The sequence below is a fragment of the Grammomys surdaster genome, unplaced genomic scaffold, assembly GCF_004785775.1.
Source record: "Grammomys surdaster isolate TR1022 unplaced genomic scaffold, NIH_TR_1.0 126153, whole genome shotgun sequence".
Classification (NCBI taxonomy): Eukaryota; Metazoa; Chordata; class Mammalia; order Rodentia; family Muridae; genus Grammomys; species Grammomys surdaster.
This window is the reverse complement of record NW_021620961.1, coordinates 8,863,048-8,935,136: the sequence shown is the minus strand read 5'-3', so window position 1 is coordinate 8,935,136 and position 72,089 is coordinate 8,863,048. Positions and strand designations below refer to the sequence as shown.

The 72,089-nt window shown below is 37.6% G+C and overlaps 1 protein-coding gene and 2 pseudogenes across 1 annotated transcript; all 3 read right to left on the bottom strand.

The window, feature by feature from the left end:
* Positions 1-26,679: 26,679 nt before the first annotated feature.
* On the bottom strand, positions 26,680-26,953 carry LOC114612242 (annotated as a pseudogene).
* A 7,065-nt stretch (positions 26,954-34,018) lies between these two features.
* Hspa13 (heat shock protein family A (Hsp70) member 13) lies at positions 34,019-45,308 on the bottom strand. The gene is made up of 5 exons (XM_028757208.1): positions 45,233-45,308; positions 43,412-43,752; positions 39,487-39,700; positions 38,049-38,216; positions 34,019-37,308 (listed from the first exon to the last, which is right to left on the bottom strand). Exons 1-5 carry the CDS (start codon positions 45,255-45,257, stop codon positions 36,641-36,643), a joined length of 1,416 nt encoding a protein of 471 aa, XP_028613041.1. The 5' UTR covers positions 45,258-45,308; the 3' UTR covers positions 34,019-36,640.
* A 5,115-nt stretch (positions 45,309-50,423) lies between these two features.
* Positions 50,424-51,427, bottom strand: LOC114612284 (annotated as a pseudogene).
* Positions 51,428-72,089: the final 20,662 nt, after the last annotated feature.

Below are 72,089 nucleotides of genomic sequence, written 5' to 3'. Positions count from 1 at the left end.
CTGCCTATAATACCTGTTCTAGGGTCTTATTTCTTTTACTGGTTTTGGACTTCTGCATGAATGCGATGCCCGTAAACTCAGAAAGGCATGTGCACACACACACACACAAGCACATGCACACGCACACACACACACACACACACACAAGCACATGCACACGCATACACACACACACACACACACACACAAATCTTTAAAGCCCAAGTGCAACTTTCATGTATTAATAGGAGAGGTTTACTGTGCCTATCATAGAAGTCTAACATTCAACAAAATTGAACTACTGAAGCAGAAAACTTTACATTTATATTTTATAACAACAATAAAGATCTCAGCTCATTTTTGAAGAAAGAAATATCCCTGAACATTTTTTTCCACTAGGTCTCAGCTATTTGCTTTTGATTCTCAGGGACAGCCTGCACATCCTCATCTATTGAGCTTTATATCTTACCTTTAGGAGCATCCCTTTTCTCAGACATGTAAAATATGGATACTGCATTTTCCAAGCTCAATGTTTAAGGAGTGTGCTTTGCTTCCAGTTTAAAATGACTGAGTGGATCATTTACTTTACTTACCACACAAAAGTCTACTGAGATGACAGTGAATAAATATAAAAGGGGATGCTTCAGGGGATTTCAGAGTGATAAATGTCTTTGTAAACGGTTATGTGGTTAAGAGAATCAAGGTTAGGAAGATCTGTCGCCAGTAATAAATAGTGAAGACGCTGTCACAGGAAAAGGAGATGCTTAGTCAAGCAATGGAAAAGTGGGAAGCTCATGGTCAGTGAGCAGAAAGGAAGCATGTGGAAGTTATCAAAGGAATTCACTAGAGCGTTGTATTGTTCTGAGAGATATAATCCTTTCTACAATACCTACCTCTACCAGTATATCATTCCATGGTCATAGTAGGTGCCCAGTGAAAACTAGAAATAAAGATGTTTAAAGAATAAGCCTGGATTTACAAAATGTGTGACAAATGCAGAAGACCTTCTGAAAAGTGACATTCTGTATGTATGATTTAAGCAAGACTTCCAGTGTCCTATCTTCCAAGTTAAGTGGGACTTGGTACAAGATCTTCCATTACAGAAAGAGAAATGTTAAGAGAAATTAATGTTTGTAATTAAAGTGGAGGTATCTGGATATGTCAGATGATACAGACTCACGCGGTATTTTGCTAAGACAGAATCATGCGGTGTTTTGTTGAGGAAAGACCTGTGAGAGGACAAATAATATTTGGGGAGAATATAAATAAGACCCAATGGACACTGATGGTGCACTTGCATACCTAGCTTTGCAGTGCTTTGCTGGTTTCCTGTCTTTACTGATCTTTGTTTCATTGAGAGAGGTATGGCAGCAAGCTCCTCTTGGCATCTCCTGTCTGGAACCAGGTCACTGGGAGTGACCAGTACCAGCGGAGACCTGGAGGTTTCTTCTAGATCATGCCACCACTGCTGATCCGTGTTTAGTATCCTGACACCACTGAACTGGACTGTCGGTATACCGACAGAGATTAAGATTGCCCCAAAGAACTACTCCTAAACAGGTCTACATCCTCTAGTCCTATTTGCCATCTTTTCTCCCCTACTTTTGGATGGTGGGCTAGAAGGGTGTGGGTTTTAGAACCCTCATTAAAAGTAGCTTTTAAAAAAATCTAAACCTACAGTAATACCATCAGAAAGTCACATGAAATGTCCATATGAATCGACTGGCTTTCCCTGATGTACTTAAGCTGGCGATGCTGAGTGGCCATGTATTTTAATCAAACTAACTGAAAATAAGAGTTAAATAAGTGAGTATCTGAGCCTAGAAGTAAAACAATAATGTTTGGAATTAGAAGAGAAATTCAAACTTTCTAATTATTATCTCCATAGATTAAGAATATTGTGTTCATAAAACGAGTGAGTAGTATGTGGAAATAAATTCAACTAATAAAAAGATAGCTCTTCTATCTTTATTGAAAAATGGATTTGTTTCTCATACAACATATTCTTATTACAGTTTCTTTTCCTAGTTTTCCCTATCTCCCCTTTCCTCAAGATCTACTCCCTTTCTGCCTCTTATAGAAAAGAACAGACTTCTAGGAATCAGCTCTCAAATGTGACAAAATAAAATAAAAGATGAAGCACAAACTTAAGTATCAAAATTGGGTGCAGCAACCCAATAGGGGGAAAAGAGTCCCAAGAGCAAACAAAAGAGTCAGAAACCCACTTGTTCTCATAGTCAGGAGCTAGTAAAAAGTACTAAAGTAATGACTATAACATACACAGAGGACCTGGTGCAGACTCATGTAGGCCCTAGACTTCATAGCTCTGTGAGTTCATATGTGCCAGGCTTAGTTGATTCAGAAGCTGCATTCTCTTGGTGTCTCCCATTTCTTCTGATTCTTACACTCTTTCCACCTCCTCTTCCCCAGAATTCCCTGAGCCCTGAAGTGAGTAATTTGGAGGACTCTCTTCAGACTTTCTCCTTGCATAATAGTCTGGCTGTGTGTCTCTGTATCTGTTCCCATCTGATGCTTGAGAAAACCTCTCTGATAATGGCTGGATAAGGCACTACTTTATGAGTAGCTCTTGAGTGAATTTAAGAATTTAAAAAAGATTTACAGGTATAAAAAGATATAATCTAAGAAATTAAACCAAAGGCACAGTAGCAAATGTAGAAAAGAAAAATGATAGATAAGACAAAAATTAAAGAAATACCCCAGGAAATTTAAGTAGCTTACAAAAAAAATATTTCAGTAAATGGAACAGAAAATTAATAAGTACATAATATTCTAAAACATTTCCTGTAACTGAAGATTGAAAATTTATGTTCCAGCAATAATTCTAGTTTACAATAGAAAGAATTAGTGTCCCAAGAGTGCATTTTATGTTTCACATGGGAAGGAGTAAGAAGAGTGGACAAAGGATACAATATCTGATGGCTTAGGATATTCAGAAGAGATCTCCTGGCCATTGAAAGGACAAGGAATATATTATGAATCATTATATAAACAGCTAAGGACATGGAAAACAGTTGATAAGTGTCATAAATGTTGTCAACTTTAAGAATAGTGATAATGAGAACAGTCAGTATTTACTTAAAAAGAAAGTTAGCAGCATGATTTGGGTAGGTACAGGAGGAGGAATGGTAGAGGGTAGGAGGAAAAAAATGAGAAAAAAAACCCATTCAGATATTAGATGGACAAGTATGATGTTTCACATATAAAGAAACTGACTAAAATAATTTAAAATAGTGAAGATCAACTGTTTTCATCCTGCTTTATTTCAGACATGATACTTTCAAAGGAAATCAGATCACATTAGCAGCACATTTTTATGAGGAATGTTATACATTGTAATATAATACAGCACTGTGGGTCCATGGAGTCATCACCACAGTAGACTTTCCTGCCTGCACTAATCCTGTCCAGGACCAAGCCAGTCAAAATCCTAGCATGGATGGAGGAAGGGATTCTGTGGTCCCACCACTAGCTGAGAAACTATTGACTCCTTGATGGCTGTTGAAAGACACTTATCTTTTGGGTTATGGCCATTGGTAGGTTGGTCATGCTCCTGGTCAAATAGAATTTTCAAAGAATAAATTGTATTTTTAAAGATGTAAGAGAAAACTGCCTTTATGTATTGACACTCAATATTGAAAACCATAGCTCTTTAAACACATCTAATCAGAAAGTTCCGAGTACTGTAACGTTTTTCATTTATCCACCATGATTCTTTTCCTAATTGATCTCCTTCTCAGATTTTACCTGCTGAAGAAATTGTGTCGTTCAAAAAGTATCTCTTCCATAGACAACTCTCATTTGAATAATTTCATCATATATCTGTGCTTAAAACAACCATGGTAACTAACATCTCTTGATCTAGACCTTCCAGTTTCTCAATTTGGAGACATTTTTTCTTTTATTCTTCTTACTAACTGAACACTCCTCTTACAGTTTTTCATGGATGATAAATCTTTTGGATTCAACTAGCTCTTTTCTTGTCTCTTTAGATAAAGCTGAATCTCTTCTTAGTTATTTGTATGAAAAATCTCCCTGCCCAACAAGCATGTTTATTCTTCACTCAAACCATGTGTCCTCTTGGTAGTTTAGGAAAGGAAACTTTCCTATACTAGAAACCAATGTTGAAGAAATAATTCATCCATCATTTAAATATTGGCAGGCATTGTAGAAAGAAAGCAGATTCTTCTGAAACCCTTGCACCAACATTTAAATTCTTTAGCTTTGAAGTGTCCTATGTTATTTATTTCTTAAAACAATTTGACTCACCAACCACAGTGTGGGTAGGTGAAGACTGCAAACACTTCAATTGTTTAACATCCAGAGAGCTTGGAACTATTGTGCTAACAACACTAGTAATAACTGCATTTTCCTGTGGGATGTCCTGTGATATGGAAAGTCTCATACATTCTGTAAATTCTTGTGATCATGAGTGGAGCGAGCTCTGCTCTGATACTGTAGAAATGTCTACACCAAGGGCACCATAGGCGTTACTTTGGTTCATAAGCGTGCACTTTAAAGTATGATATTTGGGTTTTCATTTTTTACTTTTATTAACATAGTATTTGTATTGATTCTTTGGGGATTTAGTATCATATCCCCCTATCATATTCTCTTCCCAATCCTTTCCTGTCCACCCCACTCCTTGTGACCTCCCCTCTCCCAGCAAAACTAGAAGGGGAAAAAAAGAGTCCAATTTGTGTTATGGATCTACTCAATGGAATATTGGCAAGCTCTCAGTGGCCTACCCCCTAAATAGAGCTGAGTCCTTCATTCTTCTCACCTCTTCTGGAAGCCACCTATTGTGGAAAGCGACACATAGCATCCTATCACAGTTTTTTAGCCTTCTCTTCTATGACTTTCTGTTTCAGCTGTTACTATTTGGCAGATGGGAGTAGGGTGGAGGTAAGACTTGTCATAGAAGTCTTCCTTGTCCATCTTTCTTAGCTGTGTCTCTTCAAACATTGATATCACTGCCAAAGTAGCTTATTTGCTCTTTATGGTGAGCAAGAGCATGGATCGTGGGTTTCCACATGCTTTCTGGCATCTGCAGAGACCATTAACAGGACTACGGGTTGCAATAAGGTCACAGACCCAGAGGCTCTCCAGTGCTGCTTGGATCATGGAAATCAACATGGATTCAGGATGCAATACAGACATTGGACATCCCCTTAGCCTTTGGTGGTAGCACAGGCTTCAGAGATCAACAAAGACCAAGCAACAATAAGACCAGGAACTCACACATGGCCTTCTTTGACACCAAGGTGATAACATGGTCCTCAGATATCAACCTATCAACCAGACTCAGGCCACATGAGGGCTGCTGACCACACATAACCATCAGTGGTATCATGGAACATGATGGTGGTCCTTCAAGGAGGTTCAATCTAGGAAGTTGACCATTTCTCACCTTGGACCTCCACATTTGCCCAAACCTATGGTAATTCCACAGCTGGCAAGGTTTTGTTTTTGTTTGTTTGTTTGTTTGTTTGTTGTTTTTAGAGGGGAGGGTGGCTATTGTTTCTGCATTTGCTTAAACTCCTTGTCTGCTGCACAGCATCTGGTTGACCCCCACTGGGCAACATGATCCACTGTCCACCTTAGCCTTCTTTCATGACTGTCACTTAACCAGTTCTGTCTGTCTCTACCACATGCACACTGACTGTTCTTCTCCATCATTCTTATCTCTCTGTCACCTCCTTTTAGTGTCACTGATGAGAGTCTATCACACAGTTTGAGTTGTCAATTTTCAAATGTGCTATTTTAAGCAAAAGTGTTCTGAGAACTAAAATGAAAAATTTATTTAATTGTGAATCTGATCTGAATGATCCTCTGTGTTTAGGTTTCTTTGTCTTCCCAGGAGCCTAGGCACTCAGCCAAGAACTCCTGGCTGCACCATAGCCTTGAACTCTCAGCTGTTAGATGATGTGTTGAGCATCCAACCTCACTATTTTGAGCCCAAATCTGCAAACCAATCATCAATATGATCACCAAGATATGGAAAGACTTACATTGTTAGATAGTGTTGAGCTATATCCCACCTCACAAGTCCCTGGAGTGCTGCCTAAATGATGCCTATGGGAGGCAGAACACAGTCTATAATGATAGTCTTCAGTTCCTGCTTTCCCATAGTGGGAAATAGTGGAGACTGGGGACAATTGCTGTGTTTCTCAGTCTCCTGTGTACCCAGATGCTGCTGTCTGGCATACTGCTGTGAGACAGGAATGGGTTTTCTGGTCCACATCCCCTCAGGGCATCCATACCCACTAGGAATGAAGGGGAAGAAGAGGAAGACAGAGTCTGAGTATACGGCAGAACCCAGTTTGATCTCAAGTCAATGGCAAGAATATGGAGGTGCTAGAAGAGAGAAAGCCTTCTCTGGAAGATTTAGGCAGGGTTCTTAACTGTGGAGGCCTTCCCCAGTGACCCTTGGTGAAGAGACATCCTTGCTTATTCAAACTCCTTTTTTTGATGACGTATGTGTATGCATACACCTTACTCAGGGTGAACCAGGGATTAAATACCTTGCAAGAAGGAATGCCCAGGAAGAGAAGCTCATTGGCTGAATGTTTAGGGTCTATGTAGATATCTCATTAGTATAGAGAACTTCAGGTTTTTATGCTATGGGACTGATTGCCAAGGTCCTCCTAGTAGGGTGTTGTGGTTATATGTTCCAGAGCTTGTAGAGTTAGGCAAGGAGTAGCCCCACTCCTACTGTTTTCAGTTCTGAGATTCACTGGGTTTGGGCTTATTCAACATTCTCAGTTCTTTGGTCTAGTGGCGTGGTCCACTTACCCCACAAAATAGCATATCTAAAGATGACGATATTTGTAGTTCTGCTAATATAGTCTGTAGAAATATAGGGGAGTATAGATATTAATATACTGGTCTAGAAAATATTTGCAAAGTTATTAATAATTCTCAGGTAAACTATAATTAATGTATAAGAATGTCACATCCCCAAAGATATAATTAAGAAGATGTTGAAATGGTTAATGAAGTCAAGAAATTAAAAATATTTAATTTCTGAATTTTTAATTTCCACATTCATTGAGTTTGACAATCACTGGTTTAGAATAATAAGAAAGAACATAAAATAGAATGACTTGTGGAACTCTCTGGACTATCAGGAACAAACCCTGTCTGTAATGAATCTTCAGAAGTCATATATATGGTGAATGAAGAAAAGGTAAAGTATTTCCCCATGCATCTGTTTGCCTGTAGAGATTTCCTCATTGTGTTCATTATGAAGAACTTACAATTATACTGCCCAACAGACAGAATGCAAACAGCAATGTAATTAAAATAGTAGCCACAAAAACTCAAAAGTCAGAATAATTAAGACATTTTATGAAACACATATTACATATGGCAACATTTTATGAAACCTTTTACCATCACAAACTGTGACAGTAAATAGGTAAACCACTCCGAGCTCCCTGCAGGTGATCCTGCTTCTCGCCACCTGCAAGAGCTCTCTGGATTATGAATGAAACATAAATACATACATAGATACATAGATACATACATACATACATACATACATACATACACACACACACACACACACACACACACGCACATGCACAAGGCACATTAATTTTTATTATGCCTTAAGCACAACAGTTGGGCTTCTCCCTAACTCCACGTGGCTAACCCACTTTCCCCTTCTATATTCCTCAGTTATCAAATTTTAAAATCTGTATTTCATCTCTGCTACCTCAGACTCAATCGAGAGAGTGGCCCCTGGGGCCACTTCCCTGACTCTTACATGGTAGATGATTTATCTTCTGTAGCTCTTAAGTCTGATCTCCCTGCTTCTCCATCATGATGATTCTCCTCTTTCTCCTGTCATGCATTTCCCCTCCAGAATCCTCAAAGTCTCACCTCTATCCCCCCGGCCCAGCCATTGATTGTTGGCTCCTTATTGATCAGTCAAACAACAACAACAACAACAAAAAAAAAACCTAACAACTGTTGACAGGAACCTGCATTGGACTTGGGAATTCCGTTGTAAGCACAAATCAAAACCCCAACAACAAAATTAATCATTATAAAAGGTAACTAGTTAAAGTGAATTTATAAAATGTTAAAATATTGGCTTATGTTATATACTTACAGCAAGTTTAAATTGTTAGTAGCACATTTTAAATGTTCAAGACATTATATTACTAATGGTTTCTACATTAAACAGTATAGGCTTTAATCTTAAAATATACTAATATACTTATGTGTATGTGCAAAAATAACCACACGTATAAGATGGAAATAAAATAATATGAAAATAGAATTAAAAGTATATTTCAATTGAATGTTGAATTTTGCTAAATTACACTAAAAAACACATGCCTTTTCTCACCAAATTGCAGAATATTCTAGCAATCCATCATTCTCAGTGGCTATGTCCTACTGTGACCTTACTGAATAACTGTCATTTTTCTAAAGTAAAACTTAAAGTGATTATGTCATGTATCAAGGAAGTTTTGCAGGATAAATTCTGAGACAAATCAAAAGGCTGGATCTGAGGAATGAAGACACAGCTCAGTGACTAAGAGCACTTGCTGTTCTTACAAGGAACCTGAAGTTGGATCATAACATCCATATAAGACAGCCTGAAACCACTTGTAACTACAGCTCAAGTATGCAATGCCTCTGTTCTCTGAGGGCATCTACACTCATCTTCACACAGTCCCCTAAATACACACCACAACCACGACCATTACCACCACCATCACAACTATCACCACCACAACCACTATCACCATCCAGGCTGAAGTCCTGACTGGAGCAGTCTGTGATGCAGAATGAACTAGATAGCCATTTAGAAATTTTCCTGGACGCAGATCTTTGAGGAAACAGCATTAAAGTAGTTCAAGGAAGGACCAAATAGTGTGTTAAAATAAACATGTCTAGGTGTTTATTATTCACCCTAGATGGTGAATCCTGTCGGTGTTGCATTTATTTCATTGGTGTCTGTAAACATATAACTCTCACAGGTAACATATATTTCTGCAATAACATCTGTATGGAATATACAGTGTGTACAATTCAGTTAAAGATGATTTTCCATTCTCTATTCAAGCAACTGTCCTTTTTAAAAGTTATATTGAATTATATAACCAAACTGTAATATAAATTTCTACCTATGGCATTTGAAAGTCTTGAAGATTCTGTAGCCAGCCAGATTTATTGGACTTCAGCTAAGCCTGCACTTTCTTAGCATGCAGAGACTAGACATCAAGTGCTAGAGCTAGCTCACTTAAGACTGACCGATATACTAATATGTTAGGGGGCCAAAACCCGAAAATAATGCCCCAAATCAGCTGGAAGCAATTTTAAGAGACTGATGCCCCCATTTCCAAGAGGCAGGATGGAGAGGTTTTCGTCACTCAATGGATGATGGACACTTATCATCATTTAAGTGGGATGGTTACAACTTGCCATGGTCTTGGACAGAGAGGAAACAAAATGAGAGAAGCTATATTCAGGGATTTCTTTTTCTCTTTCATTTTCTTTCCTCTATCCTTCTTTCTCTCCTATCTAGTGTTGGGAGGAGGGGAAATGGGGGAAGGATGAAAAGAAAAAAGGGAGTATAAAGAGGGTATAGGTATAATATAGGAATAATAGCATAAAGAATAGATTTTTAAATCTAATCTTAAACTACAGAGGAGCTACTAGCCAAAAATCTTCCATTGGAATATATCTTTTTATATATATACAAAATTAAAATACTATTTGCTTACATTGCTATATTGTATATCTTTGTATATTGATATAGAGTAGGGTTATATTTTGCTACAAGATGTTATACATATATGTTTCCACTTTTATTTAAGGTATTATACTTATGCAGTGTTAAGTTCTAGACCTTTGGAAAGCTGTTCTTATAAAGTGTTTAAGATAATTAAGAAATTCAAGTTCATAGTTACTCAACCAAATTTATGGTCATGTTAGATGCTATTTTTGTTTATTACAGTAATATGTTTCCAAGGTTGAACAGATAGTAAATATTTAGGAACAAGCAATGTTTCTAACTATTCAGATATACTTAAATAGATTGATGATCTGCAAAAACCTCAGAGAGCCACAGAATAGGGCATTTAATGATTTATCATTATATCATTAAAAGACTTTTATGACAATGATATAGGTCTGCTCTTGGAAGCATCCCACCTTCATCTTCAAGGAAGATGATAATCAAAGAACCTTGTTATAGAGTTTGCTTCACATGTGGCAAGCTAGCCAGTGGGCTTCTACTGCTGACAGGAAATATCCAAAATGGACAAGTGGGACTTGTAGGTGACTGCCAATCTTTGACAAGACAAGGTAAGCCATCCAGAATTCCTACTTCACAGAAAAGTCTGTCAGATATTCTGGACCAGAAGACTGTCAGATGATGCTCCTACAACACAGAGAAATCTTGGGTGACTCTCCAGGCAGTCAGATCCTCTGCCGTTTGTATAGTTTTGGAAGCTAACTGCCTGTATTTCCTGCATACTGAGGTAATTTTTATTTCTTCTCAGGTCTCTGATTGGGACAAAGACTAGATAATTATAGTCTCACAACTAAGCTTAAGTTGTTTAGGATTTAAGGAAATTTTCTTAACTCTAAGATGTTTTAGGTGGGTAATGTAAATTATCCTAGAAACTGATTTAGGTACAGAACTCTGAACTCACCAAGATATGACAGATAGTAGAATTCTTTGTACAAGTTTGCCAAATACATATGGACCAGACATTCTAAATGTAAATCTTACCTGGTAATTTTCATAATTGTTATTTTGTATATAGTTTGTCTTGTAAGAGAGAGAGTCTTTTATTGAAATAAAAGGGGGAAATATAGAGATAATCTCTTATGCATTGTGTAAAAATGTTCACCAATCAATAAAATGCTAATTGGCCAATGGGCTAAGGCAGGTTTAGAAGGTGGAATATCTGACAGAATGAGAAGGATTCTGGAACTGAGTCAGGTATGGAGAGCTTTGCCCAGACACAGAGGAAGACAGTCACATGAAAATGGGAGTCAGGTAACTAGTCACATTGTTCGTAGCATATAAGGAAAGAAAACTAGTAAATCTCTGTACTCTCTAGCATATATATTAACAGCAGAATGAAGAAACTAATTAGTGGCTTTAAAACCCTGAAAGGAAGTTCAGATAGCACAGATTCCACAGAGAGGAAATGGCTTGGAAGAAAGAATAAGCTCAAAAGGAACGCTGGATTTAAGGAAGTGAAGACTGAGGTGCCTCTAACAAATCCACAAGTAGTAGAGCCTTTGCTAGAGCATGCAGCTAGTAAAGAAGTTCCAACAATACTGATGAAAGCCATAGTGGACATAGATAAAGACAGCTAATATAGCTAAGAAATGGAGAGGAATGGTGAACAATCCCTTTAAAGATGGTATCCTAACACAGGGCCTAGGCAAGACAGCCATATCTCTCACAGTGACATCTTGCAAGATTAATATACCTAGAAGATTCACATTATTTTGTAACAAAGATGAGAAGCAGTTCAAGCAACAAATAGAAATTAGATCATATACTCCTCAAGAATTGAGTCAGTTGAGTCAAGAATATGCCCAGGATGGAATAAAGTATTCATCCTATATGATAAAGCTCTAAGAGAAAAGAGCAGACACATGATGCTGCCAGAATTAGAGATGAGGAAAATTAAGAATATAGTAGAGATCTCAGCAGTGTGTGAAGCCATAGAGCAAGTTCTGGACATTGCTTGAGGTCATGTACACCCTCTTCTGGACTGGATAACCACAGCCTGGAGATACACATTTCCATCTTTAGGCCTTACCTAACTTGAAGCAGCAGCAAACTGGACCTCTTTCCAAGAGGCCATTCAGCTAGTGAGAAAACTAGGAGTGTGGTTTACATATATATAATGAAGTAGATACACCACAGGCTGCTCCACTTATACCACAATTCAAAATAATTTTAATTAATGGGGAACCACCACACATGAAAATTAATTTGGTAAGACCACTTCAAAATTGCAGAACCATTTCTGAGGTAATTGATTTCTTCAATGGGTACAGGGAGTTAGACCAAGAAAAAGGAGTAACATTAAATATAAAATTAAAGCCATCTAAATTAAGGACAACCCTCAGATTTTTCAGACCATTTACAAACATTAGACCCTGTGGCAGAAAACCTGGATTGCCATTTGTAAACAGAACCCCACAGAGAGGTACAGCAAATAGAAATTTTTGAAGGAATAAACCTAAGCCATTTTTAGAGAACAGAAGGTCACCACAAAGGTGGTGACAGTACAAAGGAACAATCAGCACCCCATTATAAGAAGGCAAACATGCATACCTTTCGACAGAAGTCAGTTTACGCACCAATATGTTATGTTGCCCATAAGAATTAAGAATGAGAAGATAAATGATAGATGTTTTTTAGATAGATAGATAGATAGATAGATAGATAGATAGATAGATAGATAGATAGATAGATAGATGGGTGGATAGAGGGATAGATAGATTAGATATAGATAGGGAGAGGGAGAGAGAGAGAGAGAGAGAGAGAGAGAGAGAGAGAGAGAGATTCAAAACTACCAAACACTATACCAAGAAAAGAAAAAATTATTATGCAAGGAGTGGCAGGAGAATCCATAGTACCAATATGTCGGTTAGAATTAATGGTATATGACAAAATTCCCTTGAATTTTTCATGTTTCAGAGCACCAGAAAATATTTTGTGTTTCCCAACTATTTTAAAAAATTTTTCCTGATTCTTTACATTTTAAAATTGCCAAAGTAAAATGTAATCTAGCAGGAGTAAATATAGAACCTTTAAGGCTACCAACAGTTAAACCCTCATTTATACCACAATACTCAGTTAAAGGGGGAGATATCTGAAATAATTAAAACCCTATAAAAGGAAGGAGCAATTTAACCAACTCAAAGCTTCTATGTCAGCAGTCCAATTTGGCCAGATTTAAAACCAAATGGTAAATGGAGAATGACAGTAGATTATAGGAGAATTAATGAATTGTTCTCTAAACTGCCAAGACAATTAGAAGAAATTTTCACGTGGATTAAGAAAGCAGTGCCAAAATGGCTGCAACTATAGATTTGTCAGACATGTTCTTTGGTGTACCATTGCACCCACAAAGCAGAGAATATGCCACATTTACTTGGCAAGGAAGATAGTACCCATTTCTCAGAGTACCACAGGGATATGTAAACAGCCCAATAATTGCCCACAATGTTCTAAGATCATCACTGGATAAGGTCATGCCAGTACCTTACTGTGTTATATATTCATATGTCGATGATCTTTAGATAATAGGACAAGAAAAAGAAAATATACAAAAAACAGTAGACCAAACCATATAAGTATTGAAAAATGAAAGTTGGCCTTCAATAAGGAAAAGGTATCAGGACTAGATACAAAGGTCAAGCTCTTGGGTTTAATATGGTCCATTATAGGACCAGAAATACCTACAGAAGTGTTAAGTTAGAACAGCTTAAAACATCAGTTAATAAAACAGAGGTACAATATCTCATGGGATTATGTGGATATTGGAGACAGCACATACCATATTTACAAGTCATTTTGAAACCCTTCTCTAATATTATCAGGAAAGCAAATGATTTTATTTGGGATGAACCCCAAGCTGTGAAAACAGTGCTAGAATATGTAAAGGATTATTGTAAGGCACAATACATCCAACCAGATGATATAGTATATTTAGGCATACTGTAAAACAGTATGGAAACTGGAATATCTTTGCCAGAAGAAAGTGTAGAGAATGGCCAATATGCTTCTATTGTAAACATTTCCCATAGTAGGTAAATAAATTCTCTCTATTTGAGGAAACAATTTGCACAGCATATGAGGCCTTAAAAACTGTGCCACAGCATAGTGCAGAACAACGAAGTAATATCCAGAACTACCATCCCGATCCTAGGATCCTAGATTGGATCAAGGCTCCAGAGGAATCATGGGCTGGTCTACACATGGAAGGAAAAGTACTTCAGTGGAAATGGTACTTAGCGGAGCTCCTTCACTCTGTTACCTTGTCTGCAAAGGGGTCGGTGTCAATACTTCAGACCAACTGCCCCATGACTCCACAGGGATTATCAATCATCCCAAATGCCACCCTTCCCCAGAAACAGATACCACTAGGGCATTGGGGCACAGGAGAGTACCAGCCTTCCCTGGCTAATGTCTAGTTTATGAATGGCTCCACAACCAGTAAACAGAATATGGTCTTCTGGAAGGTGGCAGCCTACAGATGAAGGGATGGAATGGTGATCACAGAACAAGGAACATCTAAATCTGTACAATACCCAGAAATAGTAGCAACCATGCTAGCAGCAAGACAAAGCCTCAAGGAAAACAAAAGGTACTGCATTTGTTCACTGACTCATGGTGTGTAGCCAATGGTATAGCTATATATGGTCAGGAAAATAGAAAATGAACAATTGGAAATTAATGGCAAAAATGTATGGTCCAAGAAATTTTGGATGGAGTTATAGCCAAAGAAGTTAAGGTGCATATATATCATGTGCACACCCACACTAATAAAGAAGGTGACTAGTATAGACATATTGATATGGTGGATAAATTAACCAGCCTAGCAATTAGATTAAAATGAAATAGAAGGCACGACAGATAGCCTCCAACAATTTAAGGCTTAAAGAAGATTGTAAGTCAATATTAACTAGACACTTGGAGACAGAGATTAGCACCAAAGAAATATTAAAAATACATGAGACCCTAGGACATGAAGGAACACATGCCACATTCCAGGCAGAAATTTAAAGGTGAAATGGAAAAGGATTAAGGATGCAATAAACCAATACAAACCTTGCCCAAGAGCTAAAACTAGATTCACACAATTATAAGAGAAACACAGGACAGAAGCTGAGTTTCAATTTTAACTTACCAATAGACCTTATAGGACAAATAAAACAATAGAAAGGAGTATATGCATGCACCTTGGTAGACATATGCACCAGATTAGGATCTGCCAAAAGTGGACCACACCCAAACAAATCTTTAACCATACTCATATTATAGGATTGGATTCCCACTATGGGACAAAATATTATAAAATATGATTAAGGCATGAATTTCACAGGGATCAAGTTTAAAAATGATTGTAAATGGGAATATCACATAGCTTATCAGCCAACAGCAGCAGGAGCCCTTGAACGATTAGTAGCCTGCTCTAAACTAAGCTAGCAAGTAGGGATAAGAGTATCTCTCTGGCTAATGAAATGCAAACACAAACTAAACATTAGACCAAGATTGAATAGGGACTCCTATTCAAACCTAATTGCCCCAATACAAAAGGCAATAAAATATAACATAGATGTAGATTACCCAATAGTACAGGATAAAGTATTTGTTAGGGACTCTGAATACATTATAAGGAATAAGAAAGATCAGACTCTTGAAGCCGCAGATGTGGTGACCCAATACATGGAAACACTGTCTGGATTACACAAAGTCAAGCTGACCTAGAACTGTCCAGCCTGGAAGATATTACATGACACATATGTGTAGAACTTTATGCAAAACCTCTATTATACATGCCTAGCAATAGTTATAGTTTTTTATGCTGTGGTGCCAGTGGTGAATTTTGTAACACACAGGTGCAACCAAATAACAAGTCAAGGGACAAATATAACCGACACAAAGTTGGCAGGAATAAAACTCGCCAATTGAACATGTGCTGGACTGGTTACTACATCATCATACAAGTTAAGGTACCTTGACAATCCTCTTCATATTGGTACTGACTTCATGAGCATCACACTGGATAACAGCAATACTAATTATAACCTAAATATAGAAACATCTCAGCATGCCTATTCTGTATATGTTCCTGGAAAAAGTATCAGGAATAGTTATAATTACTATAGCCTCCTGATAGGTGATTATGGCCACAAGCATATTAGCACCATTATACTTGTGGCTCTTACTGTTTTAGATTATATCAGGGAACGCCAAGCAACAATACAACTAGGAGTACTGCAACCAGTGCATCAACAAATACAGGAACCACCAGTATTATACCTAGCACCACAGGTTCAGGCATAGTCGTCAGCACAACAGCCATAGAAACCAGTAATGTTAAGTATTACCTCAACAAAATGAGCCACCATGGGCAAACACTCCCCCCCCCCAGAAAGTTTAATGCCACCAGCTACTCCACTATTGCAGGATCAGATAAAAAAAATTATCAGGTTATTGGATAGGTGAGAGATACTGGGCATGGTTCATTGGTAGCACCCACTCCTTTTGCCAGAAATATGTTTATTGTTTAAAGTATGGATAGTTTGAACGATGTATCCAATTCACAGCAGCAACCACAGCAGCTTTAACCTCCTTTAAGACCTACATGTTAGAAACTGCAGATAAAAAAAAAAAATACTAACATTTATGAGCCAAATCCACAAAAATGTCATTTTAATGAATTGTATGCCAATGCATCCAATACTAGAAATATATCAATAATCTTTGGAGAAAACCCTCACTGCCAAGATACAGGACATATAAAACATCAAAGGGTGACATAACCACTTTTATACACATAGAAACATAAGCAAACTTTGACTGTGATATGGTAATCAGTTCCACATTCTTAAAGTTGTACTTTGCACCCATAACCAAAGATGACCTGGGGGAAATTGATTATCAGTATAGTTATACAGCTCTAGCACTGGAAGAACAGATTTATAAGTATGGTTGTGAAGAGGGAGTAGATGAGGATTTTGACAATACAGAGTCAACCACACCACCCACAACCACTACCACCACAGTAAATTCATGCAAACTGATGAATTGGACACTGCCCTAGTATAATATCTGTTCAACTCTGGCCCCTATGATCAGGGATGCCACCTTCGCCCGAGCCATATGGGAGTAGATGCCCCAATTTCTTGAATGCAAAATGAGATGACACTTTAAGACAGGAATGGAACACAATAGATTGGCTAGGTATAGCAGAATTCCCTAATTTACTATGATACAGCAACCTAACGCCATACAATGCACCATCCTGGGACTACGGTATTAGAACTAAAAAAATTCTCAGACCTAAACCAACGGTGGAAAACAATGGCATTGGGCATACAATATTACAGATAGCCCTTAGTACTTACTGGTTCTGTTCCACAGTCATGGACAACAACAGTGACACCATGAAGAAAACCACAATCTCACATATAGGACTATAACACATATGTGCTATCTGGAAGGAGTAGAAGACAATGTTGCAAGGACACAGACACCCGTTAGAGCCTCTAATAGTCTGGGCAACACATCAATACCAAACATAATAACATGCTTATGCTGTAAACCAATGTTTGTCGTTGTAGTGGTAAGCCTAGCCTGTGAGCCTCTCTGCCACTGCTTCTTAGTCAGGTACCCCATATATGTGTTGTGAACTGAAGTTTGTCATTGTAGTAAATAAACCTTGAGATCGAATTGTATCTAGACTCTGTCTCTCCTTCTCAGCTTTAAGCTAATTAAGGGCAGTTTGTCCTCAACTACAAATGGATCTGTAATTCAAGTGTGTGTGTGATGAGTCCATGCTGCCATTTTGTCAACCTTCAGGGTGGTAGGCATTGTCAGAAGGGTGACATAGGGGCCTTTCCAGCTAGACTCTAGTGAGCTTTGGTGGTGTCTCTTTACTAGGGCCCAATCTCCAGGATTGGATTCGGTGGGTCTCTGGAAGTGGACCTATATCATAGAGAGCATGAAGTTTAGGCTAAATATGTTTGTATACCCACTGGATACCTTACAGATTATCTAATAACTGAAGACCTCTTTTGTAATAACTTCTGCCTGTAAACTAGGAATAATGGGGGAGGGGTGTACCAAACATAATTTTAAAAGGGGTAAGTCCCATCTGGTATGGGGAGTTCAATATCCTATAAAGGACAGAGGGGAGAAGAGTCACCTAGTTACCATCAGTCTCCAAAGTCAATTTAGTTAAGGTCTTTTTTAGGGTTTTAAGTATCTTCTCTACCTGTCCTGAACTCTGGGGTCTGTAAGCACAGAGAAGTTTCCAGTCAATTCCCAGAATATTAGCTAATCTCTGACTCACCTGGGACACAAATGCAGGTCTATTATCTGACCCTATAAGCCTCGGAAAACCATACCTTGAGAATGTCTTTTAGTACTTTCTTTGTTACCATCTGAGCAGTCTCATGCTTAGTTGGGAAAGCCTTAGTCCTGAAAATGTACCTATAAACACCAGCAAATATTTATGTCCGAATTTTCTTGGCTTTACCTACGTGAAGTCCATTTCCCAATAGACTCCTGGCTTGGTGCCCTGGTACCCTGTACCAGGGTTCTTCTCATTGGCAACTGCATTGGTCAATTGACAGACCTTACAGATCTTAATAATTTTAGCTATTTTCAAATTGACATCTCTAATTTTGATATTGGACTTGTGGACTAAGTCCTGCGTTCTCCATGCTCCCTTGTATGAAGAATGATGATCTTTTTCAGTATTGTAGACCAATTTTCTCTGGTACAATTAGTTTGCATTCCTTATGACACTGTGACAAGGGCAGATTTTTGGCCCAGATCACATCTTCTAGAGTATCATTAGGCTGGTCCAGGAGTGTGGGGTCTCCTGGGTCTAGAGCAATCAAGGTCATGAGGGGCCCAATTTCTAGGGACACATGCTGAGCTGTTTAATCTGCTTTTTGCCCTCTGAAATGGAGATATTTTTCTTTTGATGCCATGAACAGTGAATAATGGCTAGCTTTTAGGCCTCCATCGAACCCGTAGTAGGGAGAAGATTTCTTCTTCATTTTTGATAGTCCTTTCTTCTGCTATCAGAAGGTTTCTGTCCCTATAAATAGCCCCAGGGATATGAGCAGTAGCAAAGGCACACCTACTATCTGTGTAGATGTTAAGTCTTTTGTCTTTTTCTGGCTCCAACACCTAGTTAGAACTATTAATTCAGCTTCTGTGCTGATGTTCCAGCTGGGCGTGGCTCTGCCTATATGATCTCAGGATTTGAGACTACTGCTGCCCCAGCATACCTCTGTCCATCCTGAATGAAGCTACTACCATTGTTGAACCATGTTGTCTCTGCATCTATCAAAGAGGTATCTTGAAGATCTGGTTTGGTCCCTGAATGTGGACCAGAAGTCTGAGCATTCATGTAATGGCCCGATAGTAGGGTAGTTAGGTTCAAAGAATTTGGGGACTGAAAGAGTATCCTAGGAGTTATTAAGAGGAGAGACTAATAATGAGTCATTCTGGTGTGGGTGAGCAATCCATCAGGGGATTATTTGAGTAACCCTTCAATAGCATGAACATGGTGATGGTCAGGCTCTGGCTCAATGACAGTTTGTCAGTGTCCTTGACCAAAGGGGTCATTGTAGCTATAATGTGTAAGCAGGGGAGACTCTGGCTACTGGGTCTTATTTTCTTGAGAGGTAGGCCACTGGTTGGTGCCAGGGCCCAAGGGTTTGTGTCAAACATCCCTTTTGCCACCCCAGATCTCTTGCCCATGAAGAGGTGGAAAGGCTTTGTTACATCTGGCAATCCCAAGGCTGGTACAGAAATTAAGGCCTTCTTTAAGGCATCAAAGGTTTTTTGATGGCAGTGTCTGAGTCAAGGAAGCTCAGGCTCCTTCAGTCATCCATTCTGGGCCTAGGAAAATGACTGGAGGGCAGTCTGGGAGTGATGTCAATATCACAAAATATGTTTTTCAGGATACTCTTATAAAGATCCATATTTCTTTTACTTTCTGAGGACTTGGTAGAGTTGTACACTGTATTGCTCACTGTAGAGTATTTCCACTCCTCATTATGCATGCTCTTCACTTAAATTTATTCCTTCATTATATAGGTAAATAATTGGGACTTGCATTCTTATGTACACTAACCTTTTAAGTCTATAGAGTTTAAGTCTGATTTTAAGACTTTTGTTAGTCTGTGTTCTGCATGCACAAAGCAGAGCCCAAGAAATGAATACGTCAGACACTTACTGGATCAAATGCATTGAATGATAATGGATATTAGTCAATGTTTTGTTGCTGTGACCAAAAAAAGTAAGATAAAAGAGACTTAAGGGAGAAAATAATTGTTTTGGCTTGCCTTTTCAGATGTTTATGTCAGTGGTTGACTGCTCCATTGCTGTGTTACTGATGTGAGGCAAATTCATGATAGAAGAATGTATAGGAAGTAGTAGGGAGATAATGTTCATATAATTTCATGGAAGAAGCAAAGACAGAAAGAGGGCCGTAAAAAAGTTTCCAAGTAACTGAATATAACCCCAGTAACTGACTTCCTCCAACTGCACCACCAAATGTTCCCATCATCTCCAATGTTGAATCAAGTAATGAATTCATTTACGAAATAATCCATTAAGGAAATCAGAAGCTCCATGACCCAATTTCTTCTCAATAGAGAACTCACCAGCTCAGGATGAGCCCATTAATATACACTGTCGGGCAAGAAAGTTAGTTATATCTAAACCCTTGTTAGAGAGAAAACAGAAGAAGGTGTTTCAGACCATGAGTTTCATACCATGGTGCAAGTTTGGTACCTGTAAGAGAAAAGTCAGAAGAACAAGATAGAAAGGGTTCAGAAATGCAGAAGTGTCCATAATGGTATGGTCTCATTTTTCCCCAACAATGGTCTGCTTTATCCCCACCTCAATTTATTCATTGTCTTAAAAACACACATACACACACACATACACACACATACACAGAGAGAGAGAAAAAAATGGTCTTTATATTCATGCTTCAGTAGTTCCAGAGGGTTGGTCCCTGGCACTGTCAGTCACATATGCTTTCTGCATCACAAACCTGTATGCTGTGTATCTGTCCGTAGAAATTTTATTTGCTTTCTTATCCAACAAAAAACAGATGGAATTTTATGTTATATCCCAGGTATTGGTAAAGATTCACCGGAAGTGCAAAGAATATCTGTCATGATACTTAATGTTCTATCTCTCTATTCAAATGTCACCAATCATTTTGACCTCACGAATTATGTCATGGTAAAGCTACTGTAGAAAACAATTCATTTCTCAAAGTGAATTTTGAATTAAATATACAAGTATTCCGAGGCTCTCTTCTCACAAGGCTGCAGTTTTTAGAAATGAATGATTTCCAAAAATTTTAGTCTTTAAATTTACATTGCAATTTTGTCTTCTCAAGACAGAATGGTAATCATCTCATATCTGTGACAATGCTATTATCATTCCTCTTACATTACCTGTTTTCTCTCTAAATTTTACTTAACTCTTCATATGCTAGGTTATATTCCATTTTTGTGTGACTCATTCTTTATTAAAACAGTGCTACAAGATCTAACTCCTTCTGCGTTCTACTATAAGCATTTGCATTGCTAGTAGATATTATCATAGAAGGCTACAAACTATCTTTTTAAAAATCTGTGTATTTCTTGAGATGGAGACCATGTCTCATACTTTTAAAAATGAATTAAATGTAAAAGAATGATATTAAGAATTAATGTTTAATACTCTAAAATTCATTGCAAATAAGTTTTTACTTGGTAATATCATGGTGAACATATTGCCTGGTTTTGTGTGTCAACTTGACGAAAGCTGGAATTATCACAGGGAAAGGAGCCTCCCTTGAGGAAATGCTTCTATGAGATCCGTATGTAAGTCATTTTCTCAACTAGGGATCAAAGGAGGGCCAGCTGACTGTGGTTGGTGCCATCCCTGGGCTGGTAGTCCTGGGTTCTCTAAGAGAGCAAGCTGAGCAAGGCAGGGGAAGACATCAGCTCCTGACTCCATGTTCCTGCCCTGTGTGAGTTCATGTCCTGACTTCCTTTGATGATGAACAGCAATGTGGAAGCCCTGAGTTTTAGTCACATTCTTGATCACTGCATTAGTCATTCACTCTCCTTTCTGGGCTTCATTTATCTCCTCAGTTAAACAAAAGGCTTTGTTTAGACATGTGCTATTAAGTCTGATTCCATCCATATCTCCTGGTCTGCTGAGTCAACATATCAGTGTGGAGACCAAGAGCTTGGATTTTAACAGTTTGGATTTTAACAAAGCTTCCACAGTATTCATCTGAAAGTATGAGAAATGTTGATCCATACCAAAGGTTCTTGAAAGTAGATGCCTTAGGATATTTGTAGAAATACCCCATGACTTCCAGAGTTCATTTAAATTCTATGAAATATCTACACATGTACACTATTCATCTTAGGATAACTGTCCTCCCTTGAATTAGTTACCCTAAAGATATGTATCCCCCAAAACATCATATCTTAATTACACAACCTTTTAAGCCTTCTTTGAAGTCCTTCCATTTTGAAAGTCCTCTACATTCTCCGGGCACTTTGCATAAAGTAGAATTTGTAAAGTACTAACTAAAAGACTTTGTGTAGCTTGTTTAAATTATGCAGTAAGTTTATCTTAGTTTTAAAGATAGTTTTGAACCTTACAAAAACTTTGAGATCGGGAATTTTTCTTAAAATGTGCAAAATTGATAACCCCTGCATTTCAATTCTATTTGCTCTCTATTGTCTGAAATTAATGAATAGTGGTTTCATTAACTGAAGGCATTTTCCTTTAGTTAAGGAACAGCCCTGACTAGTCTCAATTGTCTTCATCCTGAGGAAAAAATAGAGAGAGAATTACTAGTTGTAATCATATTTGACAAATGTGTTTGCGTGAGGAAAAATTATTTCTATCATTGTATATAAGTGAAAATATTGTATGTACTCTTTGTAGCATCCATAATTTGATGGGTAGAGTTCTTAATTACATTTTCAACATGTGCCACAGAATCACTTCCAGAGGAGGTATTCAATAATTTCATCAGAGAGAACTATCAAAGTGAAAATTCACTCAATTATGTTCTAGCTGTTCTGCCCAGAGTTTGAACTTCTAATTGTTATAATGGAGTATTTGTTTGCCAGATGCCTTATGACAAAGCACCATAGAAATCATACTCTCACAATTCTGAAGAACAGAAGTTCAATATCAAAATGTAGACAGATTCTAGAGATACTGAGGGAAAGTCTGCTTTGTGTATCTTTCCACCTTTTTTTGGATGTTATCAGTCTCTGGCCTCTTGACATGGAGATACAGCTCTGTAATTGTGATCACATGGCCTTTTCGATATATGTCAGTCTTTTTTTGTGTGTTTATTAGATGGTCATGATTAAAGCACATCTTAAAAATCTATGAACGTATAAATCTATAATGAACTCATCCTGGGAACTTTCCTCATGCCTGCAAATAAGGCCATTTTCATCATGTAAAGTGTCATACCGTGCTAAATTTTGTAAAGGACTCACTCTTTAGGTCACTACAAAAAGGTGATCTTTTTTTTTTTTCAACAGCAAAGCAATTCTGACTTATCAATTCAATTGTGTCATCCTGTCTCCCGACTAGAGAGTCTGTGATGTGGCAAGTTCTTCATATGTCCTGCTGTTGTGGGGAGCATTCTTTTCTCCTACCATTTCTCACTTATGGGAACTGATAGGAAATGCCCATCGTTAGAGTATAAGGTCAGGATATCTTGTTTAATCCATCAAAACAAAGAGGCAGTAAATGAGAATGTGGTCTTTAATTTTGAACAGATAAGTTACACCAACATATACACTCATGGTGAGTCTCTTCTTAGATACGTTCAATAATTTTTTAATTCAAAAGGAGTCTGGAGAGTTCATCAACTTAAAAGTAGACATTTAAGTACTAAATATTTTATTATATACATAGAAATGAAATTGTATTGACTTACATCCATATGAAAATGTGCACTACTTTGTATGAAAACAAATTTTGAAAGAAACATATAGGCTGTTGGAATTAAGAGTGGACATAGCTCTTGTTTTAAACTTTGTATTTGCAAGATACATTTTGTTTCAATACACTATAACACTTTAAAATTATAATCTCATGTAAGAGAAGAGCATGACATATTATAGTAGCTGGGCACATGTTAATGTACAGAGAATAATTTTATCATGAATATGAAATGTATCTAATTTTACAGTAAGTATAATTGGAACAGTAATTGATTTTTCCAATCTTTTTTTTCAGTGCCATCTATCATTTTAGCAAATGTTCTTTTCTTTCACTTTTTAATTTCTGATTGCCTTTTAAAGCCAAACTCTGCAAAGTAAAGTGCATTTTTATGCAGAACAATCCTTTAAGCTGTCATCATTGTGACAATGCTATATTTGATTGAATTCTAAATAACTGCAGAGGTAGCACAAAGCAGTTCTCAGTGTTTATGCTTCAGTCTCTCAGAGAAGAACTTGGACAAAGTGCACCGAAAGTTATGTGTCTCTGAAATTCTGGAAGTTATTCCATTTATTACAGGTGGCCGTCTTTGGGGCTTGAAATTGTTCCTAACTTAATGTTCTTCTTTCTTGCACTGCTGGCTGCACTGGCATACGATTCCATAGATTCAGCGATAGTTGCTTTGTCTGTGTCCTATGCCCTAAATGTAAGTAATGATGATTTTGTGGTACATGGTATGTGTATAATCCAATTAATTAGACACTCTTCTCTGTGGCTTGTCTGAAATATAGATTGCATTAACTAAATAATGAGACACAAAGCTGTATTACCCTGGAGGCTCATTTCTTTTTCTCCCTTGGTACTAACAGGAAGCTGGTTCAACAGTTTAAAGTTAGCTCACAGAAAGAATAGGCTAATGCTCATGATCAGCCCTAAAGGACCAGAAACCTCCTGTTGTTACAGAGCTATCCACAAATCCCCTGCTCCCTTAGCCCCATAGATTTGTGGACTGTTAAAAGACAAGGCCTTTCTCCATCAAGGCTGGCACACTCACTTTGCCCCACTTAAAGAGATACCTTAAATTCTAGGAGCAATATCATCTCTCTGTTTTGGTTTGGAAATATTTTTTCTAATAAGTCCTATCCTACATAACACAGAAAAGCACAGGTGATAAAAACATTTCTGTGCCCCTTTTGTGAACAACCAAATACCTTCAACCACTTAATTCTATCAATCATTCATCTCAACCCTTTACCTAGTTATGTTTTATGTGGGAAAAAAGCTGCGCCAGAGTCCCGGAGGCTTTTCATGCTGGTGGGTCCCACATACAGGAGAAAGTTCTGGAGTTCTAAAGACTGGAAGCTTTGGTGATGGGTGGCCCCAAAGACCTGAAAATGTCCATAGTTCCAAAAGTGTTTATTTTCATGGCAGATAGTAGATGGATCTGGATGTACCCCTCCCCCCTGAAACTCAGGGCAGACCTAAGTTAAATATGGAGGGAGAAAAGGGGAGGGTCTGGGGAAGAATGCTTAATTGGCTCCACCCTCTGTATGTAAATCTCTCTAGGGCCTGAGGCCTGTAGTCACACCCTCTACCTGTGTACTTTGGGAGGAACTGTAATGGCCTATGTGACTGAACAATGTAGGTCCATGGACTAGACTACGTGTCAGGACCCTGGGTTCTGGGGACATGGCCAAACACCTGTTGTTTCTCCCTTGGAGTCTTGGGGTTCCAGGCCCATTCCCAGCCAAGAACCAAGATACCCTCACACAGTCCCACAGTTTTAGAATTGAGAATTTAGGCTTCTAGGAAATAAACATGGTATATATGCACAAGTAGGATCTGGAGCAGACACCCATAATCAAACATTGACATTTCAATGTTTCTAGTAAACATATTTCTAATAAAATATGTCTTAGTGGTTTAAATAAAACCTTTAAAGAGCCTCAAATCCATATCTGCTCAGGTTAGATGGACCATCAAATAGAGTAGTCTCAAATCAATGCAAATGAAAATTCAAACTAGGTTTATAGGTCAGTGGTAGACCACTTTCTTAATGCAAGGCCTGCATTTTGGTCCCCAGCACTCAGAAGAAGGAGAGGGATAGTACAGGGAGGGAGAAAATGGAGGAGGATATAAAATTTGTCCCCCTACTGATTCAAGGTAGAACATATTTACAAGAGTAATTTTATTAGGGTTTTGCATTGAAGAAATTGTCTTTACTTAGTCACAACTACTAAATCCATTCAAATTTTAAGTTAATTATAATGTGTTACTTACACGTTCTGTTTCATGGGTACATCATCAACATCTTGGAATGGGAAGGGCACATGGAATAAATCAACCTATTTTGTTTATCTTAGTGAACTATGAATTAGAAGAGACAAGAATTAGAATGCTACAAAGTATAATACTTAAATTAATTGCATATCTTGCTTCTATGTATCTATTTGTTAACAAACCTAAAATAGGTAAGGAAAGGCAGGAGGGTATATGTGAATATTAGGTAAAGAAAGAATATGAAATAGAAACAAATGCAAATTTTCCACTCAAAGAATATGTGAATTTGAAAATACAGGTGAAGACATAAACATTTCTGGACTTCATTTCATTGTTTGAAAACATAGTGTTCTTATACAGTTAAGATCTGCCTGAAATTCACAGATCCTCCTGCCTCGGTGACCAACTGTGGGATTACAGGTGTAAAGGTGTCCTATCACATCCAGGAATTCCTAAATAGCCACTAAATGATAGTGGGATTAAGTATTGTCACACCTCTTGAATTTGCATGTCGAAAGTAAATTTTGTTTTATTTTTTTATCAAAAACAATCTCACAGCATTTACTGTCGCCTAATGATAACGTCCCCAAATGGATAAATGTAGTTCCTAGCAGAAGACATCCTTAAAAACACTGAACTGCCTCCTCAACGTCTCCCATGCTTGACCATTTCTAGTTGGAAACATTTTGGAGTAGAGTAATATTATCTCCTTTTAGCATGATCTTACCCAGTTGTCTTCTTGACTTTGTTTTAGAATGAATCTCTTTTGTATCATATAATACGAAGTTTCTTGTACTCATCAAAGCCAATACTACAATCCTCTATCCTCATATTCACATTCAACAACATCCAAACTCAAGATCTATTTTGCAAGTATCTAAAGATGAGACTGATGGTCTGCACCATCATCTTCTACATGTTCTGGCCCTGGCCACAATATGCCATGGTGGAAATAACTGAAAGGAATTTTCTCAATTTTATTTATTAATTATTTTATTTGTAATACTCAGGGCAGTGAGACGAAAGCTGGTTGATAGACCCCCATAACAGACATGCCAGGTTTCAATACACTAATATAATTGGAAATTATACAGTCAATGAAACTTACAATAAATACTGTAGAAAAGACAAAACCAATTTTAGCTTAACAAGTAAAAGAGCCTTAAAACTTGCACTAACCCTTGTTTGAAATTCAGATCCTGTCGCAACTTTATCTCTTGCTATCGTAACATCATAGCGAGCTACAGCTACCTTTCAAATATGTCTCTGACAATGTCCAGAACCAGTCTTCCAAAAGTAGACTGTTATTTCCCATATTGGATTGATTTCTAGACTAGTACATGATTGAGTCCTAATAGCTGGGCACCTTTAAGAAGAATACAAGAGACATGATTTCTCTTTTCGATTCTCTATCCCACAAGGTCTAAAAACTTGAGGCAAGGCAGCTTGTCCCATCTGGGATATAAGCAAGAAAAGGTGGATCAGGAACATATGTCCAATACAGCTCCCCAGTCACCCTTGTCAGGGCACTCAGCAGGCTCACAGGTTGGCATCATTCTTTGTATATTTCTATGAGGGTGTGCTCCCACCATCCTCCCATTCCTGCCTCCCTGCTCTCGAATTCCCCAATTCGTGTGAGTCCAAACTTTCAGGGACCAAGGCCCTTCACTCCCACTGATGTCTGACAAGGCCATCCTCAACTACCTATACAGGTAGAGCCATGAATCCCTCCCTTTGTGTTCTCAGGCTGGAGGTTTAGACCCTGGGAGCTCTGGTTAAGTATTTTGATACTCCTTCTAAGAAGGACCAAAGCACACACACTTTGGTCTTCCTTCTTCTTCTTGAGTTTCATGTGGTCTATGTGTTGTCTCTTAGGTATTGTGAGCTTTTGGGCTAATATCCACATTTCAAATATTATTCACCTTCCCTGTCTCCCCTCCATGAACCGTCTACCTCATCTCCCTCTCTTTTGCCTCTAAGGGGGTGCTCCTCACCAACTTCCCACTCCTGCCTCCTCCTTCTAGCATCCCCCTTCTCTGGGGCATCAAGCCTCCATTGGACCAAGTGCCCCCCCCACACACACACACTGATGCCAGATGAGGCAATCATCTGCTACATATGTAGTGAGAGCTGTGGGCCAGCCCATGTATACTCTTTCTTTGGTGGTTTATTTCCTGGAAACTCTGAGGAGTCCGGTTAATTGATACTGTTGTTCTTCCTATGGGGTTGGAATCCCCTTCAATTCCTTAAATGAAACATATATTTCTAATTTTCTGACATGGTATTGAGCATTTCAGTGTCAGGAAAATCAAAATAATTGTAAAAGAATCACTGAGAAATTATTAAAAAATAAATTAAACAATAAAATAAATATTTCAATGAGTTATGACTTGACCTGCTGTGATGCAGCATTAAATACACCATTATAATTATAACTCTATACAGATGTTACATTGAGAAAATTAATATAGCAATCTCATAATTACTGAGAATCAGTACAATTTTAATTACATTTATTGCTTATATAGTCTGTTTTGTGTGTACATCATTAACATCTTTCTGAACTGGAAGCAGAAGAGTCAATGATCACATTTTGATGGTTCTAATTAAGCACAAATAGGGAAGACAAAAAGACTATTGACAGAGCAAAATGTTTAATTTACCTGTATCTTTTGCTTGTAGCTTAATTCTTTCTCCAAATTCCAATAACTATAGGGCAGATAAAAACAAGAGAGTTAAAATTTTGCCCCCTCCTCCAATAATCCAATAATTCTGTAACAATCCAATAATTCTGTAAGGGGATTGTTGCTACCATGTGGGACAGATTCCCACAGAGTTCTTCAGAAAATTGAACATCCAGGGACAAAAATAGTAAAGATACAGAAAAGGTGAACACAGGTGTTTATTACAATCAAAAGCAAAGAGCAGAAAGTGCCCTGTCAGGAAGTTTGAGGTCTTCAGAGCCCATGGACCACCATGCAGTCTCTGAGCCTGGCCTTTTATAAGGCCCTAGACTCTCTTTCCTTTTGATATTTTCCATGTTTCATTCCCTCCTCCTGGACTGAATACTTCAAACAGATGGCATTGTTCATTCAAAATAGTCAAAAAAACACAAGTTATTGTCAAAAGAAGGGCCTTGATTTTGATAGATGGCCCTGGTTGATGGATGACCTTGTTTTCCAAGCCCATTCCATATGTTGTGTGGGAAAGTTAGCTCCTTTGCAGGTGGGAATGGTACTCTATTTCCCTATTCTACTTTGCTTTTTACTTTCTCCTTCCTGCCTAGCCCCTTATTATCTCCTCAATTTTCAGCTTTTTTTTTTTTTTTTTTTTTTTTTGGTCATAGCTCTTCTTGCCTTCTCTCAGACCTTATTTTGTTAGCCACTTGTTTTATTTCCTACATTTAAGCATCTCTACTCTTTGCTCTTCTTAGCCTACTAAGATGGTAAAGCATCTTCTGTGCATTCTCTCTTCCACTTGAATTTTAAATATTCCTGCAGAATCCATCTGGTCTTGCTTTTCTTATTTGTACAGTTCCAATGCCAATAAGTTCATCTTTGTATTCTCCAGTATCTAATATTCAGCTATGTCCTATTAGGGTTTCACTGCTGTGAGGAGACACCATGACCACTACAACTCTTATAAAGGAGATTTATAATTTGGTCTTGGTTACAGTTTTAGGGGTTTATTAGGTTTTCTTCATGGTGGAGAGTATAGTAGCATCCAGGCACACTTGGTGCTGGAGAAGGAGCTGATGGTTCTATACTTGATCCTGAGGCAGCAGAAAAGGACTGTGTCACACTGGTTCACCTTGAGTATATAAGATGTCAAAACCAGGTCTCTACAGTGACACACTTTCTCTAATAAGACCACAATTCCTCTAATAAGGCCACATGTCCTACAGCCACTCTCTGTGGCCAAGCATTCAAACACATGAATCTTTGGTGCCATACCTAATCAAACCACCACAAGCTAACTCAGTCTATTGGCGTTATCACTTTTGGCAGAAGTATTTGTCAAGATTCAAATCAGAATACATACAAAGAGGTGTTTTTTGTTTTTTTAAATGTATGTATGCATACATTTGACCGTTTTTATTGGTAAGGAAATTTATATTATGCCAAAATTATTGATTTTGAATAGGAGGAATGTTTATTCAGACACCTTAGAACTTCATCTTTCTGTTCACTTCATAGAAAATTATTACCAGTACTACTTTTCCTAGTTCCTTTCCTTTGTTCATTGTTATACTGTCTTTTGAGTTTACCACTCTATAGGTCCTACTGTATCTGGTTAACAAGTATTCCAAACTCAGCCTTCACCTTACATGACTTGTCCTTTGAAAGACAATCTCTCTTCCATAAATTGTTTTACCTTATTGCTCAGATACCACACACTCTTCCATGTTCTTTTACTTCCTGATACTCTTCTGGCTGGTATGCCAAAAAGCTCTTGTCCTTGGCACAAGTAGTTTGTTCTCTTTTCACAGAGTGCCTACCTGCTAATATCCACAAAATAAACACCTTTACAATGTCACATGATTTCTAACAAACACACTGAAAAGTAAGAAGCCTTTCTTCCTGTTTCTGCTCTTCAAAATCTTAACCATTATTGAACACTATATTTAGTTATATGGCTCATGGCTAAACCTATATCTTCCCATTTACATACATACTGTATAAAGGGAAGTTTTTTTGAGTGTGTTTTTCTCAACAATGGCCTCTAGTACTTAAAACTACTACCAGTATAAACATATAGTGGGGTAGTTTGAATAAGAATGGCCTCCATAGGCTCACATATTTGAATGTTTGTTTCCAAGGTGGTGGAACTGTTTAGAAAGGGTTAGGAGATATGACATTGTTGAAGGAGATGTGTCACTGGGAACAGAGTTGGTGGTTTCAAGAGCACATGCCAGGCTAAGTTTCATGTTCTTTCTGCTCCTATCTTGTGAATCAGATGTAATCTCTCAACACCATGCCTGCCTGCTGATATACTCCCTACCAAGATGACCACAGACCAATTCTCTGAAAGTGTAAATAAGCACCAATTAAATGTTTTTCTTGTTGTCAAGCTGACTTAATCATTGTGTCTCATCACAGAAATAAAACACTAAGAAAGACAGAAATTAATACCAGAGAATGGCATATTACTTTGATAGGCCTGATCATGCTGCTTGTTAGCAGAATGTGGACTTTGTGGATTTATATTAGGAAAGTGGTTGAATGCCATAAATGGGGCTTAATGGGCCATACTAGTATCAACTTAGAATACAGCATTGCAATGTGGCCTATGGATGACAAACTCAAGAGGGGATTAATAGTAAAAACCCAATATTGTAGTATTTTGGCAAATAATGTGGCTGCTTTCTGTCCTTGTTGAAAAAAGTATAAAAATGGAAGAGTTTTAAATTAAAATCATTGGCAGAGGAGATTTCAAGACATCCTAGTATTGACTATGTGACTTGTTTATTAGTGATCATTCTTATGTGGATCTACAATGAAAAAGAGGAAACTTGACAAAGGGAAATAAAATATATGTTTGAAGAGAAAAAGACCATCAGACAATGTAGTATTGAAGCCAAGCCCTGAGCTCAAGGAGATGAGAGGTTAAAAGAAAAGCCTGATGCTAAATGGAATAAAAGAAGTGAGATCCTCATTCATGACCCCACCCAGCTAAGCTTCCAACTTGTGAAAAGCAAAGCTTACTCAACAAAGGAAATCATCTCAAAGTCAAAACTTATAAAAATATAAGTTATGGAAAGAGCCAGGTTTCAGCCCATTAATTAGTAGAACTTATGCTTTTGCCTAATACCCTGGCCCTCTTTCTTTCCCTCCATAATATATATTCTACAGTTTTTTCTTTTCCTTTTATTTCATGTATATGAATTTTACTGTTTATTCTTTTTGCTTTTTTGTCTTCATGTATGTCTGTGCATCACATATATGTAGTGGCCTTGGAAGGTATCAGGTACCTTGGTACTTGAGTTACCAGATGGTTGTGAGCCACTCATTGTGTGGGTACTTGGACTCGAACCTAGGTCATCTGGAAGCTGAGTCAGTGAGTCACTGAGTCAGAATCTTAACTGCTGAGCCATTTTTCCAACATGATTTTTTTTCTCTGAACCTGGGCAATATCTGATACACATAAATGGCATAATAGACTCTTTCGAAGAGAATAAACAAATAAAGGTATGGTATTAGAATAAATAATAGTTTCTGGGAATTAGAACTAGAAGTTGCTATTAAAAAGATGACCACTGGAACTATTTTACTGTTTCTTTGATCAGAGTTGGACGATGGTAGCTGCTTTGTCTTGCTTGTGTTTTGCTTCATAAAACAAAAAAAAATTCTCATTTTAGATGAGTCAACAACCACTATTGATTTTAAGACTGATTATTTGGTGCGGAACATAATTACAAAGGATTTTTCTCATTGTAACATCTTGACAGTTGCCCACAGATTATATTGTTTCATTGATTCATGCAGGAACATCTTCTTTCTTGGTAAAAACAAAACAATTTCTTGAAGATTGCTATTGAAGATATGGAATACAATAAATATTTACCACCGGGCAGAGATTTTAGCCTATGTACAAAGTTAGATGTTCTCCCCAAAGGTATAGAAAACGCTTGTCAAAATAATTAGAGGAATATTTTAATGGTAAAGAAATGCTAGAAAAATCTGTTTTTTGCATTAAGTAGTTTTTGTATCTTGAGCTGGAATAATTAATGTGGCAGTTTAAACCTTCTCTTTGTAAGGGTTAAATGGAAAATCAATTACAGTTTATTCAACTCAATGCTCTTTACATCCCAGGGTGCTTGTTCTAGACTCTAGTAGAATTATGGAATTCAAGGTGCCACAGAATTTGGTTAGCCACAAAGGACTGTTCTTTTAAATTACAACAGAAATCAAAATAGCAATACTCAGGGACAAAGAAATGAGTATGTTTAGATGTATGTTGCCTTTCCTGAATGACATGGATATAGTGCATTAATATTAAAAAAATAATGGCAGTGAGAGATGTTCAGAAGCAGGCCTCTGGCTATGAGGTGTTTACAGTCATTCTAGTCGTTGAAGTTTGGTCTATTGCTATGTATCGTGGCAAGTTATAACTGACAGGGAAGTAGACAAAAATAGCTTAAAGGGTTGATATCTGCCCAGCTCTAGTACTCTTAAGGCTTAATATAAATATAAAGGCTTTGTGCCTTTTATCTGAGAACTGAATGGTCAAAGGTGAGGTAGAATTATTATTATTATTTTACTTTAACACTAACCTGGTTAGCTTAGTTTGTATGTTACTAGCAGTCTTTGTAGCATATAACCAAGCACTTCAGATTCATATGCTGTAAACACCTATGTACACATGTGCTGAGCAACTGTCAAACTTATAAGATGATGGGGACTCATAGTAGTAAGCCCTTGAGCAGCTTTGATTATGGTCCCAAATTAACTGAACATTATCACTGGCGTATCTACTACTACCCTTTAAGTAAAATTATACTCCATTATATTAAAGTTCCGACTTGATCAGTCTAAGTGAGATAGTGTCAGTATACACTCAGGAGAAAATTGTTGAGTTGTACCTCTATCATGTTTTGGATATAATTATATTTTAATGAGTCACTTTTTTTTCCTGTGGTAGAAGCAATATTATATGTCTTTGCTCTTAAGATATGAAGTGTTCAACCTTAATGGTATTTTTTTTCTTCCAGAAATTTATTAATGAATTATTTTACAGTAATTCTATCAACTCCTTTTTTCATTTCCCCTTTCTCCTTCCTAACCAATCTTCTATATGGCACTTGGAAGTCATAAGCGGGTATCCAAAGCCCTGGACTAGAGTTACTGATGTAACTAGTTACAGATGATTATGAGCTACTATGTGGAGCTGGGAATTGAACCAGTGTCTTCTTCAAGAACATGTGCTCTAAAACACAGAGCTATCCATTCAGGCTCCAGGATTTTATTTTTATGACATAATAAAATGAATTTCTTAAGACAGAAAACATTTTTTTTGTCCAAAAGAATAACACAGATTTTATTAGAAAATTATGAAACATTAAGTGTCAACTGAAAGATGACGGTTGGGGGTATGCAGGCTCATTAACTGGGTGGATCACGTCAGCATTTGACTCCACTGGTTACAAGCCATAGCTTGTTAATCAGAGTTTTAAAGAAACTGTTCACATAGAACTAGCTCTTCTAAATTAGAACTATGCAGAAAACGTAGCAGTAATGCCAGGAGACATATAGGATGCAGGAAGATGTGACATTTCTGAAAGGAAACCACTTGCTAGGGAACATCTGTAAGCACCACATCAGCTCTCTCTCTTTTTGGATTTATATACATCAAAAATATACTCCAAGCTAGTCATGGGTGGAAAATAAAGTATACAATTTAAAAGCAAAACTGCAAATGGTATGCGTTTACAGCAAAATATGAATTACCTGTACACACATATTTAAGAGGCACAATCTGTTCTATACAGTAACTGTCATATTGAATTCATATTATACACAGTGGTATCTGGTGGTTTGATTGAAAACACAGTACCAAAACATTGATACAAAATAAATTACATATTATTTAGTATTTTTTAAGTTACATACTTTAAAAAAAAGCTTTAGCCAAATGTACAACTAAAAAGCACATTTTATGGAAAATGATCTCAGATTCTTACAAATGGCCCACTTCAGAATTCATTTGTACCTTTTAAATAAACGATACTGGTGTCAGGATTAGGTACACATAACTCTACTATATGACTGAAGACCATTTCCTTCATGTTTTTATCATTGTAACTACTAGAGAAGAGGATGCTAACTACTTAGCCCCACCTCCAACACTACCATTCTGGGTTTTTTTTTTTTTTCATAAAAATTATTTACCTTCCCATTTTAGTATTATTTATCTGCTCCATTCCGCAAAATGTTTTTGTTCATGTTTTGAGTTCTGTCAGATATCTGGTAAATTCAAGTTTGCTGCTGATAATCCTCAACGGCCTACATGAGAATTCAAAGCACATGTGGAGACGGTAGCACATTTGAGACTTAAATACTCAAGTCTCAAACACGGTCACAGATGTTTTTCAATCTAAAAATTAGACAGTCACAGTCCTGAGGACTTCCAGAATGCTGTGAAGGGCTCGTCTTTGGCATTTCTCCATTAGTTCTAAAATAAAGCACGGCAGTTTATGTTTTTTCTATCTACCTGATGCACATGCTTTGATAGATGAAAATGACTTGTTTAACTGCAATTTCACAACTGAGCAAAACAAAAATATATTTTATAAAGCTGCAACAAAAACCCAAACCAAACCAAATAAACCCACCACCTTTCAGCATTACACTCTGGGAAGATGAAGTGCTCAATCTTATTCAAAGTTTTAGCTCTCTTCTTCAGTTATTACAACACTGATAAACAGAATATACTTTATATGAATATGATAGCAAGGATATAATTCTTGTACTAAAGCAAAATAAAGAAAAAAAAACATATATCTTCCAATAACATGGCCACCACAAAGTCAACATACAGAATTTTCTTCACTGGTCCTTGTGGCCATCTGGCTTGCTTCCCCCTCCCCCCAGCCCCCCACCACCCTGTATCTCATTTTTTAAGATAGGGCCTGGATCTCACTAAGTTGCCTAAGTTGGTCTAGAACTTCCTAAGTAGCTCAGATAGGCCTTGAAGTTGTTGTAGGCCCCTTGCCTCAGTTTCTAGAGTAGCTGGATTATAGTCTTGCACTTCTAGGTTTGGCCCTGAGAAAAGGGGAAACAGCCTAACTAAAACCAAAGAGCTGCTACAAATATTTGATCTATGCAATGGTCTTAGATAGCAGAAACAAACAGAGAGAGTAATACAGCTTTATTGTGACATCAACATGTTGAAAAGGCAACTGATAACTCCCTACTGTCCTCTTATTCATACGAAGCAGAAATGTGAAAATACAAGCAGAAAATGTCAGCCTGAAGATAAAAGGACTAGACTATAGACTGGGCATATCTACTATCTGGCAGAAAGAAATCTGAATAAATCTTTAGCTATTTTGGGAAGAAAAACTGGTCTTTCAAATATATTAAAATCTGTAGATTAGGTGAATGTAACATGTAAAAAGATAGTGGATTTCTCAAAGTACAAATTTCATGGCAGTTGATGAATACTCTCTATGCAGTTTCATAATACTGCTAACTCCCAGCCAACGTAAATACCTGACACAACAGTCCTTCAAGTATAGACTAAATTAAGAGTTGTATGTAATAACCAAATAAAGAAATTATCAGCCCCTACTAATAAAATTCAGTAAGAACTTGGGCCTCAGAGTTGGCACTGAAGTTTCCAGACTAGTAAGTGTTAATGGCCACCTACTTCCAGAATCCAGGAAAGTTTTACTAAACATTGTTACTTTAGAAATACTGAGTTTGTTTGTTTGTTTGGTTTTTTTTTAACAAACTCCAACAAGACTCATCTGGTCATATTCGATTCTAAAACAAAACACTATGTAAAGCTGTCCTGTATAAATGTCCTCTCGGGAATCCGTGAGTAACTTCATGGACTTCTTTTCTGGAGAAGGTTCACATGGAAATCAGTAACACCACTAGACAAGATCAGTTAGCAGCACGCCCTCAGAGTTCAGTTGAAGTTGGTTTTCTGTAAATGCTTATTGGGAATTTCTAAAGCACTAACTTGGAGAGGCCAGGAGCCCCCATCAATCCCAGCTTGAATGGCCACTCCGGTTACCACAGCCAGGTCAGGGTCTACAGACGTGTTTGGGTCCTTTCCAAAGAACTCCTGAATAACTTGGCGGATCCGAGGAATACGCGTAGAACCCCCAACTAGAACCACCTCGTCAATTTCAGTCTTGTCTAAGTGGCCTTCCTTCAATACTTGCTGAATGGGTACAAGTATTTTCTGAAAAAGATCTTCATTGAGTGTATCAAAGAGTTTGCGGGATATTTTTGTTTCAAATAAAACCTGACTTTCTCCACTCTTGCTTTCAGAAAGGCCATGTCTAAACACTCTGTTTACATGGTGACCATCCCCTGGGGTTAGCTGGTCTTTTGGCAGTTCAGAGTCACCATTCTGAGGTTTCTGGCTGTCCTTTTCCTCTACAGTGAGTAAAACTGATACCTGGGCAGACTGATGTAGCGTCAAGTTTAGCTTGACCATTTCTACCGCTTGTCTTAATCTGTGGATTTCCTCTTTCCTGGAAGGAAGAAAGCCATACGTTTGATAGATCTCTTTATATAAATACTGAAGCAGCCTCTGATTGAAGTCTTGCCCTCCAAGTTTGTTGTTTCCTAAAAAAAATGAAATAAAAAATTTATGTCATATATATATGCATATAAATATAAATAAGCTCTGTATGTTACCATGTTCTAAGGATAACAAGTCCTGTACTATATTAAGACTTTATTAATGTAACTATTGACAGAAAAAGACCCATGTTAAAGCCATTTTAACCTAAATGGTAAGGGCAGATGGTTACTTACTTCCAGATTCTAGAAACTGTCTTATCTTAACTATTATTATTGCTATTATTATTTCTATTTCTATCCTCTACTATTGATAATCAGTGCCTAGCAGGGCTTGAAATTCTAAATGATCTAGAAGGGAATATCTCAATTACATCAAGTAATTTCTGACAAACACAGAAGAATGAAGTCAGCATCTATTTGAAACACTACCTCATTTTCTCAACAGGAGAAAGTAATTTTTATGATTAACATGTACCAATAATATATATTTTATCTTATTGTTAATGATTAAAACAGATGATATAACTGAACGTCTTCATTTTGACACTTGCTTCCCTTATCTTCCCTTTAACCATCATCAAGAAAGCTCTAAAGGAACTAACTTATCTGACTTACAGGAAGTCCAGCCATTCTATTTTGATAGTTCACTTTGATATGTACATAGACAGAAGCAACAATATACAGAAAATCACAAAATATTCTGAAAACAAAACCAACATCCTACATGCTAGGCATACTGAGGGAAATGCACCTGAACCTCTTTAATTCTGCACTTTTCTTACCAGACATTGCTCGTGTTAGAAACATCCCTCCTTGTTTATTTAGTAATGACACATCAAGAGTTCCTCCTCCCAAGTCTATGACCAACACGTAGAAGACATCAACCTTGTGGAGACCATAGGCCATAGCTGCTGCTGTTGGTTCGTTTATCACCCTCAAGATCTTCAGTCCTGAAAGAACATGAGAGGAAACAGTTTCTACTCAACTTGTAATAACAACATGCTAGTTTCTTCTTTAATGTGAATTTCACCCAGCAGTGAAAAAAATGGGAAAAATCCCGTATTATGAAAAATGCAAGTTCTTTTCACTGATATAACTAAAATTATTCTTGAAGAGTACACCATAACAAAAGAAAAGCCTAAGTTTAGTATCTTGATATTTTATTAACAATTGAAAAACATCTCTTCCAGCCTTTTCTAATATTGATAATCTACTTGGAAATACATAGTTGTGGAAATGTGGTAAGCTGATCTTGAGTAAAAGACCACATTACCTTGAGTAAGATTCCTGCTTTGAACTAACTTCCCCACGTAGAGTGGTGTACAAGATGTGAGGTTATACCTCAGGAGCCACACCAGCATTTGAAACTGAAGATTCCCCCATGGCCTATATTGCCCTTCCTTTGGTTATCAAACTTCTTGCTCTTCTCTGGTCACGTGCAGGGTCCTAGTGTCACGTGGTTGGAGAGTCAGAGACTTAGGAGTCACTGTTTCAGGGAGGCGTACCTGATCATTCTATAAGCCACCTCTAGCTCTGATTACCCTCTGGGCCTCCATTCTTCCACTCATGCAACTTTCTGATAAAGACTGTACCAGCAGCTCTGAACAAGAGGTGATTGATCCTCTTGAAGCCAATGGTACGAAGGACACTGCTGATTGCTCTCCATTACAAGGGACATACAGCTATTATTACTGAAGACTAGGATAAGTATAGGAAGTTCCCATAGTAAAATGTTACATGTTATGTGCATAGTATGTGTACTCCATGCTTCTATCTAGTTGAATACAGCACCACAAAAGCAGGATTCATAGAACAGGTTACATCCTTTTCACTTTGGAAAGTCTGGAAACACTTCACCTGAACAACGAAGAGATCGTATCTTCTATCAGAAGTACAGCAGTACTCATGTTCTCTCCCACTCTTTGTCATATGCCTGATTAGCTGAACTTTTTTTTTTTTTTTCTAACATGCTTTGAGGATGGTTGTGTTCTGGAAGAGTGAACCTAGGCTGGGCCTGACCTGCTCTAGAGAAGTTATCTATCAGAGAGTTACAGCTCCATCCCTACACTGCTTTTTCTCCCTAATATAAGCATTTAATGTTGTACCAGAGTTTATCATCACACATCTCCATAAACAGAAATCTAACTCATCTACCATATAGTTTGTATGCCTACAGAGGATTTAGAAAAGATTTTGCACGTCAGTCAGGGGTGCTATTACCAGCCAGGTTGGCAGCTTGGATGGTTGAATTTCTTTGTTGTAGGTCAAACTCTGCTGGCACAGAAATGACAGCGTTGGCGACTGGCATGCCCAGATATTCCTCTGCCATCTCCTTTAGCTTCAGCAGCAGTCGGGAGCCCACATACTCTGGAGAAACGATGATGGTTTCGTTACTTGTCACAGAAAACTCAGCCATTCCATTTTTGTGTAAAACCTGTGAATAAGATTAAAAAAACAAGAATGTAAAGATATGTATGTATACACAAAACTACAATTACTTTGACATGTACATATTGGATCGACTCAACAAAAACCTTTAAAAAAATTAAAAAAACAAAAAACAAAAAAACAAACCCTCACTATCATCTATCTGTTCAGTACCCTTTTCAATATTAGAATTCACTGAATGTGATAATTAAAAAGTTATAAAATAAATCTATCTTACAGATTTCAGTAATATCCAAGAATTTAACAGAAGCCTAGAATATTCTTATTACATACTCATTGAAAGAATGAATTAACTCTATGTTTCAAGACTCTCAGTGGACAACTTTTCACTTATACAAAGTACTTTAAAACTTCTCATCAACATACACAAGTAGTCATCACCACTAATACTGCATTTTGGGGCCATTTCTTTGTAGTATCGTCTTAATGACAGCACTACAGTGCCTGCAACACCTGATACCCAGGACGGCTGCTGAGTGAGTAAAGCCAAGAGAATACAGTGAACAACAACAGGATGGTCCACACGCTGGGGAAGACTGGGAAGCACAGTGAAGGATTTCATCACTCTTCCTAAGCAATCTACATATTGGTCATTTATGGGAGTTTGCATTTTATACTCATGGTCATTGAGAACCAGAAACTAAAATCACGGAAAGAAAACTACAGAAAATCAGATCATAAAGGAGGCAACACTTTATTCAATAAGTCATGATGATACAACTACCTAGGGAGTGTAATACATGTAGACTCAGTAGACCACTTCATAACTTAGAAGAAAAGTCCCACATAGGATAAGCAAAAACAAAGATAAAATGTTTTTTAAAAAGCCACTGAAAAATAAATGCATAAAAGCATTAAGATGGAAAACCAAAAGAAAAAAAAAGCAAAAAACCAAGCCAGTGCAAAGGGTCAAAGTTCATACTAATTACTATAGGAATCAAAGCCACTTTTCTATAATTGAGATTTCATGAATGTCTAATACTTTGAAAGAAACAACAAATTATACACCATAGAGATGATAAAGTGAAAAAAAAAAAGAAAATAACAAAAACACATATAGAAAGTACTACAGTCATTAAAGAAAAGAGAAAAATGTCAAATCAGGACAAAGAAGAAGAAATGCAGAGGCAATCAGGTCTTTGTGAGTTCTAGGCCAGAGAAGTCTACAAATTTAGTTCCTGAATTAAACAATCAATCAACCAACAGAATTTTTAAAAGAATGAAAAAATACCACTAAATATAACTCCTGGAAAGAAAAGGAAAGACTTTTAATACAAAATGGCATTTTTCACTTGTGGACTGTCGAACATAAAATAAATTGGACCAGATGGCACAGGCTGACTTGTCAAGAGGCTGATGCTTTATGGTTCAATGACTGCCTGGGCTATGGAGCCAGACTTACCTCAATAAGTAAAGAAAATCATACTACCTGCTGAAGATACAGATACTTCAAAAAGGAAATGTTAAGAGCATGGAGCCGTTCTGATCTGGGAATATAAATAAAATTCCTTAAAAACACAAACCAGAGTGACCTTGAGATTCCACCTTATATCAATCAGAATGGCTTATATCACTCAAGTGACAGCAGATGCTGGCAAGGATGTGGAGAAAGAGGAACATTCCTCCATAGCTGGTGGGTTTGCAAGCTGGTACAATCACTCTGGAAATCAATCTTTAAAAAATTGTTAATAGTTCTACCTGAAGATCCAGTTATACCACTCCTGGGCATATACCCAAAAGATGCTCCAACATATAACAGGGACATGTAGTCCACTTTATTTACAGCAGCCTTATTTATAATAACCAGAAGCTGGAAACAACCCAGATGTCCTTCAATTGAGGAATGGAAACAGAAAATGTCATACATTTACACAATGGAATACTACTTAACTATTAAAAACGAAGACATCATTAACTTTGCAGGCAAATGGATGGAACTAGAAAATATCATCCGGGGTGAAGTAAGCCAGACCCAAAAGAACATAAATGGTATTTACTCACTGATAAGTGGACATTAGTCAAAAAGTACAAAATACTCAGGATATAACCCACAGACCATAAAAAGTTCAACAAGCAGGAAGGCCCAAATGAGGATGCTTCAGTCCCACTTAGAAGGGTAATAAAATAATCATGGGAGGCAGAGCGAGGGAGAGAACTGGGTAGGAGAGGGAAGGGGACAGGTAAAGGGGAACAGGATCAGGGGTGTGTGTGGGGAGGAGACGGGAGAGAAGCCAAGAGGACCAAAAGAATGAATGGAATTATGCAGCCTTTGGGGGTGAGAGTGAGTGGGGGAACCCTCTAGAAAGTCTCAGATACTTGGGAGGTAAGAGACTCTCAGGACTCAATGGGAGTGACCTCAGCCAAAATACCCAACAGTGGGGAAAGGGAACTTGAAGAGTTCCCTCCAGTAGAAAGACAGGGCCACAAGTGGAGGAACAGGGTTACTAATCCAGTCAAAATTTCTGTTCCAAACTGTTCCTGTCTAAAAGAAATGCGGGGCCAAAAATGGAGGAGAGACTGAAGGAAAGGCTCTCCAGTGACTGGCCCAATTTGGGATTATCTCATGGAGGCCACCAAGGCCTGACACTATTACTGATGCTATGATGTGCTTACAGACAAGAGCCTAGAACGGCTCTCCTCTGCCCTACTAGCAGATGACTGAGACAGATGCAGATACTTACACCCAACCATTGGACTGAAGTCAGGGACCCCTATGGAGGAATTAGAGGAAGGACTGAAGAAGCAGAAGAGACGGGCAACCCCACTGGAAGATCAGCAGTCTCAACTAACCTGGACCCCTGGGAGCTCCTAGAGACTGAGTCAGCAACAAGGAAGCATACATGAGCTAGTCTGAGGCCCCAGTGGCACATATGTAATAAAAGATTGCCTGCTCTGTCGTCAGTGGGAGAAGATGTGCCTAATCCTGAAGAGACTTGAGGCCTCAGGGAAGGGGGATGCCCGGCGGGGAGGGGAGCACCCTCTCGGAGGCAAGGGGGAGGGGGAATGGGTTGAGGAACTGTGGGAGGGGAGATCTGGAGGGGGTGCAATGGCTGGAACATAAATAAATAAAATGATTTTAAAAAACCCACACATACATATATCCAACTCAAAATTATACAACACAGGCAATTTCTGACAAAGATATATGTATATATGTGTGTATGTACATATATATATATATATTGAACTTCAAAAATTAATGTGAAACTAGCAAAACATAAGAGATTGTTTTGAGATAGATTAATTATGTAAGAAAATAGCAGTTCAGCCATTAAAGCTAGTGAGGTGCATGTACTAGATGTGTGTGACCTACTGAGGCACTTCAAATAAGCCAGAAAACACGAAAGTAAGTGTATAAATGTTGTATGCATACAAAAATGCAGATACATAGAGAATATCTATTCACAGTATACGGGGCTTCAGCATCCTTCCTAAAATATCTTGAAAGAACTAACTGGCTTTTGTGATGACGGCGGAATGAGTGCACAGTGAGGCGCCATTTCCTGACCAGGTAGCACCAGGAAGCCACTGAACTGATTCACCCTGCAGGCTGCTGTGGAATTTCTTACTTGAGAGAATATAACTCCCTGACATATACAGCCAGCAGGAATGAAATGATTCCAATGGTGAAGCCGAAGCATGAATGGAAATAGTGCAGTTAAATTAAATGGACACAGATTTTAGATTAATTTCATACCTTAAACGGGTATCTGCCAACTTCAGCCTCCAGCTCCTCAGGGGTGAAGATCTTACCTATGAACCGTTTAGCATCGTATATTGTGTTTTGAGGGTTTGAATCTGCCAGCTCTAAGCTTTCGTAGCCCACATACACATCGCCATCAGTGAAGGACACCATGCTGGGGATGCTGATATGCCCGTTTTCATCTGGAATCACCTTTACTTTTCCTGTCCCAGGAAAAAATACACCAACCGAACAGTAGGTGGTACCCAGGTCAATGCCAATCACTTTTGGAGTAGGCAGTGGTAAATACTGTTGTGCCAAGTAGCCAGCCAACAGGAGAGTCAAAACAGCTGAACCTGAAAAAAGTAAAAGATATGTTTTTATGATGCTACTACCATATACTGTACCTATAGCAACATCCCCTTAATAACACTTTTGAAACAAAGCATAAAATATTTTACTTTATAGAATTAATAACTATTTCTTTTGGACATCAAGTGTTTAACATTCCATTTGGCTACAATTAAAAATAAAGGAGAAAAAAATTCTCCAAACCCAAAAGCCCTCACAACCGTATGTTTGTATAATTCATTACATGAGGATAAAGGAATAAAATGTAGATATTTAAGTAACAATTATGCTGTTGTTGAATGAAAGTATCATAAATGTGAAGCCAAAACTGACACAATCCAGTTTTCTTATCTCATTGCTATTTAGAATGATAGCTTCATAAACAGTTTCACCCATTATTACTAAAATGAAATGCCATTATGAAATTCTCACAAAAAAAAAGCTTTTTCTCACAGCGAAAGCTTTGGCACGTAAGACTCAACTCTTTGATTATCATCTTTACCCATTCAAAAGGATGAAATACATAAGTTGGATGTGCTGATCTGAAAACTGCTTAGGTGTTACTGTTACCTCATAGCAGAGTCCCCATAAGAGTTTTCACATATTTAAGCAAGATTAAGGATATACCTCTCAAAGAGGTAGTAGTTAGGGAAGAAATATACCAGTGCTAACCCTGATAGCAACAATATGTAAGCTTCCCGAAGGCAAGTTCTATTCACCATTGTATGGCCCATCAAGAGCAGAGGCTCAGCAAATATCATAGGGAAAAGATCATATATAAACATCATGCATATTGTACACAAACACGAATAAGGATATCACTTTGAGTTTAGAATTAATATCTTACTTGGTTTCACTACTCTGTGTTATACACCTGTTCCCACTCATCCATGCTAAAACCCAGAATTTCAGTCTGCAGTGCTGTTGGCAATTGTTAGCTCCTTCAAATCAATCCCTGATGTATCATAGCAGATCAAGAACCTACCTATCCACTTGTCTTTTCCAACATACAGACAAATCTCAAAAGCGTCTATCACGTTTTGGCAAGGGAATGTGATTCCCAAAAGGCATGTTCGAAAGAGAATCCAGCTACAAATGAACAGGGACCAGAATCCCTCCCAATTCGGCATCCCAAGTGAAGCCAAGAGTCTTCATCTCGAGATCCTCTTATTTATTCACAGTGGGTTCTAGCACAGAGAACTGATTTCAGCTACCAATTCAAGACCGAGATCTTCTGCATTCCTAGGCCCTCATCCTTCAGACCTGTGGCTGATGGCAGAACCCCCAAGAAGCCTCCAGCAGCCAGACCCCGGCTCCAGGCGCCCCGCCCCCACCAGCTCCCAACAGCCTTAGCCCCCTTTTCAGGTTCCCTTCGGCTGTGTGACCTGTGATTCAGAGAGTGACACAACCAACCCCTGCACACCCAGACCACTTCAAACCGCCTCATCGACTGCCATAGCAGCAGGGACCCCCTGAGATACTGACCTAAGATCGTCATCTCTCCGGCCATCAGTCCCGCCGAACAGGCAGAAGGATGACTGTACCGACGGGAGGCGCCACCCCCTAGCCGCCGGCTGGCCCGCAGCCTCCTGGGAAATATAGTCCGTCGGCTCCGAGGTAGTAGGAGGAACTACGACTCCCACCACAGCAAAGACTCCATCTACCATGAGGCCGCGGGGCGGATTCCACTCAAGCCAGTGAGGAAAGACTCGGCCTCCCCACGGAAGAAGAACCAGCAAACCAGGCTTTGCTGTGGGAACAGCCTCTGGGAAAGCCCAGAGTTTGTCATTCATTAAATTCGAAAAGCCGCGAGCCTACATGCCGTAAAAACAGTCCCTGTAGCCCCGCCTCACCGCGTTGTATTGTGGGAGATGCAGTTCTGGACTGTCCAGAGCTTGGAAGGCATAAGGAGGATAAAACCAATTAAGAATCTGAGGTGGGTTGCATTGCGAGGCTGGCGCGGGATTCAAACTTCCTTTTTTATTTTTATTCTTTTTTTTTGTTTCTTTCATTGTTCACCCTCCTTTTTAAGGCTTATGCCTTTGGTCGAAATCAAGATTCTCGATAGACTTCTCCTAAGCCCTCCAAAGTCCCCTTTGCATTCCGCAGTGGGGCAGTCCTACAGGAGATTGGTCTGGTGTGCCTGCTCTTTGCATTGTAAACATCTCTCCAATCCTTAAAAGCATCGCCAGCCCGGTGCTGTTAAAATTATTTCACGGGCTCTTTAGGAATGAGGTCTATCCAAGACGGCACGGTTTATTCAAGATATATTTCAATCTAATACTAACATTCAAATATGCTGTTACAAACAATATGAAACAATACACTCTACTTCTCGTGTTAATTATGTCATAAATGCCCAGAATTGTCTTCCTGGACAGCTCATTTCACATGTGTTGATGATCGATCCTATTACTTTCTTCTTGCTGCTATGAAGTACTTAGTGAAGCAATTTGAGGAAGACAAAATTTATTTTGGCTCGAAGTTCGATGGTACAGTTCGTCATAGCAAGAAAGTCACGGAGGCAAGACCCTTGGCCAGCTGTTCCCAATGCATCCAGTCAGGAAGCAGAGAGAAGAAATGCAGGCATTTCTCTCTTTTTTAGTTTAGCCTGCTGGGTGGAATAGTAGCACCCATAGTTAGGCGAGGTCTTTTCATCTCAATTAATCAGGTCAGAAACTCCCTCATATACATGCCCGGAAGTTTACTTCCATGATGATTCTGAATCCCAGCAAGTCGAAAAGATTAACCACAGTTATTGAGGATATTTGTGCTTTTTAGTATATAACACCTGATTTTTTTTTCTTCACTGTTTTAACATTTGATATGACTTAAGGACTCTTTCTGAACGTGACTTTACTATTACTATTGGGAAAGTTCAGGAACACTTAAGGTTCTAGAAACTTTAATCAGCTTCTCTGTCTGTGACGCAAATCAAGTAGTCCCAACTGACAACAGGTCTGCTCATTTTGGGAATAAACCTCTACTGGCTTTGTACTTGTGTAAAATCTTGTATCTATGATCTTTCTAGCTATCTATGTACTTTATCTATGATATATTGGTCTATATCTATCTGTCATCTATCTACCTATCTACAGATAGATTATCACACATATGTATATAATGATTTTAAATCTGAATTATGGCTAATAGAGGCCCATTATAATACACTTTTGTGTTTTTAAATGCCTTGTTATGTGAAATATGAAAAGCATGTGAATATATGACTATTAATTGCCAAAATTTTTACGAAGACTGAAGAAAGCATAATTCAAACATCCAGTTGATGATTTCTTATGGGTAATGATAATTTGAATAAATATTATTGAACAGTTACTGTGTGTTTAGCACAATGGTGGCCACTGTCAACAATAAAGAAGAGAGAAAAGGTAAATTCAGAAATTTAATTTAGCATTCTGTGAGCCATAAGAATAGTATGACAACTGGGAAGTAAAAAGATTGGAGAAAGCCTATATAGATTTACCTTGAAGAGAAGTTCCAGTATTTGAGAGTGTTTTGGTATTTTTGTTTGTTTGTTTGTTTTTGAAATGTGAGAGTCAAAGTATAAATTGATGAGAAGATAGGAAATAGCCAGGTGTTAGTAATCAAGCTAAAGGTAGCCCACTTGCCTATAGTATAGAAGCAGACAGGTATTGGATTCACCAGCCATGGGACCAGTATCAAGAGGATTAGTGATACTGCTCATTGCAATTCCCACTGCCCACAGTGCTTTTGTCATTTGAAAGAGAAATGTCTCCTACTGGCTCATGTAGTTAAGACACTTGGTACTGTTGCTGCTATTTGGGGGAAGTTAGAGCAGTTTTAGGATGTGGAGACTTTTTGGAGGAAGTCCATCGCTGGGAAGCAGGCTTTCAGGGTTTGTAGCTTGACTGCACTTGGTATGGGTTTTTAGCTTCCTGCACTGGTGGCCTGTTGCCATGTCTCTCCTGCCAATACGAATATCTAGCTTTCCGGAACTATAAGCAAGCCAATGTAAAGGTTTTCTTGAGTTGCTGAGGTGGTTTGAGGTTAACGATGTAAGCCGTCAGTTACTCTGACACCATACTTTACTGGACTGTCTTGGATTCTAAGCCTCTGAAACAGTAAGCGAAAGTAAACACTTTCTTTTATAAGTTGCCTTAGTTAGGGTTTCATCAAAGCAATAGAAAAGTAGCTAAGATACTCCCTTTCAGTTGACCATTTTAATCACAGCAATGAGTAGGTAGTTAGTATATACCCTTTCCTTTTGCAGTTTTCATTTAATGTGCAACCATAAACACCATCATCTCAGAGTAGAAAAGCCTTACTCTCCGAAAAGAATATAGCATGCCATACACAGGTTATTTTCATTGTTTGCTATTGCCTTAACAAAGTGTCTTAAAACTAATTTTACTATTGTACAATTATGTAGGTCAGAAATTTGGTATATGCTTTCCTGGATCATAGTTCTGCAATGATGCTACTCTTATTTTAAATCATAGAGTTGTAGGTACTTTTGTTGTATATCAGACTATTTTTCCTCCTGGCCCCAAGCTCCAGGAATAATACTCAGAATCAAAATGTATTTACAGCTACAACCATGTGGCCCTACTACATTTGTTAAAGAAAATGTTTTATTCTTTTTGAGTTTTTTTTTTATGGTAATAGAAAAGAGAAATGTAATTGTTAGTGGGCTCATTTCAATGAAAGTAATCTACAGTAATAACATACAATTTATATATACATATATACATATATATATATATATATATATATATATATGTATATATATATATATATAATTAGCTGTCCTTTTCCTAAAACTTACCTTCAGCAACGTTTCAGACAGTATAAGCTTACTTCAGTGCTGTCTACTTGAAGGATTTCAAGACTTAGCAATGTGTTGTTTTATTCTTGAAGATGATGAGCTCAAAGACCTAATGAAATAGACTGATGTCCTAATTTATTCTTTTATTGATGTGGATTTTTTTCTAAATTTTAGGACATCTGAAAACATTTTTTTTATATTGCCTATTGTAGAAAGTTTAGGCTGCACAATAAAGAAAACTCTGAAACTAACCAGCTTCCTTTTGTCTTGTATTCTCTTGATTTTTCTCTAGCACAGATAGATATAGCATACCTACATATTTTATCAGCAGAAATGTGCTTAGAGCATATATAATACATATTTTCCTGTAGTTTATAATAATTTTTTGCATGTTTATTATTTATCATATTCAAATAACAGATTTAATAGAATATTATAATTCAATGCTTATTTTTCTTCTTCAATGTTTAACTAGTTTATTAGTATTTATTGATTAATCTTCCTTTCTTATTAGTCTAATAGCTTATTTTGGTTTTGATTTCTTTAATAATTTTTGCTTGTTTTCTTTTTGCTTTTTTGTTTGGTCTTTTGTTTTGTCTATTTTTTGTTTTGTTTTTAAAACAATGCTACTCACCTAGTCACTCCTATGATCAGCCTAGTAGAGCAACTATTACAGGTGTGAACATCCACAACCAAACTCTCACTGATTGGTTTTTTAATTATCTTTTGAGATTATAATATAATTACATCATTTGCCCTTTCCCTTGGTTCCTTCCAAACTCTCCCACAGCCACCTCCTTATTATCTTTCAAATTCATGGACGTTTTTCATTAATTGTTGTTAAATACATACGTGTGTGTGTGTGTGTGTATGTGTGTGTGTTCCTAAATACATAAATACAGTATGTCCAGCTGTATAATGTTACTTGTCTCTGTTTTAATGCTGTATATGACACACACACACACACACACACACACACACACACACATATACATATATATATATGTATATATATATAATGTATGTATAATTCCGCCCTGTCCTGATGGTACAGGCTTGTAATTTTATCTACTCACAAATCAAAGTGGTAAGATTAGGAATTTGAGACCAAGTTGGCTACACAGAGTGAGTTCAAAGTCATCCAACACAATTTAGTAGGATCCAGTCACAGAATAACAATGAAAGAGGAATGTAACACCCTGGTAAGATGCCTCCCTCACATGTAGGATCCTCTAGGTTCAGTTCCCAGTATAGTAAGGAACCTAACAGGCAAAAACACACACTAAGGCATATAGATCTTTTCTTGATAGTTGTTTCGTCTGATTATTGTGGGTCAGTAACATACTGCTGTATCCTCGGGACTTTATCATAGACACTTATATCTGGATGGACAAAACTACTTAGTTTTTCTTTTAATATTTTTCTGCTTTCATCGATTTTTTTACACAATTTGCAAATCACGTTATTTCCTTTCCTTCTAAAATTATTGTAATTCCTTTAAAATTTAGACAAAACCATTTATGTCTATGGCTTGATAAGAGGGGAATGCACAGTATGACAGTAGTGGAATGTTCATCTAGGGAAACGGTATGTTTCTGTTTTAATGAGAATTTCTAAGTAGTTTTCTTCAATAGATGTTACATAATTTGTTACATTCATTAAGGTTCTCTAACACTTAGGGTACTGGGAATAAGTCTTTTTGAGGGGTACAGCGAACTTTATTGATGGTATTCAAGAGAGTAGGGTGGGCTCCCTAGGCCTCTCCGGTTATTTTGGGGGTCTGGATGGAAATTCTGGATGGAACATAACAGTGTTGGTGGCCGAGTTGGGACATGGACTCCTTAGCAACCGAAGGTCTCTCTCTTGTTCTCAGTGACCATGCTGGGGTAGAAGGTACAGGGTTTCTTCCTTGGAGGCCATGTAGGCCATAAGGGCCACTACCTGTTGCAGTAGCAGTATTCATTGTAATACCAGGAAATGAGCTTTACAAAGTTGTCATTGAGAGCAATTGAGAGCAATGGTAGCCCCAGCATCAAAGGTGGAGGAGTTGCTGTTGAAGCCACAGGAGATAACCTGGTCCTAAGTGTAGCCGAGGATATGCTTTAGTGGGTTCTCAGATGCCTGCTTCACCACCTTCTTGATGTCATAATATTTGGCAGGTTACTCCAGGTGGCATGTCAGATCCACAGCGAATACATTGTGGGTCAAAAGGCCATGCCAGTGAGCTTCCAATTCATCTTTGGGATGACCTTGCCCACAGCCTTGGTGGCACCAGCAGATGAAGGGATGATGTTCTGGGCAGCCCCATGGCCATCACACCACATATTTTCAGAGGAGCCATCCATAGTCTTCTGAGTGACAGTGATGGCATGGCCCTTGATCATGAGCCCTTCTAAAATGCCAAAGTTGTCATGGGTGACCTTGGCCATGGGGGCTAAGCAGTTGGTGGTGCAGGATGCATTGCTGACAATCTTGAGTGAGTAGTCATATTTCTCATGGTTCACACCCATCACAAACATGGGGGCATTGGCAGACGGAGTAGAAATGGTGACCCTTTTGGCCCCACCTTTCAAGTGGGCTCCAGCCTTCTCTATGGTGGTGAAGATGCCAGTAGACTCCACGACATACTCAGTACCAGAATCACCAAATTTGATGTTAGCAGGATTTTGCCCCTGGAGGATGGTGATGGGCTTCCCATTGATGACAGACTTCCCATTCTCAGCCTTGACTGTGCCATTGAATTTGCCATAGGTGGAGTCATACTAGAACATGTAGACCATGTAGTTGAAGTCAATGAAGGGGTTGTTGATGGCAATAATCTCCACTTTGCCAAGTGCAGAGCAGAAGGCAGCCCTGGTAACCAGGCACACAATATGGCCATCTATCTATCTATCTATCTATCTATCTATCTATCTATCTATCTATCTATCATCTATCTATCTCATATATATATCTATATCTATACCAATACCAATACCTATACCTATATCTATATATTTATCTATCCATCTAGTCTGCTATATAATTGATCAAAATAACTGTCACCTCTAAGTAAGTACTAAGAATTAGATTCTGCTCTCCCATGAGAAAATAATGACAGAAAAGCAACTGTGAAAGCATACGCACATTTTTTATTTTCTTGCTGTGTACTCTGATGGAGCAGAGTGAGGAGGGGCACTATTCCATTGCATTGCTGGCTGGGAGACTCATTGTTGTCAAAGACAGAGTCTTCCTCAGTTGTAGCTTTAGCACATATGACAGACAAGCTGTTCTGTTGTAAACTCAAGAGTATAAGGGCACGCTCCTCTCCTAAATTATGCTGATCACCATGCGGCTTCCTTCTGCGTCTGCTCATGTTTCTGCCCTTTGCAGTTTCAGAGGATAATTTTCTTGCAGAGATGCTTCAGAAGATGGGTATGCCTTCTGCTCTGCTCACTGCCTTCTTGCTGAATTACTGGCTTTTTATCCATAAACTCAGTTTTGTTTTCTCTTGGCTCAGTGCTTACATTTGTTTTAGTTATTTTGTTCTATATCTTTTGTTGTTGTTGCTGCTGTTATTTTTGTAGAGACAGTGCCTTGACTCTGTAGTCCAAGCTGGCCTGAAAACCATTGTGCTTACTATTGAACTAGCTGAAAACTCACTGTGAACATCCTGGTTCTATGTCCCAGGCTGGGAGAGCCAGCACTTTTACTATCATTTTGTTTTATATTAATCTTACATATACTTTATACATATAGGGAGATATATATCTCCATAGTTTTAACTACCAACCTGACACAGCATAGATCCATTTAAAGGAAGAACGCCCATTGAGGAATTGCCTGTGTTATAATATTAACCTGGGCAAGTTTGTGGAGGTCGTCTTATTGGTTACTTAATTCAGGAGAGCCTGGCCCACTCTGCTTATGTTGGCACCATTCCATGGGTAAGTTTTCCTGAGCTATTTAAGAAAACTGGCTGAGTGTGGGCCTGTGAGGGAGCCAACAAGAACCGTTCCTCCATGGTTCTTCGCTTCTATGTTCTGCCCAAGTTTCTGCCCTGACTTCCCTCCATAATGGAGTATGATCTTGAGTACAAGTCACATCCTTCCTGTGTCCTCTAAGTTGCTTTTGCTCATGGTTGTATTCATCATTGGAATTTGGCTAGAACAAAACTTGGTCCCAAGAATGGGGTATTATGGCTGTGGATCTGCCTGCATAGCTTTGTTGTGTTAGTTAGTTTTCTATTGCTGTGATAAAACGCCATGACAAGGCAACTTATAGAGGAAAAGTTGGTTTGGGCTTAATGCTGCACTTGGAGAGTACAGAATGGTGGAGAGGCACAGCAACAAGCCACAGGCAAACTTTCAGAGCAGGAAGCCGAAGCAGCAAGTCTTCAATTGTAAAGAAGCAGAGACTGGAAACTGAAAGTAGGGCAAGACAAGGATGTCTCAATATCCACCCCAATAATGTACTTCTGCCATCCATGCTCCACTTCCTGTGGCCTCTAAGCAGTGCTTCCAACCAGGGATCAAACTTTGAAATTCATGAACTCTGTGTGTGTCTGGACAGGGTGTGTATATGTCATTTTTCCTTCAAACTACCACAGTACTTTTGAACTCTTATTAAAAGGATGTGAGAGGTTTTGGAACTTTGTGATGGGGAAATCATTGAGTGCTGCAAGCTTACTAGACATTCCTTAGGAACTTGGAAGATAAGAATGCCAAGAGAAATGGGACCCATTGAACTTGGCTTGTAAGGTTTCAGGAGCAAGGAAAGGTTTTTTATCAGAACTGGGACAGGGGTCATTTGTATGACATTTCAGCTAAGAGTTTGACTGTGCCAATCAGCTTGGACTAAAGAATAAGCTACAGTTACTAAAAAACTAGCATCACTGAAGTGACTGAAGTGAAACTTATTGTACATCATTAGCAAAGTAGTATTTTTCCCAAAATCAGTATACAATTGGTTGGTTTGTTTTTGTTTGGTTGGGTTATGTTTTATTTTATTTAGGGAGTTGGTAGGTTGCATTTCAGGCTGACAACAGAACTTGGTAAAGACTATGTGATGGCACATCGGTGATGCTGGTTTTGAAAGCATGACATGATGATAGAGAGTACTGAGGCATGGCACCATATGGCAGAATCATATTGCCTGTGGAGAGGCCAGTAGTAAAGATGCCACTTCAGCTGCTGTGCTGACTACAGGATATTGCAGATGCCAGGATTGTGGGCTATTTCGAGGTATAGAGTGGAATGGGCCTAAGCCCATTAGACAAGTTGTGTGTGCTGCAGATGGCCAGAAGACTTCCCAGTGAATGGATACCAGATGTTGAATATTGGGCTTATCAGGCAGGGATTTACACTGTTAGGTTTTAGTTTGCGTGGATCTGACTTTTTTCTATGCCTTGGTTCTTCTATGGTATAGGAAGTATTTAACTTATGTTTTATTTTATAGGAATCCAAGGTTAAGAAACTTTGGACCTTTAAAAAGACAGTGAACACTCCTTGGAACTTTTTAAAGACTGTGACACTTTTAAAGTTCTTTATTTTCTACTGTTATATTAACATGAGGCTTGAAAAAGAATGAAAGTGTATGGTTTAAAGTGATATGTTTTTGTGTCAAATTGACATCGGCAGCTTTAACTGTCAACTTGACACATCCTAGAGTCATCAGAGAGAAGCCTCAATATCATCATATTCGCCAGTATCTTTTTTTGTCTGTTGAAAACAGAATGGTGTGTCTCTATGATATGTATTTGAATTTTCCTGACTGTTAGGGATGTTTCTCACTCTATTCTGTTTTACTGCACAAATGATCCGATATTCTTATTACAGCTTAGTACTAAATTGTTCTGTTTCTCTGGACAAATAAATATATTTGTTTTATTTTTCCTCAGAAGTTTGTTGTCTGATTTTATTGTTTTGTTTTTTATTGAAAACGAATGTGTGAGATGATCCAACTTGATTAGGACAACAAACGTGAGGCCACATATTGCTTCCTGAGGTCCCCACCCAGTCTGGGAGTCTTACCATCATCATTGCTCCTGGTCATCTTCATTGATCTGAGACCTGATGTGTTGAGATTGACAGTGGCTTTGGGACATCTCTGCTTCTGTGAATTCCTTTTGGTATCCTTCTTTGTGTTTCAGAAGATTCACTTTTTAGTTCCTTGGAGACTTTCGTCAACCTCCCAAGAGCTTAGCATCCAATGTGGCCAGGCTTTACGCATGCTATTATTTTCTCAATAAGAGCCTTTATTCAATCTGACATGTATTTTTTTTTTACAAGTTTAAATTCTCTAGTTGTCTTGTGGTACAGCCTTAAAAGTCAGTCAGATGTAGAGTAGTGAAATTAACTGATGGTCTGTGAAATGTCAGTTCTTATTATGGGTTAGGGTCTGTAGGTAGGGGGAGAGGCTTTATGTTCTGCAATTAAAGTCAACCAACTTCATTTCTCTGTATTGCTTATTATTGTAGAAATCATATAGTATTGTACAGAGGGATAGCTAGAAGCCCTGACTTCATTCTGAGTTATTTAGAAACTATACATCAGAGATGGCTTGATATCCAAATAGGAATATTCTCATCAATAATAGTGAAAATCATGCAAGATGAAATCAGCCTTGAAAAATGATGTCAATGGTTTATATGAAGAACTATAAAATTAAGCCTGAATGTAGAGTTATGTGAGTGATACCTTTAAAGTGGAGAAGTAACTGAAGCAAACCTAAAAGGGTATCATATGGTTTCGATGTTCTTATCTAGTATTCAATGCCAGGACCCATTGTGTCTCTAGAATGCACAGAATGCATTCTGTAATTGAGAATTGGAACTATGCCATTTGATTCCTTAGCCAAACTTGGCTATCAGTATGCATGCTTTCCATGATCAGTGCTGGAGAAGTCCACCCACAGTTTGGCATGCTATAATATTGATGTAGCACAGTGTAACTTTTGAGTTTGACATGTGGCATTGTGAAAATGAAGGAGGGGCAAGAATCATTATCTGAAGGAGATCATGCAGGAGACCACAAGCTTTTTGACCAGAAAGACTTGGCTTCATATCCTAATATACAATGTAAGGGACCTTTCACTCCTTGTGAGGTTCAGAGTCTTGAGCTACAGAAATAGAGATCATACTAACTCTCTGGCAGGTGTATTATAAGAATGAAGTAGAAGGGTATATGTTTAATGCTTGAGAAATATAACAGTAACACACATACACATATGTAGTTCAGAACAATATCCCTACCTTTAATAAATGCAATAGATGAGTAAAAGGTAATCTTTTCTTATGTTTTATTTTATCATAAGATAGAAAAATCAGGACAGAAGAGCATAAGTTTGGAAACTTTTTTTAAAACTCTAGTTAAACTTGTTACTCCATTGTCTTCCTCATGTATTATTAGTATAGACACCAAATAAATAATTTAACCATCCTGTAAAATATATAAAGATATATGAAATGCTTTCTTTGTAGATGAATTTTGAGTCCAAATATTGTTAGCAAAGTAACTCAAGTGGAACCAATCCATATTAGACCACTTATGGGTGTATGTTGCTGCCAAACTAATCTCTCTTAAAGACTGAATTTATTAAGTCACTCTCTTTGAATTTATCAAAACTCATTTTATACCTTAATGCATCAAATCTAAATTTTATTGCCAGGCTTTCAAAAATTCTTTCAATTGGCCCACTCTTTTCCAGTCAAACATTTCTTGCTAAAACCCTCAATCTGCTCTCTGCTTAAAGACTATGAACTCCTTGCCTGCATTTTTTTGTACAACAACAGCCCCTTTTCTGTAACTTCTCTTTAGTTACACAGTGAAGATGAGGTTCTGGGACTCCCATGAAACAGTTCTCTAGATGTTTTCCTACACAAATCTAGCTCACCAGGCCCAGCCCCTCAGTGCTCATTTCCACTGGGAACATTGCCCTGAGTAACACAGCTCACATGTTCAAACGTCTTCATGACTTTGGTTAATCATCACTTAATTTAGCTGATAATTAAATTCTGACTTTTATTACACATTATTATTTATGTGAAATAAGTGACATATCCAATTAAAATCTGGGCCCTTTGAAAAGAGACTTTCTTATAAATTCTGTGTCTGAATGCTGCTAAGTGCAGTATTGAAGACAGTGTTTATGAATAACTACTTTTTAATTGATGAGTTAGTTGATTACAGTAAGCAACTTCACATGCCTACTCTATGAATCTAGTGTGTATATTATCTAACTTACTAGTGCTATGTGTTGTCTTAGATTGTAATTGTAAACCTTGGCTTCTAAAGTGTCAATCAGATCTTGTGCCACAAAACATTAAATATCAGGGTTCTAAAATATAAAGAATATTTCATTATCCAAAAGTGTATTTAACCATGGTGGTTTTTTCAATTTGTATTATTTAAGGAACAGGGATGCATTATTAATGAGTCAACATTCTGCTAGGGGAGGAGTCCCTGTGTACCCTTCATAACATCTGATCAATCCTCGTATCTGACACCTTTCAAGAATTGATTTCGTTTCTATGGACACATCGGATCAATCTTCTAGTATTGTGAGAAAACAAGTCAGTTTGTTTAATCCCCTTAAAGGAATATAAGATAAACTCCAGTGCCTTTATATAATCACAGTTTATGTTACTTTTCAAATATCACAATCCTAAACAAGTGACATGGGAATGTGTGCTGTACAACGTTTCCTCTTTTATTGACCGTCGTGTTACTGTCCGCCTTCAGGAACAAAAATGCCCACTGCTTCTTGAAGGACCAGCACGTGATATGCTCACGTGTCTCTTGTGTGTTCTCTAGACTTGTGTCGTACAAACCAGGTCCAGGAAAGTGGGATAGGTGTAGTTGCTTAGCTGGCACGGTTCACTTCCTGTTCAAGATTTAATATGAATGAATATACATGAAATTAATTTAATTATTGTCTGTTTTATGGAGCTTGTTCATCATATTTATGTTTCAGTTTCTAGGAGATTAAGGACTTCGTGTGGGAGTGTTTCATTAAGAGCAAAAGATCAAATGTATTTGGGATTCTAAGGCATGAACTATTTAGTGACCAGCAGGTGTCTCTGTTACACAGCAAAGAAGGTTTTTGAGCTTGACCAATTTCACACCTAAGATCCCTTTTCAATTTCCAGTTAATCTACTTTTTAAGAAGAATCCTTGTTCCTCTTAAGTCCTTTATATATACAAAAAAGTGGCATCTAAAATTACTTTTTAATATCTAATATTTACCCTGCATCTTTATATATCATGTATCAATTTTTAGAATGGAACGTAGATCAAGATCACCCTTGAAGTCAGTGAAATGACTTCAAGACCACACAATTAAATTAAATTAAATTAAATACGTGCATTAAATAAAACCAACAGTGCACTGTAAAGGGACAGTAAGGAAGCTTGGCACTTGTTTCTCTCCTTTAAAAATCTAAGGAACTGAAAGCTTTAAACAATAGCTAAGCAACTACAGCCCCACTCTGTCCCCTCTCTCACTTTCTTTCTCTTGTGTTATAACAGTATCTTACTCTATAGCCCAGGCTGGCCTTGAACCCAGCATCTTCTACTTCAGCTTCCCAAGTTCTAATAGTACAGGCTTGTATCACCGTGCTTGGCAATGATATTTTTGTAAACATGCATATCTATATGATTTTTAAATATTTTAAATTTAGGATATAAATACATATATAATATATATATTATATTTGGAAAAAATCTAGTAATACTATATTCAAGTCTTTTGAAGTTTAACCTGCTTTTCTCCGCAAGCTGTGAAGGAGAGGGCCACACTCTAGTTCTTAGTAGCATCAAATACTTGCCTGTAATTGTCCCAGAGTTTTTCCATTTTAATAATTTTCTTCCTTTTTTGCTGTTACTGTTCAAGGCTTCCCAAGAGAAATCATGTGTGTTTATTCTTTAGAGGAGGGATGTGTGTATGTTTCTGTGCTAGAGATTTTTGTATAATTCTGTTTTCTTAACTTTTGTCATAAGCTTTGTTTGTATTTGTTCTTGTTTGTGTGAACAGACATTGAGGTTGCTTTAAGGTATGTGAATTCGGCTTTGAAAATTATTGGATAAGAATCATCCTGCGATCAGGATAGAAATCATTGGAAGCATTGGATGGATCAAGTCTCTGCTTACCTCATGAATTTATACTTTATTTATGTGGGAGGAATTATCCCATTGCTTATTGGAGTTCCAAGAACATATGAAAATATAAGAACATAAGTAGTGAGTGTCGCATTTTGCAACTTCCGGTACTAATGTTTGTTAGTAATGATGAACTTCCATAAATAAAATTGCTAATTTTTCTGCATTTAACTTGTTGTCAACCTTTTTGTAAATCTTACCTGGCTATTGAAACACATCATGAAAGGGCCTTTCTGAGAGTAAACGTGGGATCCTGGTAAGCAGTTCACATTAACCAGTGCAATACCCTGGAAGCTGAAGGGTAGCGACAGTGCTGATACATGACCTGCACTTGTCCAGCTGTCTTATTAATACAAACAGCTACTTGTGGAGAATCCATGTAATTTTGAGCCTTCTTGCTCTTGCTGGCATGCTAAGAATGATCAAATTTATACAAAATTTCTTAGTTCACCGGAATGTCTGCAAGAAGTCACAACTGAGCATACGTTGAGGTTGAGAACGTTAATGAGGTCAGGGAGATGGGGCTTATAGAACAGTTAGCTTTGTTCTGTTTCTATCTCCAGGCATACGGGGTACAGTTAACTCCATTTAATCATTTGTCAGACAAATACCATAAGATAACTGGGTTGATGTTTGTGTACAGATCAATGAAACCTACCACCTATGTGGTAAATATGTACCACAAGTACATATTTACATCATTTCATATGACAGCCATGGTTTTGTATACAGTGTCCGATTCAGGAATTTGGAAACAAATACACTCCTTTTCTTAAAAAATACAGTACAGACTAAGGCAATGTAAACGATATAGGCGGTGAGAGTGGCCTTCAAAACGACTTAACAGTGGGGTCACTTCCAAATCACAGCCGTTTAAAATAGTTAAGAGCCAATTTAGAAGTAACTCTTAAATCTCTTTGTCTGTCTTAAGACACATAAACAGTTACTATTCCACAAAAAGTATTTCTCCTCCTTAAGAATTTTGAGTTTACACCCTTCTGGATCATATTGAAGAAAAACATGTGACTAGTTTGAAATATCATTACGTTTAAAATAGCTAAAAAAAAAAAAAAAAACAAGTTTGATTTCCATCTGCTTACATGTGATATCACCTACCGTTGTTTTATTTCTTTTTTTTTAAGAAAAAAAGTAAATTAGGGGAGGGATAGAAGGGTAATGAAGGAGTGTGTGTATGTGGTGCGTGTGTGTGTGTGTGTGTGTGTGTGTGTGTTGGGGATTAGGTAACATTTTGAAAATTCCACAGGGAAACAAACTATTTTATAAGCTTTCTTTTATTAAGTGACCCCACTATAGGGGATAATTCTCCCACAGAAGCCTTAAACTAGCAATCAAAATGCCCTGTACTAGGTAATGGTACATCCCTTCAAATTGCTTCTTAGGAAGTTCAAGACACCCCCTACTAAACAGTGCAGGCTATTGCCATGGCCTTTCAGAATTTGAAGGTAAGACCTTATTGCTAAAGACAATACATGCTTCAGTCACAAGATTTGAAAAAAACCAAGCTGGTACTTACCTGGAATCTACCTCCATGATGTCTGCCTCAGTGTCAGAAGATGCTATGCAAGATGTTAGAGGAGAAAAATTATCCACAGTTCTGCTCAGCAGTACATCCGACAGACCGCATTAATGACCAGCTTGGAGAGGTATACCCAATGGTACCATAGCAGCAGTAATGTTTTGGGGGTTATTCAGTAGGTATTCAATTGGCCTATTCAACACCCAGGAATTCATTCCTGTGCTGTAGAGCTAGCCAAGACCTGTGGCTGGAGGAGTCATGGACCTTAAAGGAGAACTAACTACTTTCATTCTGTTACATTGGTGTAGTATCCCAATGCATTGTAAATGGTTATCCTGGTATCCATAGGTAAGTGCAGCTCTCAATCCTCATCATAGGAGCTTTTTTTTCTAACAGATTGAGACTTATAGAAAAGTGGTCAAACTGCCAACCATAATTACTATGGAGTGCCCATGGCTAACTGGGACCTCTATACTAATACCCTTACTCCCAAAGATCAGGGAAAATCACAGAAGACGGGGCAGAAACTGGGAAAGCCAGAGAACTGGGGGGACTGCTGCAAAATAGTGTCTTTTAGACATGACAGGGATACTGTGCTCTACATTTTGGGCAGTGCAGTTGCAGAAGACCATCCCAGTCAACATCTAGCATGGACAAGGAAGGAAAGAATCACAAGGCCCCATCCCCAGTTGAAGACCCATAGGCCATCAGTAGCTGCTGGGAGAGGGAGGAATTCTCTTCAGAGGTGAGACTTCTTACAAGTTGATCATACCCAAGTAGCCAGCCCTATATTACATGTTGGCAACATTACCCAGGTTCAATAGGATTCCCCCACACACACCTCTTTCCCTCTCTGCCTCTCTTTCTCTGTTTTTCTCTCTTCCTCTGTCTGTCACTGTCTCACTGTATCTGTCTCACTTTTCCTCTGTTTCCCCGTGTTTGTGAGTGTGTGTGTGTGTGTGTGTGTAAAGTGATAATAATCATAGAAGAAAAAGATATGAGTTATGAGAAGATTCATGAGGATTTGGAATGAAAAGTGTAGATATGATAATGATATATTGCATTTATGTATGACAATCTCAAAATAATAGAAACATTTAATTTTTTAAAATGAGAGTTTATAGTAAATCATAAACTGTGTAGTTTATTATGTACTTGAAAACAAATAGAAAATCTGACATTGAAATAATATGTGACTATATTTTTGTCTTATGCAATAAATTAATATAAATCAAATGAATTAAAATAATACAGTTTTTCTACCACTCTAATTGCAAGACTAATATTGTGATAAAAACCTTTCATACATTTTCAATTTTATATAATTTGAAAGTGATTCATGAATAATTTCTTCAAGTTGTTGTGTTTTGCTGTCTTATGGAGTCCTTCCAAATTGTTATAGTGCAGTCCAATGTGGTAAGCCAATTAGTCTATACCACAGTTAAGTCAAATAAGATGATTCCATCGGAATACAAAAAGAAGACAGCAAACTAGCACATGTGGTTATTTTCCTGCTGAAAACAAAAATATAATAGTTTGAAATGTCTGCACGTTCCTAAAAGGGTGAGATCTGCCATAGTGACAGAAAGGAAGAGTCAACCAATCCCCAGAGTGTAAAGCACATCCATTTAGCATGTGTTTTTCTGGAGTTTCCATTCTGCAGTTAAGCTTGTACTTAAGACTCATTCAGGAAGGGATATGACAGGCCTTGGAGTGATGTTAATACACATACTGAAACCCTTCAAGTTCTAGGACTCCGAGAATTAAATATACAGAAGGGGGAAAGCTCATTTCTCAGGATCCAGAAGGAATGGAGTTTCCTCTACCTGGAACCCAAGGGAAAATAAAGAACAAGACAATAATAATCGTCTTTAGTAAATTAACAACCCCATCTCTGTACTGAGTAAGTAACAGCCATAGGCACAGTTTGTTATTAATTCTGAAATGACAGTCAAACTGCAAACATTAGTCATGGGGTGGGGATTCCTATAATTCTTTAGCAAAATTCTTTGCAAATACACTGAGTTAGAATCCACAATCCAGGTTACATGGAAATCAGCCCCTACAAATGCTAAATGTGGAGGAAATAAAGAACGTTCAGAAAATTTACCAACTTAAGAAACTGTAGAGTAAGTTTCTTTCTGTATCACAAAAAAATGGATGGAAGCCACAAGAAGGTAATACCGTTTATAAAAGCAACGGAATGGAACTTACAGGAGAAGGAATGTTTCATTTGTTCTTGCGAACGATAGATGAAGTAAAAGACGCTCACCGGAGAGACACATCCAGATGGCATCAGAATTGTGTTACTCTCGTCTCTGTTATCCACCTCCCTTTTCATAGTCTAACAATTTCACTTATACATCCACGTCTTTTTTTTTCCTTTAGATTTATTTCTCAAATGAGAGAAAGTGTGACACTCACCTTTGTGGAGCTGCCTTTCTGTCAGGTGTCTTATTTAGGGTTACTATTGCTCTAATGAAACATGGTGAGGTGGGGAGAAAAGGGCTTATTTGACTTACACTTCTACATTGTAAAAATTGACTAAAGAAAGTCAGGACAGGAACTCCAGCAGGGCAGGAACCTGGAGGCAGGAGCTTATGGAGAAGCCATGAAGGAGTGCTGCTTATTGGCTTGTTCCTTATGGTTTGCACAGCTTACTTTATTTATAGTCCGTCCCCTGTTTTTCTAGCCTCTTCCATTTTCCCCTCCTCCCTCTTCAAATATCTAGCAATTTCACTTTTACTTTCATGTCTTTTTTTCTCCACTAGATTGTTTTTTTCATTTAACAGGCTAATCTCTAGTTCCATTCATTTCCCTGGAAATGACAAAACTTTATTCTTTGTGGCTAAGTAAAACTCAGGAAATAAGAACAACAATTGCCAATGTGACTATCCAATGAACACGCTTCTGTGAAGCAAGCCTGTGGTGTCTTCAGCAATAAGGTCTTAGTATCAGGTTCTGGAGGGTAGCCAAGATTATTGGTATGAATGTTATGAGAGTAACCAACTACTTTCTGACTGAATCTTCAGCCCTCTCCATGAGATGGAATTCATATGCTGATACTGTTAAAATGGTCAAAATCCTTTGGCTTCATAGGTTATAGACTCTAAGGGCAACCACAACACTGTTATTATTTAATTGGATATAGTATGAGAGTGACTCCTGATGACTTACCCATGGGTCAGAGTATCTAAACCCTTGTTTTTGAAGCTTCTCCTTGCAGTTGTGGCAAGAAACATAAAGATCCTTAGCTGGTTATTGTGCAGAGAATAAGAGACAGTAGTGTGTTCAGCCCTAAATGAGAAACACATATCATACTACTCCCCTCGGTGCTCAGAGATCTTTGTAGAAGAGGTGGTGGAAAGACTGTAAGAGTGAATAATATCAAGGAAACAGGTTTGTATTTTTCTTTTCTGAACACAACAGAGGAGTTGCAATATGAATTCACAGCAATTGTGGCAGCATATGTAAGACCTGAACAAGCTCAAGGAAGACAAAATCCTAGCATAGAGGGGTAATGTAGCTCCAAAATTCCACCACTAGCTGAGGAGCTATTGGCATTTGATAGCTACTGGGAGATGGAAAGTCAGTTTCCTTTAATGGTGTGATATCAGGGCAAGCCCTACTCCTATGAGGAGATGTGAAAACAAACTGGATACCAGGGAATGCAGGAGAGGAAGACACAACATTGGAGGATAGGAAGGGGAGGGTAAAAAATAAAATTCTGCACAAGAGCCATCAGTGTGGTGAAGAAATAAAGTGTAGCAGAAGACAGTCTGTGCCAAGTACTCATTCAAAATGTAATTTATATTTAAAATGCATAGAACTCAAGAAAGTAAATCACCCAGTCACCAAAAGGACAATAGAATTATGCAGGTTCTTGAGAAATGAAGATTTTAAAATGGCCAATAAACACACAAGGGATTGCCAGTGTCCTCAGCTGTTAGGAAAGGACACATCAAAGTACATTGAGATTCTCTCACCCCCTCACAGGGGTGTTAGGAAGGTGTTAGGATGACAAACAGTAACAAAGGTTGGTGAGCCCTAGGCATTGTTGGTGGAAACATAAACTATCAATATGCAGGTCCTTTACAACTTAAAAATTGAACTCCAATATGTCTTTTATACAGCTGTACCCAAATTTATCATGACAGTGTTTACTATTAGCTAAACATTCACAAATGAACACATAAAGAAAATGTATATTCATTCTTGCTTCAGATATCTTAAGGAACACCCCTAAACACACACACAAACACACAACTGTTTTTTTCTTTCTGTAGTTTATCTCACCATCTTAGGGAAGTACTCTAAAGTTTCAACACTAAGTCACACCTCATTTTCGTAATTAAGGATTTAAATGCCTTCAGTTAGTAATGGACTAAACAAATAAAGTATTAGTGATAGAAGAGTAGAACAGTACAATCACTTCTCTTAACTCAATGGACTGTAGTAGAAGTCTTTACCTAATATTCAGTATGGATCAGTGGCTAAAGTACTTGTTATGTAAGTATAAAGCCAGATTTCAAATCCCCATAACCATATAAAGCTGAGCATAGTAGAACATGTCTGTAATTTCTTATCCAATATGAGAGGCAGGGGCCGGAGAATCTGAAAAAAAAAAATCACATTGCATGCTTAGCCTAATGTAAGCTTTATTGAGGGGATGGAGGAGAGAGAGAGACAGAGACAGACAGAGACCAGCCCTGTGGGGCCTAAACAGGGATGGGCCCATCAGCGGCCAGGCATGGATGGAGGAATCACTGATGATTCTTCACCCCTCACTGATAAACTACATGCTGCTAATAGGCTCAGGAAAAGTCAGGCCATTGACTTTAGTTGTGTTTCCCTGGTTACTGAACTAAGCTCAAATACATGGTCTCCGCCTAGTGACACACTGAGTCACAAATCCAAAACCTAAAAATCTGGGAATGAAATAGATGGGAAGATTGACAAGGATAGCCAAAAGCTAAGAGAAGGTAATGGGAGTGAGGTTACCAGAATCCATCCTATTATGTATGACAGTGTCAAAGAATTAATTACAAATTGAAATTCTGTTTTGCACATAAAAATAATGTAAGAAATATAAGAAGATAACAGAAGCATATAGAAATATAAATAAAAAACAGGTGTAATAATATTCAGAAAATTCAGGAAATGAAATCTAAAAGAAAGTAAAATCAAATGGATTCGAAAATGAGCACAGTAACTTCTTAGACTTATTGTTGCTTTTCCCTGCTGTAATGTTTTCTGAGGTTTTAATTTTGAGAGATGGGTAGCAAAATCTTCTGTAATCAAAACAGTGTATTCTTGTATCAATGGAATGAGAGTGGACTATTCAGTAAGTGGCCTTAGAAATTTTGAAGCATCTTTGGAAATATGGTAAATCTGTATACTTACATACCATTGCATACAAAAATAATTTTTACATAGTTAAAAAAGGTAAATGTGAAAAATAAAATAAACATTTTAGAAAATACGCTTAGATTAGTACTATAGGAAGCAACTTTATAATCTAATTGCACAGAGAAATTTCAAGAGTCAGAGGTAAACTTTTTTGATGTTCTCAGGGTAATTAAGGGGTTATAGATGTTACACAGAACAATGAGGTGCCCATATTTTTCTAACACTGACTAAAATTTAAAGGATCTGTCAAATTAAGATTCCAGTATTACTTCTATACTGATGGGATTGTGAATTGTGATACTTTGTACAATTATTGACAGTATCTATTCTAAATTAATGCCTATGATATAGTCAGGAAGATCCACACATTCAATACTATCAATAACAATAAATATATTAAATTATGTTTCTATCATTTTAAACTAACTATGCCTGGTATGGTGGCATATGCATACAATCTTAGCTTTCTGTTAAAGGCTAATAATGGAGGATTATACATTTGAGGCCAGCTTGGGCTACTTAGTGAGACTATATCTCAAAAACAAACAAAATACTCTGAAAAATGATCATCAAAATGAAAGTAAATTAGCTGTAGAAAGCATGAACACCTGTACTAACTAAATCTTATAGTACAAAAAAAAATCAGATATACTTGAACAACTGGTTGCTGTTTAGATAGCATTTCTTATTTGGCTCATGTAATATGAATAGATTACCAATAAAACTATTCTTAATTACTGTTAGTACAGATAGTTTGAATTCTCACTCAGAAGACATAGCAAGTGCAAACTAAAAATATTCCATAGGATACAGCCTACAAGAGACTTCCGTTAATTTAAAGATACCTAGCTTGAAAGTGAGTAGCATAAAAAGATATTTAATGCAAATAGCAAACAACTGAAAAGAGACGGATCTACTTACCAGAAAAAAAAAATAGATTTAAAACAAAATTCTGATGAGGCACAAGTTACTGGTCATGATTTGACAAAAAGGTATTATAACTGAAATGATACATGCCCTAATGTACCTTTTAAATATGCAAAGCAAATATAAGGAAAATTCTGTATTGTAGACTTTAATCCTCTGACAACAGATAGCTCATTCAGACAGAAAATCAATAGAAAAATGTTGGGTTTTGCCAATAGTTTAGAACAATTCAGGCATAGCATCCAGGCACTGAATATTCCAGTCAGTTTCAACAGAATACACATGCTTCTCAAACACATACCAACACTCTCTGAGAGAAATGTTAGCTCATAAAACAGCTCAATACATTTAAGAAGATGAAATTGTACTAAGTATATTCTCTAACCACAATGATATCAAATTAGAAATATATTATAGAAGGAAACTTGGAAACTTCATTAATGTGTAAAGATTAGTCAATAATGTGTTCTTGAAGAGAATGATTCATAGAATAAATTCAAGGAGAAAATTTAAAAACCCTGAGGCATAAGTAGGTTGGTGCAACAACAACAACAACAACAAAAACTGTTTTAAGAGGAATATTTAGTGAAAAATACCTATGTTTTTAAAAGGCTGAGAAATCCAAACAACTTTACACCTGACAGAATCAAAAAAGAAAGAAAGGAAGGAAGGAAGGAGGAAGGGAAAGAAGGAAAGAAAAGAAATGAAAGGGGAAAAAATAAGGTCAGAGGGGAAAAAATACAATTTTTTCTTAATTATCCTTTCTGCAGACACCTCCATGGACATGACCAGAGCTGTGTCTTTTCACTGATTCTAAATCTAACCAAACTGGCAATGAATGTTAGCCATTGACCCCTTTTCAATTCACCTCATACCATGTTACTTTAATCCAGAACATTCTACCACTAGCACCTCAAAAGACTCATTTGCATCCCATGATGCAAATTGCTTTTAGGTAATCTCTAAAAGCTGTAAAAGTCTTAACAGACTGACCATTGCTCAAAAGCCAGAAGAGCAAGATCTCTCCTAAGGCACAAAGCTACTATTAAGTGTGATCCTATATAAAACAAAAACATAAGTGACTACAGATAGCTCCAGTGTCGAACAACAGAATAAACATTCCTTTTCCAGAACGAACAATGAATATATAGAAATAAAAGCCAGAAGGGAAAGTATTACACCCTGTAGCTCAATGTCCTGCTTCTGGGCTCTTGGTGGCATAAACTAGTTTCTAAAGTCTTTGGTAGCCCTTTCTCTTCCAGCTCTGCTGCCTGCATCACATGTCACATCTTTCTTAGTTTACATCAACTATATGTCTACAACTTTCCTTGGTGAATGTTCTGGAATCTCCGTGACTACTTAAATTTCACCTTCAGAAATTAATGAAGGGCTTCTTTAAAAGGAATGTGATTCTACCTGCATAGCCTCACTGACACTTTGAACATGAGCAAAGCCAGCACCCTCTGGATGATCCTCAGACATTTTGCTAGCTCAAGATGTAGTTTGTCTCCCTGCTAATGCATCTCAATTGAATGGAGGTATGCATCTTGTGTGCATCTCCATTGCTGAACCTAAGAGTGCGCTTCCCTAGATTAATCATAGAAGCTCTGCACTGGCATCCTTAAACTGTTCTCTCTCCTTTCAATGAGTTTCAATGTGTACAAGTTGAGGCCTTCAACAGGTGGAATTTTACTGTCATAGATTCTTCCCTATTTTCCCAGTACAAAGATGAAATTTCACTTTATTTATTTATTTATTTATTTATTTATTTATTTATTTATTTATGTTTTTTGAGACAGGGTTTCTCTGTGTAGCCCTGGCTGTCCTGTAACTCACTCTGTAGACCAGGCTGTCCTCGAACTCAGAAATCCGCCAGCCTCTGCCTCCCAAGTGCTGGGATTAAAGGCGTGTGCCAGCACTTTAATTGTGTTATTTCTTAAACAATTACTGCTGTTGTCTCTGGTACTCCTCTTGTTTACAGTTTAAACTTGCTCATGCTGCTATACTCATCATACTGTATTTCTTTCTTATCTGTCTTCACCGTTGCCCCTGCCTTTATTATAACTGAATAGTAATCAGGACACAACCTGAAAACTATACTGTCTTGGAATTTTCTCTGCCTGAGAAATCAGTTCATTACTTGTAAAATAGCTTCACAATTATTTCAGGACAAATGATTCCAGAGGAGGATTTCCTAATGGTGTTGGAGACATGACAGCAGACACCTAGAGTAGAGAATTGAAAGGTCACGCTTACATCCACATTTGGGAGGTGAGAGTGAGGTGGAAGTTGGGTATGATTATGAACTTTCATACCCTACTTCAAGTGATGAATTCCCTTCAGCAAGGTTGTACCTTCAGCAAGGCTAAAAGTTTAATATTTTAGATGATATTTTTATAAATAAAAAAGATAACTGTGAGGTAAGGGGTATGCTAATTTGTTTGACTCCAATAGCTGTTTTACCATACATATGTAAATAAAAAAGTCATGTAGCATACTTTAAATAATTACAGTATGCATTTGAAATATATAATACTTATAATCAACAGATTATAGTCTATAAAGAATAAAATATTAATACAAGAAAAAGTACTCACAAACTGTAGAAGAAAAGTATAGGCTGTTTTACCACATGTATGTAAATAAAAAAGTAATGTAGCATACTTTAAATAATTACAATAAACATTTAAAATATATATCCATATAATCAACAGATTGTAGTCTATAAAGAATAAAATATTAATACAAGAAAAAGTCCTCACAAACTATAGAGGAAAAAACCATAGGCAAAAGACACTAGTTAGAACTTTTAAGAAGAGCTTAATGCCCTGTAGACTGAAAATTAACCATTCAAGCTAACTACTAATTACAGAAGTGCAAATTAAACTAAATTGAAATATCATTTCACATACATCAGCTGGACAAAAATAGTCAGGTAATACAAGCCTTGGCAAGATATAATTTTCTAGAAACTCTGAAATATTGCTGGTGGGTTGATAGACTGATATGCTTGGGATGATAATTTGGCGATCTAGGAAAAAGAAAGAAACACATAGCCTCCAAAGGATAATTTTAGTTCCATGTTATAACACAGAATTATTTTTAAAATATTCCCAAGGAAATATGTTCAGTATAAGCCATAATAAAAAAGGAAAAAATAGATACTCATAGAAACAAACTTTTTAATCTTCATAGAATATAGTACAATCATCCAATTAAAATAAGTAAAAGTCAATAAGTGTTCCATATATATAGATCAAAGTGTATAGAAATAAGATAAAATAGACCATGAACATAAATTTAAAATACACAAATAGTAATTTACATCTACATATGCTTACATATAAAAATGTGAGAATAATATACATACATTCATGACAGTAAGTCTTAAAATAGAAGGCATTGGAATTTGAATGTATAATTTTCAATATAAAAGTAACATGTATTATATTCAGAGCTAATATATATATGATAGGTATTATATTATCTTCTGAATATTTATGTATCAGGGTTATTTCATAAATTTTTAAAAGGTTTTCAACGCTTTATTTCTTAGCCTACATATGTGTCTGTGTACTGTTTGCATGGAGAGGTCAGAAGAAATATTGGGTTCCTGGAACTGGAGTTACAGATGATTATAACTTGCCATGTTATTCCTTGAAGCTAAATCTCAGTCTTCTGCAAGAACAAAAAGCATTCTTAACTACAGAGTTCTCTATACTGGTTAGCTTTGTTGTTGTTGATAGTGTTGTGGTTGTTGTTTTCTCAACTTGACATGGCTAGTCTGAGAATTCAACTTGAGAAGATGTAGACTCAATTGAGAAGATGCCTCTGTCAGATTGACCTATAGACAAATCTGAGGGATGTTTTTGACTGATTGATGTGAGAGGGTCCAGACCACTTTGAGTGGTACTACCCCTAGGCAGGTGGTCCTCCGCAAGCCATGAAGATCAAGTCCATGATAGGTATTCATCTACAGTTCTGCGGCAGTCCTAGCCTCAAATTTTTGCCTTGACTTCCTACAGGGATGACTGGCTACTGGGCACTATAAGCCAAATAATTCCTTTCTTCTTCAAACTGTTTTTGGTCATGATGTTTAATCACAAAAATATGAAGCAAACCAAGATACCACTTCTGTAGCCCTGTCACAAAATTTTAATTACAAAATGAAATAATGTCTTGAATTTGACACAAGCTGGAGTTATCTGAAACGAAGGAACCTCACTTGAGAAAATGCCTCCATAAGATCTGGCTGTAAGGCATTTTCTTAATTGATGATTGACAGAGGCAGGGAGGGTTCAGCCCATTGTAGGTGATGCTGTCCCTAGGCTGGTGATCCTGAGGTCTGTAAAAAAGCAGATTGAGGAAGCCATGATGTACAAGCCTGTAAGGAAACTTTTCCATGGTCTCTGCATCAGTTCCCACCTTCAGACTTCTGCCCTGTTTAAGTTCCTGTTGTAGCTTCCTCTGATGAACAGTGATGTGACTGTGTAAACCAAATAAAGCCTTTCCTCTACAAGTTATTGGTCAAATATCAGAAAGGTGTTTCACTCTTCTAAGTAATATCACCAGCTGGTGAACAAATGCTTAAATAACTGAGCCCATGCTGAAATATTTCATATTCAATCCATAACAAAACTCCACTGAAGCTCCTATAGCTCTCAGCATATGTCAGTTTCTGGTAATGAGAATCAAAACATAAGACATCAGGGCATGTCTCAGATCCAAACTAAAATTTCTGATATGGGCCCTTAGTGCTGAGGGCTTTCTTGTATTGCAAAATGCATGCTATTCAACTTTAAGAGTCTTCAAATTCTTAACTTTCTCAGCACAGTTCAGAATTCCAGCATTCAGTTTTTTCTGAGTCAAGACAAACTCTTAACCTGTAAGCCCTTATAAACTCAAAATCAAAATTAGATGCTTTTCATATATTACAGCACAAGATAAATATTCCCATTCTCAAAGGAAAGAACTGAAGGACAGCAAAGAAACATTTTGATAAAACAGTATTCAAACCCTGCAGGGAAAACACGAAATTTTATATCTCGATGGTCAGGACCCAAGGCATTTGGTGTGCTGTAGGCTCTAGTAGGGTTAGGTTGCTCCACTCATCCATTAGTGATGGCTGCAGCTTGTGTGGCCTATCTCATCTGATAGTGGCACTTGGGACCTGCACCTTTCTTTTTCAAAATGTCCATGTTCCTGGTTTCAAAAATTCTTGGAGTCTCCAATTACCTTAATCTGCTTCATGTATCTTCCTGTCAGGGACTCTTCATGAGGAATCCATTTCTATTACGATTGCTGGACTTTCCGAAAGAATGAAAATCACAGAAGCCCTCATAGGTCTATAATTCTGCATACCTATAAAATTAGTAATGTTCATGGCCAACAAAGAAACACCAAGTAGGGTGCCTGCTAGAACAGTTTTGACCAATTTCATTACTAGACTTATCTGTATTCCTCCAGAAAACCAGTCACACAAGCCCAAATACCGCAAGGTCAAGTTTATTTACAATCACAACCCAA

Bases quoted from the DNA above. Each gene is read 5' to 3' on its own strand.
- Hspa13 (XM_028757208.1), bottom strand. From the start codon at position 45,257: ATGGCCGGAGAGATGACGATCTTAG. The intron at 38,217-39,486 runs GTAATAGCACCC...ATGTTCTTTCAG, and splicing joins CCAAGCTGCCAACCTGGCTG to GACTGAAGATCTTGAGGGTG. The intron at 37,309-38,048 runs GTAAGAAAAGTG...CATTTTTTTTAG, and splicing joins TCTAACACGAGCAATGTCTG to GAAACAACAAACTTGGAGGG.